General features: G+C 43.8%; 1 protein-coding gene across 1 annotated transcript; it reads right to left on the reverse strand.

Annotated features, from left to right (window-relative positions):
- Positions 1-10,793: 10,793 nt before the first annotated feature.
- On the reverse strand, positions 10,794-32,652 carry CUNH21orf62 (chromosome unknown C21orf62 homolog). Its single transcript, XM_019528833.1, has 2 exons — positions 32,519-32,652; positions 10,794-12,263 (listed from the first exon to the last, which is right to left on the reverse strand). Exon 2 carries the CDS (start codon positions 12,222-12,224, stop codon positions 11,532-11,534), a length of 693 nt encoding a protein of 230 aa, XP_019384378.1. The 5' UTR covers positions 12,225-12,263; positions 32,519-32,652; the 3' UTR covers positions 10,794-11,531.
- Positions 32,653-58,358: the final 25,706 nt, after the last annotated feature.

The following is a 58,358-nucleotide window of genomic DNA, read 5'->3' on the forward strand; positions in this document are numbered from 1 at the left end:
CGGGCCGCCCGCCGCCTGCGCATGCGCCAGGCCAGAAAGCACTGCGCGGTGGGCTAGAGCGCCGCGCCGCACCATAGAGAAAGAGGAGAGAGGGGTCCGCCTGTGGCTGGGGGGAGGAATCTCTGGCCGCCATCTTGGGGGGGTACCTTGGCCGCCATTGGGGGAGGGGCGGTACACGTGACCCGGCAGCGGCGCCTCGTGTTCGGTCGCGGGACCTGGGATGGCGAGATGCTGAAGGCTGTCTCGTTGCACCCGGCTTCGCTGCACAAGAGGTTCAAGGCTCCGCCGCGACAGCTGGAGGGTGGCGTGGGGCCGGGCGCCACCACGTGGTTCCTAGCTGCCGTCCGGCGCATCCTGGGGCTTTCATCCCCCTCCATTATAACATGCCTAGGAGAGCTGCTGGTGTGGGCGGGGTGCTTCGTTCCCCCGGGCTCTCCCCGTTGCTGCTCAGGGAAGCCCGGTGGAAGCTTGGCACGTGCTGCGGGCACTCACCTGCGCCCGGCCCGGCCCTAGCCCGGGGCTGAGCTGCAGCCTTGTATTAAGTTACATATGAAATTATTGTCTTGGAAATTAAAGTATTTGCTGAAAAACTGTTGTAACTGAAAAAGTATGCAAATAAGTTGTCTTCTTACTTACTGTATATTGCTCGCTGTTGCATGTTAGTGAGTGAATGAGACCTAGGTTGTCAAAAGTTGAAGCACTTTTTAATTTTGAGGCAAGCAGTTATGAGAAATTGCTGGCAGCAAACCCCAAAGTCAGTGACGGTTTCCTGAGAGTTACTTGGCTGCAGCAATTAGCCAGCTCAAAAATAATTGTACATTTTGAACATTTTAGTATTATTGATTGGACGTCGTTACAAAGGTTGGCATTATACAGATACAATAATTATTGTACAACTGGCAGTGCTGCTGTGCTGCTGCCCATCTCCAACTGTGGCAGCTGGCAGGGGCCCAGCACCACCCAGGAGAGGGCAGCCACTGCTTGGAGGAAGAAGCCAGGCTGCTCACACCCTGGGGCTCCCCTGCTAACCTGACTGAGAGGCTACACACAGGCCAAGTGTGTCGAGGCTGAAGCAGGGTCCCTAGTCCCAGTTCCCTAATCTTTACACCAGGGTTCCTAAACTCTGGTTCATGTACCCTGCGGGGTAAGCAAGATATCTCAGGGTGGGGGGGAAGGGTATGTGGGAGAAATTGTGGCACAGTGGATTTCATTTTCATTATAATGATAATTGGCATTGAAGAAGTTAAAATATAAAAGGTAGGCTGGTAGGAGTATGGGTGCAGTTGGTAAACCTGGAAGCGGGTAGGTGATGAACAGGGATCCTGGTTTTTCTCTGATAATAAAATATTCCCCAATTTTTGGTTTTAAAAAAGTAACCTAAAATCCACATTTTCCCATGATTAAAATGAAACATCACTACACACACGCGTGTGCGCACACACACACACCAACTGTCCGTCAAGAATGATGTGGGGTGGGTAGGTGGGGATGGAGCACCACCACCCACTGCCCTGTGCTGCTGTCTCAGGCCATCCTTGTTGCTCGTCATGACTGACCAGGGGGATGGAGTGCTGCCATCTAGCACCCTACAGTGCCACTGCTCCACCTCCAGCCCCATGCGCCCCCACCCACCCCTGGGTCCAGCCTCATGCAGCAGAGTGCGGGGGCAAGGCCAAGTCTGCATCACCAACACCCTGTGCTGCCACCGCCTCCTTTGTGGTGGCAATGAAGTTGGATCCTCCTTCTGCTCTGTGTGCCTTCCCCCACCTGCCACGTCCGGCCCCTTGCACCACAGCTCCAGTCCCTAAGTGCCCACTATCATAGGGGTGGGGTGAGGGGGGGGAGCCTGCGTCCGGCCCCGTTTCCCCCTGCTGCCTCCTCCCCCTCCACCACATCAAGTCCAGGCCCATTCCCTCCCTCTTCGTCCAAGGAGCAGGGCCGGGTGTGGGGTTGAGGCCAGCACTGGCCTTGGCCTGCCACTCTGGGGATGGTGCTCCCATGACAGCAGAGACTGAGGGGCTGGTGTGGGGGCGGGGCCAGGCCAGTGCCACTGTCCCTGCTGTTATGGTGGTGCTCTGCCACACTGCCACCGCCTGACCAGAATGCTGCTGAGACAACCAAGCCAAGTGCAAATGAAGTGCTATGGAAAGACAGACAGACAGACTAAGGCTTTTATAATATTAGCATTCTAATATTATAAAAGCCTTAGTCTGTCTGTCTGTCCATAATGCTTTATTTGCACACTGATTGGCTGACTGAAACAACCAATCAGAGTGTGAATACAGCATTGGGCCAGGACGTGGTGCAGTAGAGTGCCACCATGATAGTGGGGACATAGGAGAGGAGGGCTCTGCTCCCTGGAGGCTTCTACAATGGGGTGGCCCCCTGGCCTTCCCCTTCCCTTGCTCCTTCGAGGTGGTGGTGGTGGCGCTGGGGGGAGCGGGGTCAGGATGCCGCAGGAGGGTGGGGAAGTGAGGCCACTGGTGCTGGCCTCGGCCCACCCCTCTCCCTTCCGTAGTCACCGCCTGCAGGGCTGACCTGGATCGATGCAGCAGCAGTGTGGGGAGGAACAGGCATGCTGCAGCAGCGCAGGGGGGAAAGAGTGGGCCCAGACCCCGAGGCAGCAGTGATGGAGGGGGGAGGAGTGAGCCCAGGCCTGAAGAGGAGGGAGAAGCCCATCCTCTATGGCAGTGGTGGAGGGAGCAGTGGGCCTGGCCTGATGCAGCAGCAGGGAGGAGAGGAGCGGGCTTCATCCCTTCTCGGGCCTGGGCCCACTCCTCCCCCACCACCTTCCCCTGCGTCCTCCCTGAGCCCGCTTCTCCCATCCCCCTGCTGCTGCCATGTCAGCCTAAGCCCACTGCTCCCCCCTCCACCTGCAGCAGGCCACCTTCTCCCCATACTTGGGCCTGGTCCTCCCCCACACCCCACATTGGGCCACTGCTCCTCCCCTCCCACTGCTGCTGTGGCGGAGAAGGGGGTAGCGGGCACAGACGGGTGGGGGGACATGAGGCTCCGTCCCTGCCCATTCCCCCCATCATTCTTGATGGGCAATTGGCTATAGTGTGTGTGTGTGTCTGTGTGTGTGTCTGTAAAATACACACACAGACACAGACACACACAGTGGTGTTTCATTTTAACCACAGAAAAGTGTGGATTTTAGGTTACTTTTTTAAAATTGAAAATTGGGGAATTTTTTATTGAGAGATCCCCCGTGATAAGAGAAAGTTTGGGAACCTCTGCCATACACAATTAAAAGCTGTCAGTAATGAATTAGACATGCTATTTTTCAAGACTTTATCCATGATTATTTAACATTTTTGTTAGTAAATACATATTTTTATGACAGTCAAACTGTAGTATGTCTAATTCTTTACTAACAACCTTTAATTGTGTAAAGATTAACTTTGGAAAAGGAACTGGAAATAAGGAACCAACTTCAGCCTCATGTAAGTGCTTGGAAACATTCCCCTGAGCTGGCGGCATGCGGTTGCAGCTGGGCCTCCTGGACACCAGCAGTAGCAACATCCCCTTGCCATCATAGTTAACTGCTGGTACCAACCACTTTTTGTTCCTGTCCCCAACCTCCCCCCACCGCCAAAGTTGGTACCCAGGGTAGTTGCCCTGCCTGCCCTACCCTGGTGCTGCCACTGTCCCAAACCACACAGATTAACACCAGTGAGAAGCAGAAACTCTTGTGGGCAATATCTTTTATTGGGGCCGCTTTAACTGTTGGGGTAGACAGAGGCAAGTTCACAAGTATCACAGTACACTTCCTCAGGGCTGAGGGAGAAGTTTCATTTTCTGAGGTTTTTAAGAAGGAGGGGATGAACAAGCAGCTGGACTCAAAGGAAGCAGTGGCAGCACAGAGTTGCCACAGCTGCTCCACCCAGAGCCGTGGGGCCCCCAAAGTGTGGGGCCCAGGGCTGTTGCCCCAATTCACCCCCCTTAGGGTGTTAATGACACCCTTAGGGCCCTGGGTGTTAATGACCCTCTCTCCTATTTAATGGTTTCAATGTTCTATTAACCAAGCTATCCTTTGTTCTGCAATTCTGCTGCCTGTTAGCTGCCCCTGGTAATGAACAGGGATCCTGGTTTTCTCCAATTAAAAAATCCTCACTTTTCAGTTTAAAAAACGTAACCTAAAATCCACATTTTTCCATGATTAAAATGAAACACCACTAGTATATGTGTGTGTATATATATATATATCTATATATATAGATATATATATCTATATATATATAGATATATATATATATAGATGTACAATAAAAGCTTTGTTATCCAGCACTCATGGAGAATGGAGGGTGCCAGATAACAAAATATGCCTGTTAACTGAGCGGCTTGAGCAGGCATCTTTGCCTGTTTGGGTCACTGCCTGTCCTGCCGCATCTGGGGTATCGCTTCCCCACCCGCTGTGTTGCTGCCCCTCCTGCCGCATTGCCGCCCCTCTTGTGGGCCCTGTGGGCCCTGAGGGACAGGGAGGGGGGACCCACATAGGCTGCTGTCCCCCGGGCCATGGGGGTCTGCGAAACCGGAAGTGCCACAGTGGGCACTTCTGGTTTCACTTTTTCCTTACATGCCCTTACATGCTGGCTTGCAAGGTGCCAGATAACTCAGCTTTTACTGTGTATGTATGTATATATACATCTCTCTCTCTCTCTCTCTCCATATGTATATGTGTATATATATACACATATGGAGAGAAAGAGAGAGAGAGAGAGGTATGTGTATGTATACATACATACATACATACATATAAATATATAAAAATTATATCTATCTATATAGATCTATATAGAGAGGTATATAGAAATATAGATATATAGATCTATATAGATAAATATACAAGTTAAGTAAAAAAATATAAAGCAGACCTTTGCAAGTTGAACCTGGTAGACAGAAAAGTATATGTAAACATTAACCATTTCAGGCATTACAGGTCTTTCTATCAGTGATTCTCAACTAAGGTGCCCTGAGATCCTTTCAAGGATGATACACAAAGTTAGCCTTCTTTAGCATGGAAACATGATATACATGATAAACCCAGAGATTTCATATAGAAATCTATAGCATTAAACACATTCTGACCTGTTGAAATCTTTCCAGGTTCTTTGCAGCAGAAGAATCATTCTGTTATTCTTCTGCAGAGAAATAAAAACGAAGAACTGGCATTTTCTGAAGGGTACCTTAAGTCTATAAAGCAATACTTCAAGTCTAAAATGGTCAAGAACCACCAGTGTGAATGTTAAGTCAATATTAAAGCCTTCAAAATTTCTATCAGCTCCGAAAGCAACATTTTTTCATTTATTTTGTTTAATTTTTTTAAGGCAGAGGAGGAAAGGTGTAGGATTGGGAACTTAGAGGATCCACCACTTAGTCCTCTAGTATCCACACTAAAAACCTGAAAGTGGGCAATGAAGATTTCAGAGGCAACTGCAATTAGTCTGGAGCTGCAGCTATTTTGTTGATTTTCCCCATCATAGTCTTCGGGAGAGGATTCCTTCATACTTCCCCAGTGAAGTTCCTTTGTGCTCTCCTGGGTTGAGTTTTATATTACGCAAGCTCTATTCGAAATATTACACTGGGCAAAATTAAACAGAGTTTTAGGTTACAACGTCTAAGAGTCTTATATGCTTTCCTAATTTGTTACTTTCCTGCCTGCCAAAGCCAGAGCTCATATACCTTTTGAGTACTGCATGCATCCTTTTTAAAAGATAGAGCTGTTACAGTAATTGTAACAGGATTCACTGCTATCAGTGGGAGCAGTGCCTCTTTGTGGCCACTGTAATCCCATTCCTAGGTGCCACCCAGTCCTCATCTGCCACACCTTTGATATTATTGTTATACTCTGGGAGGTTGCCTCCAGAGACCTGGTGTGTGGTCCTGGACCCCTCTTTGGTGCTCTCTTTCTCAGGGTTCTTGTCCCTCTGCCCTGTCTCTCAGGGCTCTGACAGCCTGATTGTCATTTGCTGGGCCTCCACCAATCTACAGTAATCTAGGCCACTTTGTGGGGCATCTGTAGTGACCTTGTTTCCTCCTCTTCAGTCTCTCCCATGCCTTATGGCCTAAATAGCAAATGTAAAGCCAAATGCTGTCAAGTGCATCTAGGGTGCCTTTCTCTAAGCTCTCCCCCAGGCTTCTCTGCAGCTTTGCTGACTTCTCCCATTTTGGGCCCTCCTGGGCCTACTTACAGTTCTCTCTCCAGTCTCTGGTACTGCTTTTCAATTTTATGCATGGGGAGTTCCTTCAGTTAGCACATCAAGGTCAGTCTGTAATTCCCTGAAATACTTTACAAAGCTCCCAGCAGTGAGTTCATCCCTCCAGGTCAGACTACTCTTCCTGCAGTGATTCTATAGCCCCTAGCTCCTCCTGATCTGAGGGCACCTCAGCACTCTGTTACCCAGGGTTACCATATTTCCAGTTCCAAAAAAAGGATACCTGTTGGGGGGGCATGTAAGATTGCGGGTAGTGGTGGAGTCAGTCCAGCCCTGCTGCAGGCTGGAGGGAGGAGGAGGAGAGGCCTGTAGCACCCCCTGCCCTGGCCTGGCCATGGCTCACCCCTCTCCCCTCTCAGTAGTGTCTCCTGGGCACCCTGCCCCAGTGAGCACAGACACCGGCCCTTCTGCTGCTGGTTTGGCCACACAGCTCCCTGCTGCCCCCAAAGGGCCTCTCCCCCACCCTACTTCTCCAGCTGGAGTGGAAGGCGCCTCCTTTCTGCTCCCCTTGCCCCAGTGCTGGGGCACCATCCTTTCCCCAATGCCAGGAGACACCCACCCCTCCTCACACACCCATCCCCTTCACACACCCCTGCCACACACCCCCACCCACTCTCCAGACAGTCCCCAGGCCCTGGCATTTTACGCTTCCCATAGACTTACCTGCATACAGCTGCCAGGGCTGCTGCCACCCCCCTGCCTGGCTGTATGCTGGCTACATGCATGTGCACATGCAGATGTACATGGCATCCCCTGCCTCCAGTCACCCCAAGCAGTTCCTTGCAGGCTGGAAGGCTGCCAGCCTGCAAGGTTTCCTTCTTCTAAGAGGAAAATCCACATTTTTCTGCAGCAAATGAAAAACCTGGATCCCTGATAAATACACATACCACTAAGGAAAGTTGGGAAATGCATTTCCATCAGCAAAATCCCAGATATTTGTTCATATTTCAAAAAACCGCCTGGATGAAAATTGGAGAACCCAAAAAGAGGACATGCTGGGTAAACCCAGATGTATGGTAACCCTATATTCCCTAAGTAGCTGCCAGCTGTTCATTATTCTGGGCTCTGCAGCTTTCTAACTGTACTGCCTAGCCCTGCTCTAAGTAACAAGGCTTGGCCCCTGTTACAGTAATATTCAAATTTGTTGTTCAACACTTCTCCTACTAGAGGGCAGCAGAGCTTCACAGTGTATGCACTTATAATGTTTTAGACCCTCAATTACAGTATAACAGTTTTTATAGGTGACACAGTAACATTCACAAATAAGTTAATTGGACAAGCCAATTCTGAGAATTTCCCAGGGTCCTGCCTCACGATTGCTGATCTGCCAAGACAATTTATACTTCTAGCCTTAATATTCTCATTCAGTGAGCTGGTGACTGGGGTTTCTGGAAAATCAATCTGAATTAGCTCCTGCTGCTAGGAGCACATTCCACCTTTCAACCTTGCTCACTGTCAGCATAACTGCAGTTCACAGTTAGGCCTGACTTTAAAATCATGGGCAAGTCTGTCCCCCTCCCCCCAAATGAAATTTGCTCAAAATAAAACAAGGTTTTATATAAAATAATGCATGTCTGGTTCTGTTTATTTACACTCAGGTTTTGAGCCTCTAGGATACATGTGCAAAGGTGACTGCAATGTATCTCAGGTATCATGCTGGCTAGAAATATACTTTTTCTAATTAAAGTTAAGATTCTCACATACTCATATGGTCCAGGATCCGTGGCTTTAAGAAAAACATAACATCATAAAAAGATGCACAACTGACTAAAAAGCCTTTATATTTATTTGATGGGATTTAAGCAGAAGGATGAGTATATGTTCACAGAGATGCTGGCAACAATCCCTTCTTTCCCTGGAAGAAATGTGGCCTTTTTTGTAGCTGATTCACAATGTGGGCAAGATTTCCTGAGTTCAGCCCCAGTCCTTAAAATACTTACATGTTCTTAACTCTACTATCATGAATAGTGCTGAAAGTCAGTCAGACTATTCACGTGAGTGAAGTTCAGCACGTTTAAGGGCTTGTAGAATGCTTCTTGTTGAATGTTTTTTTAATACTGTCAGATGTTACAGCAAAAAGTACTAAGAAGTCTATTCTTTGTTGGGGTCTTTATATTGTTGATTATATCTAAACACATGAAATATCCTGAATGCAAATGCAACCAAAAAATGCAGGCTAACAGCTCGGCTTGTATATCACTGCATCAAACCTAGAAGTCCTTACTGAGGTGTCATTTGAGTTTTATGCTTACTAATTGTATCAGGAATTTGCCCATAACTGAGTTAAAAACTGAGCAAGGCCCATTGCCAATGATCAGATGGAGGGAAAAAGGAGCAGGAGATCCACGGGGTTTGTACCTTGATTTGCATAAACAGAAATTGTTACATCTCTGACATTAAATAGATAAAAGTCCCTGAAGACCATCATGAGAAACAACTCTAAAGCAAAGTAAAAGAAAAATAGGGTTAAAAGAAAAAATAGGCTGCTGATAATTTCCATATTTACTCAGATACCACGCACCCCCAACTAAGGCATATGCCTTGTTTTGGGAAGGCAGAATCAAGAGCAAAAGACTTTCCCTTTTCACCACACTGTTCAGAACCAGCTTCCTCATTCAAGAGACACATACCTAATTCTAAATCTCTGATTTTAGGGGAAAAGGCAAGTGGTATGTGAATACATATGACACCAGGTATTTGCCATTTATAAATAGTGTTACATGTGTAGCGCTTAGTAATATTTTCATTTCTATAACATGAGTTCCTTGTAAAAAAATTGTTGCCAGTAGTACTCCAGAAACATGGGGATGAGTATGAGCTAAAAGCTTAGCAAAGTCAGAGTGAAATTAGAAGTAGGGGTGAGTTCACTCCTTTAGGAAACAGCTAAATTACTCCTGGTAAATACCTCTAGCCAGTAACAAATACTTTAAAGTATGATTTATGCCCCCACTTACAATACACCATTTTGCACCCAGTTTTTGTATATTTTAAAACATTTCTTCCAGGGAAAGAAGGGATTGTTGTAGGTGATATATTTTATAGAACTAACTGAAGGGTTGGGATAAACTTCAGTGCCCTCAAATACTTTTGAAAACTTGCCTATGTCTACCCCAATGTTGCAGCTGGTTCAATAAAAGATATCATCCACAGTAATCCTTCCCTCTTGCATATTTCCTGAACTATCACAGCTACAATATCACATCTTTCAGGGAATGTTTTCCTTTATCCCTGACCTTTTAAAATTATAGGAGGTAAACACAGCAGCATAAGTGGGGGGGTGGTATGAATGGAGCACCTGGCCCAACATGGATTTAGAGGAGGCACCAGTATAGCTCCTTCCCCCGGGAGTCTTTGCCATGTCAAGTGCAGCTCTGTGCTGCTTAGGCATCGGATCCAGAGAGGCGCAGACCCCATACCTAGCAATGTATGTGGGGAGTAGGGGATGAAATGACAACGTCTCCCTGAGCCACCATGGGACACACAGCCCTGCAGTGGTGTGTGTGTTGGGGTGGGGGTAGGATAGGGGCATTCTGGTTTTCTGCTACTCTGTCCTCTGTTGATATGAAACCCAATGCCTTTATGTCCTCTATTTTCCTCTTCAAGAGAAAAATAAAGGATGTAAAGGCATCTGGTTTTGTATCAATGGAGGACAGAGGACAACTGGACTGTCTTCTATGATGGCCACCCTAGTGGGGGAGGGGGCAAGAAGGGAACGCAGGGAAGAGAATGGCACCTGGAAGGGCCCCAGGGAAGCTGAGCTGCTGGTTGTTTCTCAGTGGCAACAGCTCCAGACCATGCTGCTATCAGCTGCCTTCCCCAGGAGAGTCCTATCAGGTAAGCCTCTACTTCTCCCTGCATTTCAGTGGTCAGAATAATCCCCTCCCCATCCCAGTACCACAGTCACTGAAAGAGATCACTACACTTCTAAGCGAACATTTGTGTGCGTTATATCCCCATATAATTATCAGGATCAAATTATTAGTTATTTCCAGAAAAATCATAAAAACTGGCTTGCCGAAGATGGGTGTATCTTTCTTCAGAAAAGATTTGTTTAAATGGGACAACAAATGAATAACTTTCTCAGTCCCTTTACATTACTCACAATACACACATTTCATCACAGGCCTAGGTGACGACATTTATTAGAAGGTTTTTGTTGTCAGCACAAGACTGTAAAGACCCACTATGGTACATACTTCATTGCACTGTACACATACTCCTGTCATCAATCTATCAGTAACAATACAGGTATAGATTGCACAGCAATATGCAAGACCACCATGTCACTAGCAGTGCATCTCTGGATATCCTATACAGAATGCTAGATTGAAGCCCACAGCCCAGTATATGCCCAGATGCAGTGGGTGTTTTGTGCATGTTCAGCTAACATTATTTTAATTAACAGCAATACCCTTTTGTCATTAACAGCAGTACCTTTTTGTCAATCAACTTCATTAATCGTCTGCTGCCACCTTCCACAGTTATGTCTCCAGATGAAGACTATGTATTACATGCTTGTCTTGTTTTCCAAGGCAAGAAATAGTTAGTGTGGGCTATGAAAAACAACAGCTGAAAGAAGCACACAATGAAACTACTTTATTTTAAAAAGTTCAATACATATACTTAATAATACACACTGCTTATATTAGGCCATTCATCAGTAAATTTCAGAGTGCTTCACGAGGAAATCAGCCTAATTATCCATATTTTACAGCTGGAGAGACTGAGGCACAGGGCAGGAAGTGGTCATTGAACAGGCTAGTGGCAGAACTAGGAAAGGAATTTTGGTCTCCTGAGTCCCAGCCCAATGCTCTTCCTGCTAGGCCAAAGTCACCGAGTGCTCTCCACATTACTTAAATAATAACCATCCACGCAACTTGTACATTTTCCACATATTTACTGCAGAATATCTAGCAAAATATGTAAAAGCATATTGCATACGTCAGGTAGTTCTGTATCCAGAGGTACATATTATATGCCCAATTAAGGCATATCTCATAACAAAATTAATCAATGTTTCAATCTTTAGCATTTAAGACACTTTGAAAAAACCTACTATTATATCATATCTAATGTTGATTGTTTCACATTTTCTTTGTTCTCTAAAAACAATTTGCAGAATTAGTTCTCTGTATTCAAGTCACTTTGAATCGCACCTTTGAGAACATCATCACTAGGATCACGGATAGAATGAACTCAACATATAGAATCTCTTTTGGGCCAAATGGAGCAAACATACAGAAATCCCATATGTTGTCTTATTGTCAGATTAACTGGCCCTCTGGCTTTGTTGTTTAAGCTGCTAAAATTGTCTCAGTAAATGAATGTTACAACATAACTTTTGTTGTTTGTGACTGAGAACATATCCGAGTATGACAAACACGGAAAATGCTTTGTAATGCTGGAGACATTTTCCACACTGTAGGACTTCAGTAAAGAGTACCCGTTGAAAAGAGACGTATCCAAGACAGAAATATACAAAAACATGTGCCTGTCTTTGTGTAGCACCTGCAGTTCATCTCTCATTTCATGGTCACTGTTATTGTAGATGGTTAAAGTTTGCTCAGGAAATTGGCCCTTGACCTCACTGTTTATTCGCAACTTTTGCAATCCCCAAATGGCCAAGTATTCTACTGGCAATGGAGTGGTGCCACAGAGGGAAAGCTTCAGGTCATGCACCACGGTAAAGTTCAACAGCATTCCCAGCATGGAGGTATCTGTGAACCAAACTGTCAGGTCCCTGTTGTAGCTGGCTCTGTCTATTGCAAAAGGCAAAATGGTTTTGCAGTTGCACATCAAGTTTGCCAGGCTGTAATCGCAATCACGGATATCAGTAGAACAGCTGCAGTTGCGAATTGTGCTTTCCCTGGTGAAAATTAAAGTGTGGTTCTTCTGACTTCTTGCAAAACTATTAATAATACAGATGCCAAGGAAACCAATCAAAAGGAGATGGTGTTCACGGAAGGATACTGGCGCCTTTAATAAAAGTATCATGGTGTGAGGCATCGTCTCTTCTACTTAGTGAGTCTTATCACTTGCCATTACCTAGTGAGAAAAGCAACAGCTTTACTACAGCTCACTTAACCATTAAATATCACTTCTATCCTGCTCATCCATTGACTTACCTACTTGTTGATCTGTTTGACTATTACTTAGAAGACTGCAATGTTACAACTTGCCCTGATGTAGGGAAGACATACATGCCTTGATTCCGGATCAGGCCCTCTCTCTGCTCACCTGCAATTCCTCTCCCCTTTCTGCCTTGGAGGAAAGATTGCTTCATGCATTTTGTTGAACAGCTTATACCCCCCTGTTCATTCAGGCAGCTACTCAGCTGAAGAAGTGTGAAGACAAAGACACTCTTTGCTCCTCTCCATCCTCTTCTTGCTTACTTGTGCACAACCAGGGGTAACAGAGTAGGCCCTGTTCTCCACTCTGGCTAGGGGTGCAATCTGAACAGGGCTAAGCAGAAAATAAGAGGGGGATCTTACTACCTTTCCCTGTCCTGCGTGGTTAAGTAAGGGCTGCAACAATTGAGTCCATAGACTATAAAAGCACGTGTTCTATAGCTCATATGTGCTCTGGCTCATTCAGACTTGTCTTAAATAGTGGAAGCTGGATAGCTGCATTACCACAGCAGTCTGCCTGGGTACATAGTATTACTCATTAGAACTACTGAGAAGAAGGGTACATTAGCTTAGGTCAGAGGTTCTCAAACTGCAGTCTGCAGACCACCACTGGTCCGCGAGCTGCATTCAGGTGGTCCGCAGAAAGGTTTCAGAACAATCGAGGATATCTGTACTTGGCCCTGCACTTGATATATTTTTTCTGACAACGGAGATTACGTGGTCCACCAAGACCCTCAGCAATTTTCAAGGGTCCGTCAAAAAAAAAGTTTGAGAACCACTGGCCTAGGTGAAGCATTACTCTAATGGTGCTATACCGCTTTTCTGAGCCAATATATTCGGAGCTCTAGATATTATAGCTGAATTACTTGGTGCATGGGTAGCGTCTTACTGTGTGGCACACAGGAAAATGTGGTTTATTCAATCCTGATTCCTTTGAAAACTTCCACAGTAAAAGAAATTAGGATCAAATTTTGTCCTGGTATGTCCAGCCAACAAGAATCCACACTGTATATACCTGAGTGGAATTTAGTCCTCAAAACCTTTAAAGCAGTGATTCTCACATTAGGGTGCAGTGAGATCCTTTTAAGGTTGCTATGCAATTACTAGGAGTATCAACACCTACATGTGAATCACAAGATAAAACTAGAGATTTCAAATACAAAAGCACTGTGTCAAAACTATCCCAACCTGTTGTGGTCTTTCTGAGTTCTTTGCAACAGAAGAATTACTTTAGTATTTTTCTGTTATCACTCATTTCTTGACTGCAGAAAATTGGCATTTTTCATAGGGTGCCTTGACTCTGCCAAGGGATGCTTTGTCTGAAAAGTTGAGGACCAGTGGTTTAAAAGTTCTCCCATATCCAGAACATATACCCAGTACATCAACAAGAAACCCAGTAAAATAAAATGGGGGCCAGCAGAAAACATATACATACTAATGTTTACCAGGTACCAATCCAATCCTGCTTCATTAAACAATGAAGTCTTTTACTATAAAGAAGCTTGCTGCTATTAATTACTACTTTTTAAATATGCAAGTATTAGGCTAAGGCACCCTGTACCAATCATTATTAATTAAACAAACTGACCACATGTATATATAACTGATCCATAGGTATAGAGGACTCCAAGATTGGGGTGGATCTGGGGGTTGCACTAGTGCACTTGCATGCCTTAGATGTGTGGTCCACCCAAAGTTAAAACCAATTCCTGGCAGCGGCAGCAGTATTTCAAGTCAGGCAATGCTGAAGGAGTCAATTGACTTCATGGCTCATTATTATTTACTCGCTCCCTTCTAAACTCTTCATTCCACAGATGTTAATTGCCCTCTCTTCTTTTTAACAGTCTTGATATTATACTAATCAAGCTATCCTTTATTTTGCAATTCTGCTCCTGGCAATGAAGGGCATTTTATGTGTGTTGCGGAAAAAGGCACCAGGTGTTTTAATTTGTGAGCTGTGCTAATTAAAAGTGCCCGTGTATCACATGTATCAGTGTTGCTGTGTCCCCCCATCCTGAAAAAATGGTGGTGGGGCACTTTGAACTAAAGCTCATTGAACATGTTTTAGTTGAAAGCGCCACCATTTTTGCAGTGCAGAGATGTACAGTGATGCTGATATACATGATGCGCATGGCTGCCTGAGTGTGTCAATTTTCATGCTTCATGCATGTCGGAGCAGGCTCCACACACACGTATATAAGTCCGAAGCTCCTATTTCACAGCCCTGCAGATTGTTTTTAACTCATTCCAGTGAAGTTACATTTGTTTTTCACTTCAATCTGAAATGGAATAATACAGCCCTAGGCCCCTAACATATTAGTAAACTTCTAGTTTATCTTTAATTGGAGAAAAATGTGTATTCTTTTATATGTGAGGATGTATTCTGCCACCTGCATCCACCTTTTCAAAATTCTACATCCACCCATGTCCCAGGTGATGGGCTTAGGTATTTATTTCACATAGCAGAGATGCATGTTTTGATCTAAGTTTCCTGGGTTCAATCCTAGTTGACAATCCAAGTGGGAGCATTTTTACACTGTAATATATATTGAAAGTTAAAACTATACATATTATTACTTCTTGATAAACTGATATTAAGTCTGATCTTGACTTGAGCAAGGACAAGGTAAGGTTCCTTCCAACCCTACTTTCTTATGATCCTATGTTCTCTCAATTATATTCCCAGTTTAAAATTACAAAGACACATGTTTCAGTCTACTTTTTTCTTTGAAGTTTGGGCACTTAGAAATTTGTATTCAGAAAATCTAGTGGGTGGCTAGCTTCCACATCCATAAGAGGAAGAAGATTATCCTGTAAGTAAATGTTAATAAGCTTGCTGCAAGGCGATTAAATTCCATCTGCACCTCCTGTATTTAGCAAGTTAGAAGAACATTTTCTTTTTAAATTCAACTGTCTTGTTGAAACCAAATATTTAATCCACCTTCCCTAGGGTTATCTCTTTTACTACATACCAAAAATATCAAATAAACCTTTAGTTAATGCTCAACTTCAAAGGTCAGATTCACCCAGGCTGTAGCTTTCCTGATGTCAATACACTTACACCAGGGGTGCATTTGGTCTCAAATCTGCCAGTATTCAGTCATGCATTACAGTGAGAATGCTCTTACTCGACCTTTGCATGTTGTTTATTTTCCCAGGGTTTTCTCTTTTAAAACTTGGCTTAAGGCTTTGATAAAATAAATCAGAACGTTTACATTATCACTATTGTGTCATAAATGGATTAATACTGTTTTCACACATTGCCAAGAACAATTTGGATTTATGTTTTAAAGATAACACTTTGAAAGCAAAATTGCCAGACATGTTTAGCAATATGCATTTGATCTATATGGTATTTCAATTAAGGCAGTAAATGAATTTGAGGCTCAGCATTCTTCCTGCAGATCAAACTTCTACCCAAATTAACAGGAGTTAAGGGTTTTTTGCAAATGAATTGTGAGATCTAAAGCTCATGACAAAAAGAAAAATCCAAAATAAAATCTTTTGAATACTTCCCTTGGATCAACTGCTTATTCCTCCTGTAATTCTGTTCAATTACTTGAGCTTTACTGGTCTCGTGCTACCAATACAGAAAGATTCCATTTCACATTTTCTTTATTTGATGCTGCTAAGTTTTAGTATTTAGTAAAAAGCATTATATCCAAAAATACTTTATTTAGTACTTTTAGTAAAAAGCATGATCTCCAAAAATACTTGCAAACTCCTTTTATTTCCTACAAAAACAGAAACACTGGTACCAGTAAATACTATATGCTAAGTTTCTGTGTGGTTTTGGGAAGTTGTATGAAAACAGTGAAATATCCCTTCTAGGCCAAAGACTGTTCACCAAACATTAAGATTACCTGCACTGCATTATTACTTGAGCAATTCATCTTCAAAGAAATTTGTATTACATGATTATCACTCAAACTACTTTGCTGTCTGCACCCTCAAGGGGTTTAGAAAAAATCTTTTTAATCTGTTTGCAATCGTTTCTGCAAGAAAGTAGGAAATGAATTAAAAACAGTGACAACATGAACACACAACCTAAATTTCCCTACTCTTTGCTTTACTTTTAATTATTAAGATGGAGGAAGTGTTGGAGAAAAGGTCTTGTCTCAAAAGGTTTCCTTTGTGGGTTTATGAGGAAGTGAAGGTGTTTCATAAGTAACTGAGAGTCAGTAGAAAAGAAATGGGTATTGCCAAGAGGGAAGCAGAGGGTTTTAAAATGAAGTGAGAAGAAAGAACCTCTCAGAATGGTTTGTGGTAAAGAGACAGGCCCTAAGCCAGGTATTAGTCCAACTGCATGTTATGTAAATGGATTTACGTCCATGAAAAACAGTTAATGCACAAGGTGGATCCTCCTGTTTATCAGCTTTTTTGTGACTCAATCTTAAAAAGTAAGATGGCTGTGTATTACAAAAATAGATGAATTGATGGATTTTCAGGACTTGAACAAGGCAGAACAGAATGAGATGGAGGTGCCAGATCCACTTAAATGCCCAATAGCTGGAACAAACTTGCCCAGGGTCATAGAACATGACAGTTTTTTGAAGAGCAGGTGTGGAGAGTAAACCTTTTTGTTCTGCTATGTATAACAAACATTTTTCTTGCCAAATCAAGCTAGCAAAACAAGTTCAGGTAGCCCTCTTTTGATAGAAATTTACATTAGAAAAACATTCACCTGTCACAAAATTCTTAACTAAATTTTCAATTTTGAGTGAAGAACCTCTTTTTCAGCAACATTCTCCCCTGTAACATTTTTCAGTTAGCTCGAGTGATGTGTTGAGAGCATGGAGTGCTCAACAGCTAAATGTAAGAATCACTCTTCTCTGTCATTTGGAATTGTAGAACACTGGCAATTACTTACTTGCTCAGACTCTTATTTTGGATTCCTTTTAGAGCAGAGGTCCCCAAATTTTTTCTTACGGTGTATCCCCGTCCAGGTTTACTAGCTGCCTGTATACCCCTACCAGCATAAATTTTATCTATTAACCCCCTAAATGTCAATTATTATTAGAATGAAAATTAAATCCGCTATTACACAATTTATCCCACGTACCCCCAGAGATGTCTTGCGTACCCCCAGTCTAGGAACCTCTGTCTAGAGCATTTTTAAGCAGTGATGTCCTTGAGAGGACTCTGAGGGATACTCATAGAATCATAGAATCAATGAGTCGGAAGGGACCTAGACAGATCATCTAGTCTGACCCCCTGCCATGGGCAGGAAGGAGCACTGGGGGTGGCAGGGGTCATAAGACTCCAGCCAGGTGCCTATCCAGTCTCCTCTTGAAGATTTCCAGGGAAGGTGAGAGCACCACTTCTCTGGGAAGCCTATTCCAGGCTCTGGCCACCCTTACAGTGAAGTAGTTCTTCCTAAATATCTAATCTAAAAAAGCTCTTTGTTAAAATTATACCTTGTGCACCCCCTGACAGCCCTGGTGCACCTCTTGACAACCAGCATTCCCAGGCAGGGGGCAGGCAAGAGCACTGGTGCCCACCCTGAGAGTGCCAGCTGGGGGATGGGGGGGCGCCAGGAGAAGTGTTCCCCTTATGGCCAATCACATTCACCTGGAAGTGCCAGTGGCACACCTGTAAGTGCCAGCGGTGTGCCACTGCCACTTGCAGGTCAGCAGGATTGGCTACAGGGTTCCCCCCACCTCCAGTTGGCAGGATTGGCCATGGGGAGACCCCCCCCCAGTTGCTGACTGTCTACTGTGGGGACAAGTGCCCCCCCCAACTCAGAAGGCACCAGTCACCCATGTGGAGCTGTATTCTTTACTATGTTCCAGGTTAAACAGCATAGTGACTAGAGAATATCAGCTATAAAATTAACCCTTTCCCCTACATGCATACTCTGTCTCTCATTTTATATCTTGCTCAATTGTCTTAATGGAGATTTTAGCCTTGGAACCCATCAAAATATTTCTAAGGAGCATCCTATGGGAGCCCATGGAAATCAGCAGGTTGTTCTAGATGTCAGGTGCTTCCATCAGATTTACCATGGAAGGAATCTAAGCCATGCCTTACACACCACTGTTTCTAACCATAACTAGTTGAACACTCAGCAGAACCATCAGTGTGCCCAGTATGTTTTCAGAGAAAAAGTATAAGCATTATCAATACAATTTATTTAAGCTACATTTGTTTGCCCAGTGATGCTGTCTCCTTCCTTGGCTACAGCGAGAAGACACTGTTTTGACAGTTAGGTAACAGTGTACACTGCCCAGTCAGACCTTCCCTCAATTTCTTTCCAGCACAAGCACATTTGGGAAAAGGCTAATGTTAGGATTTTGGTGGGGTCCCTCATTAAAATACCAACAATATGTGGGTATTTAAAAAAAATCTCCCACACTCATGACAAAGCATGTAACACTTTGCTTCCATAAAGTCATTTTATATTCTTGACAAGCTCAGCCACCCTGTAAAACTGGGATATTGTAAGCATCCATGCACTTTTTTCAGCTTTTCAATTCACACTGAAAGGCTATAGCACTCAAGGAACCACTGCTTCCTGAATTTCAAATCTCTGCTTGGCTGAACACGATCTTCCCATGACAGGTCAGAAAACAGGAATGTCCCGCCTCCCATATTCATTCTGGAGCCAAACATAACTACATTATCTTAGGAAGCTGGGTGTATTCCTCAGAAGGGGCCTGGTATGGAATTTCCTTCAAGTAACTGAAGTTTTAGATTGTAAAACTTATCCAACCACATACACAATATTTAGTCCTGTAAACTGGGCTTCAGTAGATAATAAAATACCACATTTTAACATTGGTCTCATAACATAATTTCAGTCATCGGTTGTAGTTCACTGTTTGATCAGTTTTGGGTAGGACATACATCGCTCGCATAGTCCAAAAGTAGGGGGAGTTTTTGTAAGATTCTTTCCTGCCAACGTGAGTCTCTGTACTAGAAAAAATAAATAAATGAAAATCTATGCTCCATTAGACATGGTCTTTTTGCAGAACTGGACTTTGTATACCATCCAGCAAAGGAAGAATCTGCCCCAAAAGATGAACTGACTGTGGTGGATATTTTGGAGTGGGGGAAAACGTATCAATAGAGGAAGAGGCAGGAGTAAATTCTTTACCCAGTTATACTGATAATGTTTCCAGTATGTGAGTGTATAATACCCCTATGGCATTTTGAAAACGTAATGCACAAAGTATGATAACGGCCTCTCAGTTACAAGACAGACTATTGTCAAAACCTTCATCAAATATAGAAATAAAACATGAAGCTTGCTTCCTTCACCACCCTATGAAATCGCTCTTTTAAGAGCAACTTTAGGAAATATATTTAGAAGTGGACAGGACAACAGGAAGGTGAAACAGTAAGGTTTCAGTAAGCTGAAACAGCTTTTGAGCTGTAACACTCAAAACCACCACAGCAACCGGAGTCACCCAGAGGTAATGGAGTTAAGCATGTGAGAAGCAAGTGAGAAATTAAACCAGCTTAAAGGTCTATGAGAATGAGCCAGAGCCTGAAATAATAATTAATTAGATCTCTTCACCAGGATGTTTCCTACTTATACTTGTATTAGCCTTCTCCTTTGAATAGTCACCCAACCCTCCTTTGCATTGGCAGAGTCTACTCTTCTGATGAACAGAATCACTTCCCACTCACAGACCACAGTGACTGGTCTGGCTCTCCTGAGCCATTCACCACTATCTGCCAGTCATTGAGCCTGTTCATTTACCACTACCTGCACTGGTAAACCAAAAAACTGCAATTCAACGAGCTCACTATTTCTAGTAAATGAGAAAACACAATCAGGTAGAAACTGGAAAAGATCTGGGAGTTCCAGAGACAACTACTGGCAGAAACAAATACACATATCAAGAAACAGAGATTTGCTTGCTAAAACTTTGCACTGAGATGCCAAGCTCCTATTTAGGGAGGTGCCAATGGCATCCAAACCGGCAATTTTACTTTAGTATGGAGGACGTCCGATAACAAGAACCACGGGAAGATAGGAATGCCTATCTACTACAGCTTGTGCTAGTGCTAAGTAAGCATTTAATAATCTTTACAAAAATATTCTGCTGTTGTTTTGACTCTGCTTTTGTCAGTAGTTAACAACATTTATTTTCACTGGGCCTTCAGGATGCTGTTCCACAGTTGTATAAGTCAGAGCAGGTAACAGGGGCACCAGCCCCAGAAGGCTACTTCCGAGGAGGTAAGACTCAGGCTATTGGCAGGCTGCCCCTGCTTTTGGGCATCACCTCCCAGGGTCCTAAAATTCCTAGTTATTTTCTGCTTTTCCTCCTCTGTTTGGCTGTTCTTTCTGTGTCTTGCAGTCACCCCCCTCATTTCTCCCACTGACTTTAGGGGTCTTCACTTTGGAGCCTGTCCTAGACATTACCATCCCTAGATGATGGCTATCAAAGTTCTCTCTGTCCACCCTGCCTATCTCCTTTCATCCAATTTCATATTTCAGTGTTTTTCCCCCTCAGTGTACAACAAGACTAAAACTAGGATTATTATATTCACTCCCAAGCCATCTTTCCTTTTTTATCATATATGATGGTATGCTATCGTTCCTATATATGATTGACCTTTGGTTTAGGGAGGCATCTTGATCCCACCCTCTTCCTTGATTTACAAATTGAGGCTATATCTTGCCCTTTCTTCCTCCTCAGTATGAGTATATTAATTTCCATATCCACAGCCAAACTATTGATTTAGATCCTCATTATAGCCCACCTTGATTCTTCTTCTCCCACTACCCATGCACCTAAACTGTCCTCTTACTGGAATACAGTATACTCAACCACTCTGGGCAGCTGTAAATGGACACGCTGACAGACAGTCATATGTTACAGCAGTTCCTGGGGCAAATTTATGCCTTGGTTATTTAATGGGAAGTGAGCTGGGCATAATATCATTTGACCCTACCTTTGGACTAGTTTTCATCCATAACTAAATACTATTTACTTAGGCTCAAAATGTCCAAATCTTTCTATACCTCAATTATTTCCTCACATACTAGCTTTCTTCCTAAAGAAGGATTTAGTTCTACAAACAAATAATTCTCTTTATCACATATTCCCCTGTCTCCAGGCAGAATGATATAACACTGCTAGAGCCTACTGATAGATCCTCTGGGTTACATTCTGGCAAGCACTACCCATCTGATAGGACAAGTATGAGCAACAACAGAAAGAGAAGATATTTGGCTTCATTGCAAACCCAGACATAGGGTATTCTTCAGGTCTTTCATAATCACAGTAAGGTGGAGCCTAGTGGAAATGATAAATGGCAGGATGACTTCCATTTGGTGATCCATTTCCAACTGGATCTCTGACTGCAGGTGGTCTGGCTACAAAGCATCCAAAGTGGAGCCCCTTACTAGTATCAGAGCACACTCCACCACAGCTCAGGTTGTGCTTGCGGTCACTAAAAAGCATATTAGTTCCAGACATATACAAAATGGGCACCTGGATCTCTAATCACAAACTGATTTACACAATTTTGGAAGCCTCCAGATCAGATGCTACATTTAGCAGAGGGGGCATACAGTTGCTATTCTCTTGGGACTCCAAGATCCTACATCCAGCTGGACTGGGCATTCCTTTAGAATCGTCCACTATCTCCGAAACAGAAGAAATTACTTGCATTACACTGGCAGGAGTTCTTTGAGATCGGGGCTGGCGTGAATGGGGCCCTGGGGCCTGGGTGGGTCATGGGCACTTGCCCCTCAGATCAGTGTATGAGGTGGAGGCGGGCTGCAGTTATGGGCTGGACTCTGCCCCGTGCACAGCAGGCACGTGGTGTTGCGTTGCTCTGGGGCAGCGGCAGCAGGGTGCAGAACCCAGCCCTCAGTGGCAGCCCGCCTCTGCCCCACACACAGATCCATGGGGCACATGCCCCCCGGGCCTCCTTCAGGGTACACACAGTGGTGGGAGCCCCCCCTCCCCCCACACCCCTTGACAAGCCATCCAGGCTTCAAGCATCCCACAACCCTCCCCAGTCCCTGGGCCCCATTCACGCTAGTCCCTGCCCCACTCCTTCCCACACTATGGGGGGCCTCCATCTGCCCCCTCATGCCACTTCCCCATGACAGACTTACCTGTTGGGGGGTGCATGCACATGTGCCCTCAGCCCCCACAAATAATATCTTCTCCCTCCACCTATGTTGAAATAGGTTGCATATGTACAGTTTTCTCGACCTGCCATCTCTTACCTCTTCCTCAGAATCCTGAATACCTGATATTCCACAGATGGGAAAAACTGGGCGGTGGGCATTTGTGCCCAGGGTGCAAAGCATGAGTGGCAGAAGGCATACATCCCACATCGGTAAGCTTCAGTGCTCGAGGCACAAAGCACCAACAGTGGACTGTGTTCATAGGTGACACAATCTCAAAGAACTTCAGGTACTACAAGGTAAGTAACATCTCTTTCCTTATGAAAGTTTTTGCCTCTTTTCCACTGTAAATTATAATACAAAGATTATTTGTGTCTATTGTTTTCATTTGCTTCAAAACAAAAAACCAAAATGTGTCTGGGGGGGAACAAACAACAACAAAAAATGCCCCCAAACATATAGATATGATGAACTCAGTTGGTCTAATAAAAGATATCACATGTACTCAAAGAACCTTGCCTACAGAGATGTGAATGAACTTTCCAAATTATAAAACAAGGCACGTGTCATGGAATACTCATTTGGATGGCTGAACTATTAGAATGGAAGGTGAATCTGTTTCCTTATCTTAACATTTCATCACTTACATATTAAAATGTGGGGAAAAAACTATCACAAAAGGTAGAAGACCCAGTACTATACATAAATTTGTAAATTCAGGAATTTTGAAAGTGACTGTTAATGTTACTGGAAGAAGCAGACAAGTGGATTATGAACTTTCAGCAGTTGCCAAGGCTACCAAGTATTTTACTTTGAGAAACCACGATCATGTCCAACTCACATTTGTAAAACAAGAACGCTGAACAAGAGAAGGGAACTCATACCTGTTCCTTATTCCTTTTCCATACAACATTCCTTTTCAAATTTTATGGACCGGTATTATAAATAGTGAAAAGTGTGGTTAAAATTCACAACTGGGCCTTTGGCCAGTTTTTGCCCTCAGCCGAGATTGCCTGCTGACAGAATGAAAAAGAAAAGGACCAACCAACTTGCAGGGTATTTTCCCCAAATTGGGGTGCACATACAAAGCAGGGAGGCTATTTTCTCTGCTGGAAAAGAAGCATGCCTGGAGACACTCTGCATGTCATGCAGCTGCCAAGATGCCTGCTGCTTGTGTCTGTCCCAGCAAGCTGAAGGGGCAGATACCTGTGTTAACCCTCTCATAGCCATAGCTAGTGGCTCAGCACTGTAACTTCTGCCTGAAACACTAAGGCTAGGGACAGAAGTTACCACATAAACCAGTTTAAGGGATCAGAAACTGCTTTAAATCTGTAACAGAACAGAAGTTCAGTGCACATAAACCAGTTTCAAAATGGCTGAAACTGGTTTAAGATAAACCTGATTGACTGTAGTGTCAGACTTAACTGATTTGGGTCAAAACGGTTTATGAAACTTCTGTCCCAGACCCCTTCCTAGTTCAAGTTAAATCAGAGTCCCCCAGCATCCCATCATGCGTTGCAACCCTGCACTGGGCTGGGCTGGGCTGTCTGTTCCAGCTGTGTGGGGTTGGCCCCACCTCTCTCCTCCCTAACTGGAGCACTATCACTGCTTCAGTTGGATGAGAAGGGCAAGGAGGTGCTCTGGATTGCAGCCAGGTATGCTTGGCAGGGAGGCAGGAGCCTTTGCCAGGCATCCCCAGCACCCGCATACCCCTTGTTACTCCAGCCACAGGAGCAGGGGTGTGGCCAGATCCATGTAGCCTAAGGGGAAGGGGGGTTTAATGCCCTCACTGCAGGGGAGGGCAATGCAGGCACTGACGGGCAGAGCCATTGCTAGGGGGGTGTGGGGCGTGGGGCAAATCAGCCTGTGCAGGGCCCCCTTAACACCACCCAGGGCCCATGGGAAATCCGCAAAGGCAGGGCATGGGCTGGGGCAGCATTTCCCAACCTTTCCAAGTTTCCCATGGCATTTTCCAAGTTTCCCATGGCAAGCTTATGTGGGTAAATGAACATCACGGCACACCGGACACAGGGGGAGGGGTGGTGGCCAGAATTTTCATCTGGAAAACACTTAAAGAAATTCTCACCATGCAGGGCAGGAGGGCAAGGAAAACCTCAAATGTGGTAGCCACTGCCAAATGTGGGAGGGGCTGCAGCCTTTCTGACCAGCTGTGGGGCCCTCCAAAGCACGGGGCTTGGGGCAGTCACCCCGATTTCCCGTCCCCCCCAAGGGAGAGCTCTGCTGATGGGCTCCCCTCAACCATGGTGGCCAGATGCCAGTAGCCTGAGGGGAAGTGGAGTGTGGTATGGGCACCCACACCGTACTGGCTCCATCCCATTCTGAAGATCCCCTCAGGCAGGGCCTGCACCAGAGTGCCTGGGCTGAATTCCTTGAAGGAGTGGCAAGCAATGCCTGATGCCAATGTGGGTCCAGCTGTGGGAAAGGGGCAGGGGAGGTGGGATGTGACCTGGCTGAAGGAACAGTGGCAGAGGGGGAGGGGAGCCAGGGCTAATTATGCAAGCAAGTGAGCGGGGGGTGAGGGGACTGGGCACCCCTGGCAGGGGATGCTTCTCTTCTCTTCCTCCAGGCACACCCTGGGTGGGGTCCCTGCTGGCCAGGTTGCAGGTTTAAATCCCTCCCCATTCATACTTAGCAGCCTGCCAGGGCCTGGCCATGTGATCTCTTCCTCCAGCTTTCTGGCCACTGTAAAAGGAAGGAAGGGCTGGCTCTAGCATCTCCACCTTCTAGCCTGAGCCACTGCAGGCACGTGGCTGCATTACCAGAATCAAAAGTGAATGTCTATTCACTTGCTTATTGGTTCAACTAACCTGTAATGACTGAATCAGTTCAGGCTCTGGCTTTTTGAATATATGTACTTAGCCTAAGTGAGCTGCTGTTAATTATCTTGATGAAACATATGATGTGAAAACAACACTTTATTTACAGGAAAACTTTTTATTTACTCATATTGTAGCCCAGGTACACCAAGAGGATGTGCCCTGTCCTCTGATGACAGTGGTGGTGGTCAGGCAGGGTGCTGAGGAAGGGCTCAGCTACTAGAGCAGCTTCCTCCCCTCTCTATAAAGCTAGGCCAAAACCAAGTACTCTACCCAGGCCCTGAAAAAGGTAAGCTTGCTAGAATATAAATGACTACTTAACAGGAGTGGTTTTCAAAATTCCTTAAGTCCCGGGACCCTTTCATATAATTTCTGCTATCATGTAATCCCTACCCCTTGCTCCAAGGGTCATGTGAGCTGACATAGAGCCAGGTGACATAGCTTCCCAGCCTGCTCCACCACTACTCCCAGTCCCTCTGCAGAACCCCTGATGACCTATCATGGAAACCCAGGCTTCTGCAGAACACAGTCTGCAAACTGCTGATGTACAATAAGGGACTAACAGTCTTTCTACTGCCCTTGCAACGACCTGGAGCTTAATCTTGTGTGATACAGGAAGTCCTTCGGGAAATACTGAGGGCTCCTATAGACCTGCAGCGAGGCTACTCCCATTTGCTGTAAATCCAACATGGAAATTAATGTTTCAGCAGCCTGCAGCATCGTGTGTATCAGCGTCCCTGTGCTGAAAAATGGCAGTGGGGCACTTTGAACTAAAGCTGGTCTGATGAGTTTTAGTTCAAAGCACCCCACCACTATCTTCCAGCATGGGGATGCTAATACGTGTGATGCTTGGACACTTTTAATTAGTGAGGCTTGCTAAATACGTCTATTTACTGCTCCATAGTTCTGTTTCATTCTTTCCACACAAGAATTTGAGGGAAAAACTCACACCTCTCCAAAAATCCTCAACCCTGGAGTGCCAGTTCTAATTTCCAAAGCTGTGGTCAGTGAATTACAGAAGACACCATCCTCTACTATTAAATTTCACTTTCAGGCGCAAAAGTCCTATATGCCACATTACTTTGACACATACAGGAAACACCCAGGGACTTCAAGGGAGTTTTGCCTCCAAATGCTGCCAGTGGATTTAGCCACAACTGGCTAATTTTAAATGACCCAAATTTAGCCTTTTATTACTTTCTTGTTATTCTTTAGGGAAAGAGGAGCTAGCTGGAAACCACATTAGTCATCAAGGCCCCTGCTACAAGTTACATATATTATGCAATTAACTAGTTAATTGTGCAATAAATTTAAATTGGCCACACATGCCAAGCAATTATCTCATGATAAAAATGACTATCCAGCTATGAAAAGAACCAACCAGCTATAAAGTTAGTGCTTGACAATGTGTAACAACTCTAAAGCTAATTTCTATCTAGCTTTAATTAGAACATATAGCATGGTCCCAAGAAACTATCAAAAGTAATTCTGGTTTTACTGCTTATACCAAGCTTCTCTTATGTGCTATTTTCTCAGTATTTTAAGTCCACTTTATAGCATATTGTCTGAAAAATTCTCTTATCAGAGGATTTTTGTCCCTTTTCTTATCAACTTCTGGGAGAAAAACAAAATTCTATTTTTTTTATTTATTTCTGCCACTATTTTGGGTGCTTGAATTTCCTTTGATCAGTCCCAGTAATTTTTCTGCTAACTGCTGATCAGGTATGTATTATGAAAACTGAAAAATGTAATAGGGTTTATAGCTGCCTGTCTGAAAAAAGCTGTGGTGTCAGAGAAGCTAATCCCATTCAATGAAAGCCCCGAGCCTATACAATTAATTTCTTCATGGGGTGCTTTCTTCTGGTCTCTATTCAGAAGGGGGGAAAAGCTAATTAAAACCTTTTGTTGATTACTTGTGTTAACATGTGACTACGTGAAAGTGCTGTATTAAGCACAGAGGAGTTTAAATCCACATACTATTGTGCAGCTTGGGTAAGGTACACGGTGCAAATTCTAAAAAATAACTTATATTGAAATAAATGCTGGGATTGGACAAAGTAGAGATGTACAGCACTAGAATTCTATTAAGGCTTTCTCACCACATGTTCAGGTGAAGAGATGTCAAAAACTGCATGTGGTATTTCACAACTGATAATGCTGTAAACAAGCTACAACAGCAAGGATAGATTGTCAGCCTTTACTGTGCACTCTTCCTTTGGTTTTGTTTGCTTAGACTAGGTTATGAGTTTAAAGGTTATTTTTTGTGTTTAAAAAGAACTACCCCTCTGTGCACCTGCAAGTGCTTTGCATTCATGCAGGTATTGGGTATAATGGTGCAGTTTCCTTAGGCCAGACTATTTAATAGACTTGGAGCAAAAAGACCAGGCAAACTTGATTTCACTCCATTCTGTCTTCCAGGGTTCAGGCACAGCAAGCAGAGATGTGCTAGATACACACAGGCAGGAGAACTCTGTCTATAGTTCTGAAAGGGCTCCAATGTCCAGGCTGAGGGTCACTGCTCTGTATTATATAAATATGATCTTGCCAAAGAAGAAGAATTATGTAATTGCTAATGTGCTCACAGAGAAATCACAAAATGGAAGGCAAGGAAAGGGCACCACAGGTGCATTTTTAGCACTTAAATTTTTTAGCTTAATGTACAAAGATCACCCCCAGCTTATATTCAGCTTTGCTTACTTAATACAGTCTGCATCTGTTATATCTCCTCCTAGGACAGTGACTTAGAAGAATACACAGGACATTGTTTAGGTCGGTGCACCAAAGCGCAAATTGTGTCTAACAGGAAGTCCAATCTGAAGTGTGATATTTTTTGGTCTTTGAAACAGGAATCACATTCTCCTCTCCTTACATAAGAAACATACATTACTCATCTCAATATTTATACGACAGCCTTCCAACGTCTTCAGAAATAATTTGTAGCAGTAAGCTGTAACTCTAAAATCACATCTCTGAGAGCCCATCCTGCACATTTTTATGCACATGCTAAATTGTAAGGCTATGATAACCTCACTGAATTTAAATAGCAGTACTAGTGATGTTCCTAGAGTCCAACACACTAAGCAGGTGTCAGTTATATCTGTCCTCCAGAGTTGTGCAGAGGGGCCTTAAGTGTAGATGGAGAGAAGAGCCTTAATAAGCTTTCACATTAGATATGTGGCCAGACCATGAGACTTTCATGGGTTCCATGCTACAGAACTGCAAGTTCTGGGATCTGGCTTAGGGGCTTGGGGAGAAATTTTGAGAGTGATTTTTCTGTTTGTTTAGTCAAAGTATGTGTCTATTCAGCTAGTCTGTAGGAAAATGTAGGGAAAAAAGACAAAAGCCTCAGCTGAAGTAAATTAATAAAGCTGCAGTGCTGCAGCCTGCTGCTTCAAGGCTCCAGTGTGATCCAGTGTTGCTGATAAATTGAAACCCATATTCATAGTAATTTTGTACAGGAAGAGTTAGGGCTGCCATCTTTCAACAGTTATTGCAGGACTGCGGCTGGGTATTGGGAGGATCACAGCATCTGATAAAGCAAGCCCTCTGCTTACAAAAGCTTATATACCGGTATTAGGGCGCAGTAAATTAATTAACTCCGCCATAAGATGGGACAGTCAGGTACAGTATTATCTTATGGTGGAGTAATTAAGTGCAACAAGACACACATGTAGATGGTGGGAGGGGCTGGCTGGGCACAAAGGTGCTGAAGTGCAAGGGCTGCCTGCCACCTAGCCACATGGCTCTGCAGGTTCTGCACCCTCTGCCCCAGCCAGCTGCTCCTCCCCACAGCCGCTGCCGCCTGGAGCCTGCTACCAGCCCAGGCTGCTCCACCCTGGCTCAAACTGCTGCTATCCCAGGTGCACATGTAGATGCTGTGCCAGAGAGCAGTTGCAAATAGCTCTGGAGTTTATTGTGTTACATTCATTGAACCTGTAGATATACCCTTTATGGTACAGGTCTACCCTGACTTCTGCCTGACTAACATGCTAACTACCTCTCTTTGGGTATGAGGATTCAGGCTCACACACAGTGTGAAGATATTTAAAAAAAAAAAGATGATAATTCCCTAACACTAGTAGTGAACTTGCAACTTTATAATCAGAATCTGCAAATACTTATACAAGTGTGTAATACTTCTCAAGCAAAAAGCCCAAAGACTTCAGTCAGACTATTCAAGTCTGCACATGATTAAGTATTTGCAGGATCTAGCCCTCAGATACCAGAGGATGAGTATCCTTGTTCAGCACTAGGCTGTGAAGGATCCCAGTTAGCATTCTTCTGAAACAGCAAGCTATTGAATGCCACTGGATTCATTACCGACCCTGTTCCTGTTTAGTTCAGTCAACATGTAGGATCATACCAGCCTGTTGTTCTCACTAGATGTTCATGGGGATACTGAAGAAAACATTATGGAGGGCTCTGTAGCATTTAAAATAGGAGAGGCAAATTTATAGAAAATACACAACTAAAGGGAATGAGAAAGACACTGGACACCATAGCCTGGGAGGCCCCTTCCAGATTTCTGTTCCTATCTCCAAAATATGTAAACAATCGTTCTTACCTCCCTTGTGGGGGTGTTGTAAGCTTCAGCTGAAGAGATTCAAGAATGTTCCCAGGTCTGCTTGAGTGCACAAGAGCAGAAGCAGCTCTGTTGTGGTGCACAGGGCAACATCAGCTGCTGGCCAGCTGGAAGCAGTAGTCCCACCCTCCCCAACCCCAAGGTCAGCACCTGGGGTTCCTGCCCTGGTCCCCCTACCCCTTAGTTGCGCTACTGCCCAAGGGAAACAGGTACAGAAGGTCTTCTCTCTCACGCAGCTCTGCACACAGTCCAGGAACAGCAGTAATCCATGTTCCTCCTCAAAGCTTCCTTGAGCCCACTACCCTTGGCAGAGCTGTCTTCATGAGAATAGGTTTGGAGGGTGTATGCTGATGGATGTGCAGAGACTGCATCCTATCAGAGGATGACACCATGGCTTCACTGCCTGGGCATTCACCTACTGAGATCAAAGTACACTACCTAATCAGGATGGCAGCATTTTACATCTGCTTCCCATTGGTATAAAAGGCTACACAGTGCAAGGCAATGGTAACTCAGGACCATTGTTTCTGCTGAAGTATAGGGAGGCTGATTTTTCCATTATACCAGTGTAACCACAATGCAAATTAATTGTGTAAGTTTGATATATCAGAGGAGAGAAACAGGCACCTCATCAGCAGCCTTATTAAGATGACATATCCCCAATTAGAGGTTCTGGCTTTAAGCACCAGGTTTGTCCTTAATAGACGCAGAGTGTTTTGAGACCCTCAGAGAGACAGTACTATAGAAATATTACTATTGTTATTATTACAGTCAGATTATACAGCTTTGCAACCATGGTGACTATTTGATACTCCCTTTTTAAGATTGCGAGGCTTTATCATGACTTCAAATAATGAAAATAATAGGGGTCTAATCCTTAACTTTTCTCCTTTTGCATATTCTTCTCTCATATGAGCAATCCTTTTGACTAAAGGCATGTTTGAATTTCAAGATCAAGCCATAGCTTCACATTAAAGGGTGATCTTAAAGCACAAGCATGGGATGATTATAGTCTTCCTTTTAAATCATAAATAATTACTTGTCATTTTTGGTAAAACCTCCTGACTCACTTCTTAAATGACCTAATCCTTTTTCTTTAAACATGGTTTCCTTCATTCTTCCAGGAGAGAATACAAAATATTCAGTATTAACACAGACATTATGTACACTGAATATATATATAATGGATGCTTCTCACATTCTGGGTTTCTAATTATTTTAAAGAAAAGCATAATACTAAAAAAAACAAACTGTGCCTTTATAAGCACATGTGTTTGTGTACACCAATGAACAAATCTTCTCTGCATATTTCTATTCTGTAAACAAAGCCTCTCAACTATCAAATGCTAATTATTTACTTGTAAAAGGGCCTAATTTTTCAGAAGTGACTAATGAACTTCAGTGTTTCAATTTCTGGCTGGCCAATTTGACACAATTAACAAGTTCTCTGTTTTAACAGTGTGCTTGAGACTTTCAGACAAACAGGACCGTTATTTCAGATTGTGCACTTAAAAACTGAGGCATTAAGAACACCAGTAACTTATTTCAGCTTATTTGGGTTACATGGAGATCTTGACTACAAAACATAGAAAATATTTAGCTTTTGAACAGTTCAGTCATTTTAATATAGCAATAAATATTCTCTCTCTCTTTTTTTTAACCCTAACCATACTCCTCACACAAGTAAAAACATTCATGCATCTATCTGTTACAGGATCAGGCTCTAGAGAAGGAAGCAAGAATGTCAGACAAGGTAGCTAGTTCTTAATTTCTCCATGTCTTTTGTTACGTCCTCAGGAAAAATTAAGCAGAAAACTTTTTCAAAGACTGAAAAATAATGACTCTTCTGTTAACTAAAGAGACATAGTAAATGTATTATCTGGTTGTTCTTTATGATTTCCTTTCCTCTGATTCAAACACTTATTTGGGAAAGAAGATGTTGGAAGAGAAAAGGTGTGCAAAAAGGAAGGTTCTTTAAAACAATAATGATCACTGATCAAATTGAAACTGAAGCATTAAAGTCAAACTGTCTGATATATTTGAGACCATATCTTCCTTAATTGCATACATTTTCAACCACAGATGACAGGATTTTAGAGCCAGAGAGCAAAGGAGTGTTTATTCTATTTGGAGTTCAATAGATGACTAGTATGATATGAACCTGGGAATAAAGCACAGGTCATAGCTGCTGTTTTCCAGATTCTTGTCCTTTAATTCTTTCAAAAAGGCAGTTTTACTCAAAGAAAATTATACACCATGAGCTGAATCTTACTCATATATTAGAATTACTTACAGCTATTTCTGCTGAGTTTAACTGAACTACTTGCATAAGAAAGTGCTTATAGATATTTCTATAGTAAGATCATTCTCTACTGTCATTATCTACAGGGTTAATTCTTTCTATAGAAAGACGCATATATCTTAGATAACTTTGTATACACATAAAAGACAAACTTCCTAAAGATTTTACCATTTCACTGCCACGATAAAGCTACAGATCTACAAACTTCCCATCAGGAAAGGAGAATTAATGGCAGCGAAATAAGTTGTGCTACAAAATAAATTGCTCATTGCCTAAATATGCAAGATGTTAACTGCTACTCTTCTAGTCACAGCAGTGCACATTTCTGAAAGACAAAAGACTAGACAAAAAGACTTACGTTTCTAGGTTCTGTCTGTGAAGTTCGTTACTGCGTGGCTTTCTGCTTTGTAGACCTTATCTACTCAGGGATGCTTAGCTGCTGTTTGACCGGCTGGTTAATCTACAAGGCCGAGTGGAATGTGTGGTCTTGCACTTGCTGTTCTTTTATGTTTTTCAGAGGCCAACAACCCATGCTGTTCCCATGACAACCAGGAGTGCAGCCCAAAGCCTACCAATTTCATTAATAACCCAGCAGGATAAGTACCTGTCTTTATTAGCTCTGTTCATACCCCTGATTGGTAGCATTATCCTGATCTTGAAAGTGTTCCCCACAAACAAACAAAAAGTCATGCTACAGCTATAATATACGAAAAGACAAGCATGATGTCCTGAACCCTAGTCATGGCAGTCTATGAAAGCAGACATTGTGCATCAGCGCATGAAAATTCACTTTTAAATATTTAGGGCTAAATTAAGGTTGCCCTGAGCAGCTGCTCTGGGAAGATGGAGAGCAGGGGCATGCAACTGTCCCATGCAAAAACTGCCAGTTCTGGGAGACCAGTTAAAGGGAGATTGCCGGGCTTCTGCACATGTGGTAGATGAGATCAGCACTAGCAGTACTGCGCTTAACCAGAGGCACCTTCAAATCAGTGTCCTGCAGTCTCCTGGTTTCTGCTACGCTCTGCTTGTTTGAAGTGGAAAGTCAGTGACACCCAGGAATGCCAGTCCCAGAAGACCCCTAACTGGCTAACTGGAGCTAGTAAGGACAAACTGAAGATTTCCAGCTGAACTTCCACTCATTTCTTAGGCACAATGCATTTGGTTCAACCCTGCTCTGGTGCTGCAGCTGCTGCCTGTCAGATCCAGAACACCAAGTACCACTACAAACCTCTGTCATGTTCTCAACATCACCGTTTCTCAACCCATGGGTCGTGACCCAAAAGTGGCTTGCATGAATATATGAAAGTAGGGTATAGTCCGGTTTTCTGCTACTCTGTCCTCTATTGATACAAAACCCAACACCTTTATGTCCTTTATAGAAAAACAGAGGACATATTGAAAAATGGAAGACATAAAGGCGTTGGGTTTCATATCAATAGAGGACAGAGGACAACTGGACTGTCCTCTATGATGGCTACCCTATATGAAAGGGTTGCAAGCAAATTTTAAAAATAGATCAACAAACTTTAAAAATGGATTCTCCTTTAAAGGGGAAAAATACGGTTAACCATGCCTTTTCCTTTGTAGGCTGGTAGAGCTCTAGCCTACAAGGGGCTGCTTGGGGCCCCTCCATGCCCTACCCACACCACTGCTGCCCCACACCCCCACACCCTTCCCCATACACTGGAGGGCTGGGGCTTAGGGGCAAGGGCAGTGGGTCAGGAGTAAGGGGCACTGGGTTGAGACTGGCCATTAATGTTTATAAATGAGTACTGGTACAAAAAAGGTTGAGAACCACTACGCTATATCACGGCTACCCACATAAGAATAACCACTTGGAAAACTACTTGAACATTATGCTTATCACCTTGAATCATCAACGACACCAATAGTAAGGGTTGGAAAAACCATATATATGATGGCCTGAACTCACTGTTTCTTATGCTATAGTTGAAAGAATTCCTCTGAAATCTGAGTTGCTGAACAAGAAGTAAAATACCCTGATGGGGCTCTAGTATGGAATAGATAGTAAACAGAGGTACAACGATCATAAATAAATAAATGAAATGTAGAAGTGAAGGGTATGAAATGATTACTTTAGCAAAACTCTCTTGTAAATGGATGGGCATGTTACCAGAGGAAGGCCCAGGGCATCTTTATCAAAGTCAGGATGCAGCAGTAAGTTCTTTTTTATGATGTGTATTGCCAGTGGGATCTGTGCAAATGGGATAAACATAGATGAACCAAGAGAAAGTCAAACTGCAGATCTGATGAGGAGAATTTTGTCTGTGGATCTGAGAGTTGGGGAGGTAGTTTGTTTTGTCTCTGTTCTTGAGAAACTCAGAGGCTCTCCTATACTCACCTTGAATGTAACAATTTGCCTTTTGTTTTTTGCAACTCAAGATTTCATTTTAAGGCCTGGACCCACATACTGATCATTTTGTCTTAGAAAGCAAGATTTTAAAAAGACATTTGCTACAACGTGCTTCTTGTAGTAGGTATGCAATATATACCAGTCAAACTTTAAGAGGGAATATGAAGAGCTTCTTTACAAAGTTTCTTTATTTTTAACAGAATCTAATTAGTTAAATTTTGCTCTTACAATGAATTACAAGAAATTCAGTGATGATTTTGGTCCTGTACAGGTACAACGCTTCCATTACCAGGTTAATGGTTACCAGGTAAACTATACTTTAGAAACACTGTTTCCTTCATGGCTAGGGACATAAATTACGCATAAACTGGCATAAGTGATCAGAAACCAGTGCAGATCTGTAACACAACAGAAGTTCAGTGCACATAAACCGCTTTCAGAATGGTCAAAACTGGTTTTAGATAAACCTAGATGGATGTAGTATCTGATTAGACTAAATCAGTTTGTTGAATTTCTGCCCCAGATCCCCTCAAGATTCAAATTAACTCAGAGACCCCCCCAGCATCCCAGGATGCTTTGTAACGCCTCACAATCCCCAACCTCCTTTCAGGTGGGCAGGCTAGCCTTGGCCCAAATTGTCTGCTCCAGCTGAGCAGGGAGGTGTGCTCTAGCGCCCCTCAGCTTCTGCCCTGGGCCACTGCAGGCATGTGGCTGCATTTCTGGAATCAAAAGTGAATGTCTATTCACTTACTTATCAGTTCAATCTATGCAGTTTAGATTAAACTTAAAAGATTGATTCTATTCAACCTTGGGCTTTTTGACTGTCCATGCTTAGCCCTTGATGGTATCCTTTGAAGTCAAGCCTAACTCTTGTCATTCCTCTGTGGGCAGAACCATATTTCACAAATTCTGAGACTGGATCTCTTGATGGCAGCCCCCAGTTTCCCAACTATGGTGATGCAACAGGCCTACCTGGTCTTTACACTTGAAAGCCCTTTTATTCTCTTCCAGGATCTGTAACAAGTGAGATGAATCTACTGTTGTTTCTTATCTGTGGATTGTCATTCAGAGCCTTTCTGGATAGGGCGGGGTATAAAATCATCATCATATCATGACACTCAGAACAGCCCCTTCAGAACTACACAGCATTTAGTCAGTCCCCCAGAGGTTCAAACATACTGAGCAAAAGGTAAAATCAGCAAAGGTGTTTGCACATTTTCCATTATTTTCCTTGCAAAAATCTCAGCTAACTCAGTTACCTCCCTATCTGGCTTTGGGCAAGGAGACTGCCTTGCTGATATTTCTCTGCCCTTGCCTGCCTGTTAGCTCTCACTGAAAGTCCTGGTCACATAACCCCCTCAATTTTCTAATCCCAGGATGCTTTAATACCCTCCTTCAGCCTGGGATGAATTTAAGGAAAACTACTGCATTCTAGCTCAAATGGAGCCAGTTGGCTTCACCCTCCACACTCAATAGCTTCAGATATTGCACCCTCACCCATGAGACTTGTTGCCAGCATGCCTGGTGTTGCAATCACATTTTTTAGTTTTTTTCCCAATGTTTTTCTCTTCCCAAGTGCTCTTTGCAAAACCCATACATTCAGCAGTAGAAACTGAGTGACTCTACACGGGAAATTGTTAAATTAGTTGTAAACAATGTGTAGTGATATCGAATTCATAAAGTAAACTAACTTAAAAAGAAAAAACGCATCAAATCCTTTTTAGCTATAGTAATGTTAAGTCTTGTCTACATGCCAGAGGTTGTAACTGTTTCACATAATTCCATTTTTAAAAACAATTAAGTCAGATCAATGAAAAACCATATTCCTCAGCAATTTAACCTATACCCAAACCCAAATAAACTTAGTATAAACTGAAATATGAAGGCTCATGCATTCATATTGAGGTGAAGGTTCATGCTTTAAGTTAAACTCTGAATTAGTGAAGTCATTAGTGTTACACATAACAAAAGCAAAATCAATTTGAACGGTAACATGCTATTGAAGTTGACAATGTCTATCTAATTAAAAACATCTTAAGTGAAACTACGTCATGCAATGGCCACTTGGCCTTCAAATCTAGAAAGAGATTCTTTTTCTGTGACTTGTAGAAAAAAATACCCTTCTAGAAACTGGTATAGCAAATTCTACTTTTACTGTATCATGAACATCTTGATTAATTAGAATTTCTTGTTCCTAAGAAAGAGTCTGTCTGTAGTGATTTGTTTTCAAGAAAATGATAATTACATGCTAAATCATCATTTATCAGCACATTGTTGAGCTGCCCTAAGATCAAACAGGGAGGCAATATGTGACTCAGGCGCTGTCCCTCTGCCAGTTTCCCTCTTATTCAGGCCCACCCCAAGCACAGTACATATCCAGGCACTTAACCTAATTTGACTCAGGTATATAGAAACGTATTTCCAATTAAATGTCTAAAAGTACAAATATTGTAAATTGCTGTTCAAATAATTAAAGACTGATTTAAATTCAGGATTCTGTACATTTCTACATGGTTACCATTTGTGGCTGATTTCAGGCAGGGAGCATTTAAAGAAGTGTACACAATAGCTTTTCAATTTATGCAAGTTAGTACAGCAAAGGCTCTGGTGTGCAAAGAAGCCACTACTACAGCTTGATCCCTTATTTTATACAGGCAGTCATAAGTAATGGACAAGGTTTTAGATGCAAGTTATCTAGAAAACCGGCATCACAATTATTATTGGTATGTATTTGCATTGTGATAGCTCCAAGAGGCTTGAGTTGGAGCCTGGAGAGCATTTGTTTCTTAAGTCCGCATATGCATTGTTCAGTAGGCTGTTCATTTGGATCTTTATGCAAATGTTTTCTCTCTGTCCTCACCCCTAACACAATCATGCAGACTACTAAATGCCATGCTAGCGTCTGGATAATATTGACTTAGCAGCCTCATCTATTAGAGCACTGCTAGTCAAGAAACCACTTTCAAGTAGGTAAATGTCAGTTCATTTAGTCCCGCACCATTAATCCCAATATCTGGTTCGAGATACCATGTGTTTGGCTCAGGTTATTACAGAATCTTGGCTTTTAAATGTTAATGGTCAAGCCAAAGGGCTCAGATGTGGCTGCAAAACAAGTTGTCAATAGCTTCAGGTCTTGCTCCAAGTTAGTTAAACATGGCAAGAGCAGCTGTAAAATGAGGTTCCAACACTTTTATTGGAAAGGAGATAGATTTAAGAGTGTGTCAGTGCAGACTGTTTTCTTAAGGACAGGTCTCAATCACAAGATGCTCCATTTAACATTATTGTCTACTGAAGTAACATCCACGTTCTGTAGATGTTTTACATGCAATAGTGCCATCCTGTGGTAAAACTGTTCTTCAGATAATATAGTTTCCTGCTCTTAAGAGACTACAATAAATACAAGAATTCTCTGCTCTTAGCAAATTGAGAATGCCTTGTAAAGAAAATCTTTGATTACATAAGTTACATTAAACATTTATTTTCCAATTATTTTCATTATTATTTATTATTTATATCACAGCAACACCTACAGAAACCATTAAGGTTGGGGCCCCATTTTGCTTTGCAAACACAAAATGAAAGAGTCCCTGTCTTGACCAGCTTGCAATCTAAGTAGGAAAGCTGGATCAGTGGTTCTCAACCTTTTTACCTTTTTAGACTCAAGGCATCAGGCAGGTGGGGGTATAGTGACACAGATACACCCTGCTTTTCAGTTGACCATGCCATCGGAATAGCAGCTGGCATATCCTTTTCCTTCCCTGCCTCCCTTACCCACCTTCAGGCCCAGCTCAGTCAAAGTGTTTAGTACTGGTAACACCATGAGAGAGGAGTGCTATATCAGCCCAATCCCACAGGCAGTACCTAATATTGGCAATTTTCTATAGAGGGTGTTGGCCAAGGCAACTATTGTTAGGTCCCATGCTCTTGGGGCTAGGGATCCAAATTTTTTTTCATCTACCCATTCATACACATACTGATTTTAATTAAATATATTCAAATTTTAGACTGCTAGCACCACTTAGATGCAAAATTCACTTGTCAGGTAACAGGGCATCAAATACTGCTAATAACATCCTTTTCTCTGAGTCACTTTTTGATCTACTTGTTAAATTTCTCTTAAACTAATCTCTTTTGGTAAAAATAAAAAATGTAGGTTGAAAGTACAGTAGTAGTAGAAAATACAGTAGTAGAAGAAGTTTTAGAAATTTTGAATGTGTGTGTGAATTTTGTGAGCCCATGAAATTTAGCTCTCTGCAGATTTTCACTTAATACTCCCTGGATTCATTTAAGTTCAGTTCTGCTGTGCTGCCTTGGAGAATTCAGTTGACACATACGTTTAAATTAATCATATATTTATAAAAAGTTTGAAAAGTCCTAAAGGCCCCCTCTACACTTTCCAAGTATTGCACAATTAATTGTGTAATTACCTGAAGACCAGCTACACATGCAAAGTAGCTATCACACAATAAAAAGCTCCAACCAACTATAAAGTTAAACCTTGAAAATGTGTACTAACCTTATAGGTGGTTGCTATCAAGCTTTAATGTGCATGTGTAGAAGGGCCTTCCCAATGGCTGGGAGCCCCGTCAGCTGACAGTGCTCCCAGCTGCTGGGGTGCACCATGCTCAGCACAAAATCCTTGAGCCCTAGGAATCATGGCAGCCACAATCCCCAGGGCCAGATAATTGCTTCAGGGGCAATCCCCCCTCTCCCCAGTGGTGCGTGGGGTACACCCCACAGCTGGGAGCCCCTTAGCTGGGGTGCGTGGGGCTCCCTGCTATGGGATTTTGCTTCTTACTGGTACAGAGGAGCCTGGAATTGGGCCCCCCCTGCACCAGCAATAAGATATGATGGGATCTAATGAGTGATCCCACAATTGCACTCCTGCCATGTACATGTAGCATGGCAGGGGGTGCAATTGTGTGAATCATGCATTAGATCCCATCACACCTTTATCTGCACATGTAGAGGGGGTCAAAGAGTCCACCCCCTTGCTCTAAGGCAGGTTCCAGACCATCCCAGATAGAAGTTTATCTAAACTATTCCAAAATACCTTCAGTGAATAGTATCCCAGTTTCCCTAGCTAACTAATTGGTTGTAGTGTTTCACAAGCCTTAGCACTGAAAAGTTTCCTTTACTATCTAATAGCATTGTTGCACATAAAACCAGTTTTTTCTTTTCTTACTCCTAGTGGACATGAAGAACAATTGACCTTGTACGTATTTTAAGATTTTTCATCATGTCCCCACCAATTATCTTTGTCCTAGACTAAATAATCAGAATTCTTTTGGTATTCCATAGAATTATAGAAACAAAGAAAATAAGGGTTGGAAGAGACCTCAGGAGGTCATCTAGTCCAGCCCCCTGCTCAAAGCAGGACTGTCCCCGATTAGCTCATTTCAGCCACAGCTTTGTCTATAGCCAGGTCTTAAAAACCTCTAAGGATGGAGCTTCCACCACCTCTCTAGGTAACCCATTCCAGTGCTTTACCACCCTCTTAGTGAGAAAGTTTTTCCTAATATCCAACCTAAACCTCCCTTTCTGCAACTTGAAATCATTGCTCTTTGTTCTGTCATCTGCCACCATTGATAACAGTCTAACTCCATGCTCTTTCAAACCTCCCTTCAGATAGTTGAAGACTGCTATTAAATTCCCTCTCAGTCTTCTCTTCTGCAGAATAAATAAGCCCAGTTCCCTCAGCCTCTTCTCAGAAGTCATGTGCCCCAGTCCCCTCACCATTTTCACTGCCCTCCACTGGCGTCTCTCCAATTTGTCCACATTTCCAAATTTCCCCATAGGCAATACTTTTTTAGACCTGACTTGCCAAGATTTTGCTTGACCACTCCATGTAGGGTGAATGATGCACTCGCAGAAAGCACATACTCACTCACCTGGTCTCACTTCTACCTATGTGTACAAGTCCCAAGGCAGCAGTGAAGCCCCTCTGGGGGGCATCCCTCCACAGACACTCTCAAGACTTCTGTCTCTCTTGTATTTGTGTGGCCACTACCTCAGTGTGGGTGCAGCGAGAAACAAATACCCATAATAATTACTGAGGCATCTTTCACACAAAATTGAAAAGTTCCTTCCCTAAAAGTTTGATCCTGCAATGTACTGAGCTTGCCCATTGCCTTCCTCAATGCTCTCAGAACTTGCAGGAGCAGACTCTGGTATCCCTAATTGCAAGCCAGGTGGACTGACTGATATTGGCCCTACTGGACTGACAAATGAGTTAAGTGGCTTTTGTTCAGCAATGTATGGCTGATGTTATACCTATTTACTTCCAGCATCTCTCAGCATGTTATCATAGTTTCAGAGTTGGTAGGGTAGGAAGGGACCTGAGCAGATCATCAAGTCCGACCCCCTGCCATGGGCAGGAAAGGATGCTGGGGTCAAACGACTGCAGCTAGGTGATTATCTAGCCTCCTTTTGAAGACCCCCAGAGTAGGAGTGAGCACCACTTCCCTTGGAAGTTGGTTCCAGACCCTAGCCGCCCTGACTGTGAAGTACCGCCTCCTGATGTCTAGTCTGAATCTACTCTCAGTCAACTTGTGGCTGCTTTTCCTAGTTACTCCTTGTAGTGCCCAGGGGAACAGGGACTCTCCTGTTCCCTGCTGGTACCCCCTGGTAAGTTTATAGATGGCCACCAGATCCCCTCTCAGCCTTCTCTTGTGGAGGCTGAACAGGTTCAGGTCCCACAGCCTCTCATCGTAGGGCCTGCCCTGCTGCCCCCTGATCATGCAAGTGGCTCTCCCCTGGGCCCTCTCCATGCTGGCCTCATCACTCTTGAAGTGCGGCGCCCAGAACTGGACACAGTACTCCAGCTGTGGCCTGACCAGTGCCACATAGAGGGGGAGGATCACCTCCTTGGGCCTGCTCATGACGCATCTGTGGATGCATGACAGGGTGCCTTACTGACTGTGTCCTCACATTGGCGGCCCATATTCATCTTAGAATCAATAATAACTCCAAGATCCGTTTCTGCCTCTGCACTGAGGAGAAAGAAGTTCCCCAGCCTATAGGTATGCTGCTGGTTCTTTCTCCCTAGGTGCAGTACCCTACACTTGTCAGTATTGAATCCCATCCTATTCTCATCTGCCCACGCCTGTAACCTGTCCAGATCATAGGTAGTGGTAACACATTCCCTTTTGAATGGAAAGCAGATGCAAGATGCCTAATATCATTTGTCATTTGGTTCACCTCAAGTTTTTAATATCATTGCAAGGAAGAAGCAAAAGAAAAAAAAGAAGACTTACTGTATGTAACCTCTGTAAAAGGAATGTGTATCTATTCCTTTCTATATGAATTATTTTTCTTTGGGCCTAGGAACAGGAAATTGAATGCCATTTACTACTGAACTATCAATCACATTTCTGACATACCAGTGGCTGAAGAAGCTTCTTACCTTACTGCTTCTTAAAGGAGGCAGCACTGTATCTGGATTACAAGAAAAGAGCAGACCATTTTATATTCTGAGGTAAGTAAAGAACAAGCATATGCCTAACTTTAGGCATAGTAAGTTTTCATTGCATTGAAAGAGAGCAGTCATATTCTTAACATTAGACACGGGTTTCAGATTGAATAGACTTGGGGCGCCTGCAGACGCGCAGGGATGCTGCTCCAACACACTGTAATTACAGTGTGTTAGAGCAGACTTGATAAACTGAGTCTGCTGGAGCATGCTAATTAAAGTAGGAGCAGTTCTGGAGCACTTCTGGGGGCCTGGAGAGCAGTGGGTGAAGGAGGGGGAAGAGAAGGGAGGGGGAAGGGGAGGAAATGTGTTGCTGAGCATGAGAAGAGGGGAGGGAGGAGGGAAGATTCTTACCTGCTTGAGGGACTTAAGTCCCTCACTGCTACTTCTGCAGTTCAGTCTGGTCTTGAGCAGGAGAAGGCTGAAAGCCACAGTGCAGCCCCCTTGCAGTCCAGGTTATGGCTCCCACATCCTGCTTTCCAAAATCCTGGATCTGCCTTTCCTACAACTGGGCATGACTTTCACGTGTTAGCTGCCATTCCATGGTAGTGTCCATGGTGCCTGCCATTCTTGTGCTGCCTCTAAATTGGCACCTGGGGATGGTGCCCTGCTCACCCTCCCCTATAGTTATATAACTGTAAAATTTGGCCAGTGCTGTTTATAGATATTAGACCTGCGTGTTGTAGCTGGCTTAGATGTTAAGGGTGGAGGCATAAAGCTGTAGGCTTGCATGACAGCCTGGTTTGAATGAGGGTCAGATATAATGCAGTCTCTGAGCCAAGGGCCTTTGTAGGATACACAAACCTCTGCACTCCCTGTGGGTCCCTGAAGCAGACCCAATATGCAGGGGACTGCTCCAGCAATGGGGATGCTTCCCATAAGGGCCAGAAAGCTCCATGGGGTATTGTTTGCTATTACTCCCTCTTGTTCATGTGCCTGTGGGGGCCATACTCTAACACAGGACAGTGCCTCAAGCAGTAGCATAACTAGGAGTGGGCAAGAGGGGCATCAGCCTGGGATGCCAAATTAGGAGGGATGCCAAAATCATCCCCCACCCCTGCAGACTTCTTGCCCCAGCAGCAAGAGCATTGTGTCAGCAGCAGCAGCCAGTACATGGACAACATACTGCTGCTGCTTTAATAGCAAGAGCCAGGGTGGCTCAGGATATAATATGCGGCAGTAGGACAGCAGCAACAGGACAGCTGGGGACCATTTTGGGGTTTCCAGTGAGTAAGAGTGCCATGTTCCCCACTGTCCCCCCACCAGTGGTGGATTAAGATTTGAGGCTCTGGGCAAACAGAAAATTGGAGGCCCCCTATGCCCCATTATAAGCATGAAGGTATCATGCCACTCTGCCCCCACAGCCAGGGCTCAGGTCCCAGGAGCTGCACTCCAGCAGGGGGAAGGGGCCCTTTCCCCTCCTGATGCTGCCACTGCCAAGGGCAAGGGCAATGGACCCAGGGTGAGGGCAGATGAGGATTGTGCTATCTTTTTCCTGGGGGGCACCATGCCAGCCCATGCCCCCTGCCTAACTGGCAGCAGGGGCTACAATTCACCACACCCACCGCTGCTGGGCAGGCAGGGGCACATGGCTGGCATGAGGCTGGAGGGAAAGGCAGTAGAATACAGTGCCCTGAGCCCACAGTGAGCAGCCCATATCCGCCCCATTTACAAACATGCCTCTCCTGGCAGGTGTGTGTAGTGGCAGGAAGCTGCTCTCCCTTTCCTCCCTCTGCACCCCCTGGATAAGCCTCCCGTGGCTCCATCCTGCTGCCTGCCCTGGCCCCAGGTTGGGCAACAACCTCAGCCTCAGCCCCTGCCTCTGACTTAGTCCCTCCCTCACCATGGGGGGCCTCAGGCTGCTCCCCCATACCCTTTCCCCTCCATAGACTTACATGCAGGGAGCTGCTCTCCATACTGCCTGGGTATTTTCCTGGCCCTGTGCATCTATGTGGCTGCACACATGCACGCAAAGCCCCCTGCATCTCTTTCCCAGCAGCCTAAAGCAGGACCCCCTGCAGGCTATAATGCTTCCCACCTGCAAAGGGAAACCTGCTGTTTCCCAAGAGAACCCAGGCATCTTGGGGCCCCTGAGCCCGGGCCTGCAGGCCCATGTGTTAATCTGTCTTTGTCCCCCACTCTTCTACAGGGTTTGCCCAGGGAGAAAACCCTGCTTGTTATGCCACTGACTTCAAGGGACAGAACTGCATCCTATCTTTCCTGTCTGATTTCTCATTTATACATAGGACAGCCAAGTCTTTTAGAAAATAGACCACAGCAGCCCTTGGCTGTACAAAGAGACTGATGCTGAGAAGAAGGGAAAACTAATATGTCACCATCTGAAAAGTCTGCTAAACTGATATGGCAGAAATTATGATGATATGAGCATGCAGCTATGGGATTAATGACAAGCAAGAGATTTCCTGGACTAAGGCAGGAATTTATCTTTTAGGTAAACAAGTCTCAGATGGGAGCAAGAATGGAAGGGAGGTGTGTCAAAGGAGAACAGGAAAGCAATCAAAGATTTTTCTTTTAGCCAAAAGCTTGCTCTTTGGTTGCATGTGTAGAAGCATAACATTAGACTGTTATGGGTCACATCTTATTTCTGTCATGTTAAATATCTTTGTTTAAAACTCAGTCAGGACTCAGCTATAGCTTCTCCTGAATCAATCTACCCTGCAAAATAACTCAGAAACAACATATACACATGTATGCATATGTACACATCTCTAAAGACCCCGTAGATTTACCATTGCCCATTTCAGTGTATTTATAGTCAGAGAAAAAGTTACATCTAAACAAATAAAAGACATCAGGTATAAAAAAATAACCTCAACTTATGACCTCTTGAGCCAGGCAGTATTCTTACACTTCATACTACATACTATAACAAGATACTGTAAGTTCCTAGGAACAGATATTATGTTAATTTTTATTATTCATCATTATTTGTATGACGATAGTGTCCGGAATGCTGCTCACATCTGGAGGTGCCATTGAGTTTGGCACTGCACAAGACACATCAAGACACATTCCCTGCCATAAAGAGTTTTCAGCATCTCAGGCACTCTGGACACCAATGGAGACAACTTAATAAGAAGACTAGATCAACCAATTGATTACAAATGGGAATTTATTCTACACAAAATAGGATTATGTCCAAAAGTGTTAGTTCAAGTGTTTAAAACTGTTTTCCATAAAAGCTTTGAAAAACAGTGCAATTGATTTTCATTGTACTGCAGAACAACAATAGCAATGTTGGAAACAACTGGGCAATGAAGTATTTCTCCCAGAATTTCAGTTTCATTCTTTATGATTTCAGCATTTTGGAGCCTTGGTGGCCTTGCAGCAGTGTTAATTTCTGAGTGGAGGCATAGCTGTTAGGAGTGTAATAATAGCTGTAGAGGGCACTGTTTGCCTTGCTTTCTCACTCAGAAATTTGGGATTGCTCAGCAGAATCTGCAACTGTCAGCACTATGCTCTTAATTGTTGCAGTAAATATACATATTTAATATATATATGACATTAGAAAATATACTTTATTTACCCAGATGTTATCAAAACAGTAATGTAGCACTGGAAACTGACTAATCAGTTTCTGACTGATCACTTAAAGGACATTTTTTTCCATGTAAAAATACAGATTCAGATTGCTAGTTGGTGTAAATGAGTCTAGCTCCACTGACTTTAGTACAGCCAAGCCAATCTACAGCATCTGAGGATCTGGTAAAGTTTATTTAGTAAGCAGTACTTTTGGCCAAGCACAGTCATGATTGTGCTCAATCCCATATGCATTCACAAAGCAGGAAGGGGACAAGGAGAACCTCTACTTGTCTGTCTATGCAGGGGACTGGCACAATCCATATTACTGTGTGGCCTATTTGTTCATGCACTCAAGGGAGATACTGCACTCTGAGTTGCTTCAGACTATACCAATGGTGCAAAACAGCCTCACTACCAAAATAGCCATCTGCTGGAGCACCTTCCCAGTCTAAGGGGATCACTGGTGACATATCAGGGAGGCACGGGGTGCAGGGGCATGTGCCCCCGCAGATTTCTCTGCCAACATTGGGGCGTGGGGCTGTAGCCTGAACAGACCTAAATGCCTGGAAACAGTGGTTATGTGGAGTTGTGTCATCCCACTGCAGCGGTGGTCCAGAGTTGTGCCCCCCCCCACCACTGGCAGTTCTTATACTTTGCCTATGAAGATGACCCCTCAGAAGCACACCACCCACTTAGGAGGAAGGCATACTACTAGGAGAAAAAGGCGAAATGTCTGGGGTTTCCTTGCACCCTTACAAGCTCCTCAATGCCCTTGGCAGATTGTACTACTAGAGGAGTCCTCAAACTGCTCCATGGGCAGATCCAGGATTTTGTAAAGGTGGTGCAGGTACAGTGACCAGCACTGAAGGGGGGGATAATGGAAGGGGGGCAGGCTGCGCCCCTGCTTCCTACTTCCCCCTCATTTCCAGGGTGGGAAGAGCCCTGCAGGCACAGCATCAGGGAATTTTTTAAGTCCCTCAATCATGTACGAATCTTCCCTTTGCCTCCATGCTCAGCAGCATGTTTCCCCCTCCCTCCCCTCAAATCACTGCTGCTTCTGCCATTGCCACTGTCCTCAGCTAACCTAGTGGGAGGAGGCTCCAGAGTCGTTCTAATCAGGCTGCATGAGGAGCCAGGCTTGGTCAGACACAGCTGTAGTAGCAGCAGTGGGCCCTTCTCCCCCCATGCCTGCTCCTGGGGGGGGCCAGGCAGGGAGGAAGAAGATGCCTGTTGCTGCCTCTATCCCTGGCTGAGCCCAGCTCTGTGTGGAACCTGGTTGGAGTAGCTCTGGATCCTTCCCACACCCACCTCTGGGTAGCTGGGAACAGCAGCAGTAGTGACTGGAAGGGTGGAGGGGAGGGAAGGTGCCATTGAGCAAGCAAGGGAGGGGAGGGGGGAATTCTTACACATTTTGGCAACTTAAAAAAAAATCCTTGGCAGCTCCTCCCATGGTGACATCAGCTGAAAGGGATAGGTGTATCCACACCACTATATCCCCTCTGGATATGAAGAGGGCCACCCCTCACTTCATCCTTGCACTTTGAGCTAGCTATACCTACAGGGGCATGCACACTGCACCTTTCTAAGAGTAGAGCAGGAGCTGTATTGCCACTGTACTGTCTATAGCTCTTGGCTTTATATGGCAAGGCATTCAGCAACTTTACACCCTACTATAGCAACAGAAGGCTATCCGCCCCTAAGAGATTTGGGCTCTCTGAGATGCATTTATACCATATGTCTACAGTTGAGGTCAGCAGACATCTCTGTCCTGGAGCTCTCTCTCCATGTTCTCCATGAGGCCTTTCTGAGTTTGGAATTCTCTCTCATTGCCTGGTTCCAAAATAGTCCAAATTTGTTGATTTGCGAAGTTCCATCTCTTCTCCCTCCCTCTGGACATTCGTGAAAGTAGAGAGGGCTCGTAGGTTTACTTTAATTGGACGTGGCCAGTACCTGGGATGGACATTGCGTTTTGTAACAAAAGAGAAACACAAGTTGGGTGGTATATTAAAGCATAATAGAACCCTACAGACCAGATTCAGGAAGGCACTTAAATTGATGCTGAAAACCCACTGACTTTACTGGAACTTAAGAACCTGGTTAATATTTTTTCCAGAAGAGGGCTATTTCCCTGATTTGGAGCGTACATGAAGAATACACTTGGGGGTGTGGGAAGGCATATAAGATTGAGGCAGTTAATCAGTGAAGGAATAGCAAGTATTGTACTTCCACATTAAACATCTAAAATGAGTACAAAAAAATAGAAAAGAAAGGAACCCACCAACCCCAGTACTAAAACCCCACTATTCAGAGTGTTTTATTTTAAAATAAATGTTTTTATATTTGTCTTTTATTTTCAAGACAGATCCACTTGTTTTTTTACATTCCTGGAGGTCTGACAGCCAAAAATCCATATATAAAGGAAATTAATTTTATTATGGGTGTTTTGAGTTTGTTTTAAGGGGATCTCTGCTTGAAGAGAAATGGTGAAACAATCATAGAATCCACAATACACTCATGGAAGACTATGATGCAGTACAATTATACTAAGCATTATGTAGGATTTCTGTAATGTGCCATTTTCTTTGTGTTATGTTTATCTCTTAACCTTCACTAGGAATGTCCATTTAAATAGCTTCACATGATGTACCCAGGAAAACTGGAGAACTCTTTTTTTCCTGTTTAAAAGTATACAAATTTGGGATTCATCAAACCAGTCCCATTTTTCCCCAAGCCCAAGAGGCCACCACAAAACAAAGGCTATATCAAGTGAAAAAGGGATGGCCGCCTCCCAGATCAGTATATAAAAAGGTGCTTAATTTTCCTTATGGAATAATCAGTTCCAAAGTTGCTCCGGGTTTTGATGAGACAAGTGCCATCACAGTTATGAACTTTGCATCAGCGTACTGATAGATCAGATGATGTTTAAATCCTTGCCATCCTACACTTCAATGAGACTATAATCAAGTTCTAAAAGAAACTGTACGGGTAAGGAATACAAAACACTAGAAGCAGAGTCTTCAACGAGACAGACTGATCTACAACTAAACATCCACCGTGTTAAACAGTGAAGGCAAGAGCCAAGAGTCAAGATCTTGGACTGAGTTAGAAGTTCTTGGTTTTATTTCTGGTTCAGTGTATCACCCAGTGTTTGGTATCCACTCACTTACATTTATTATTTGTGTGAACTTGATTATGGTCCTAACCCTCTAGAAAATGTGCCAAACAAATAATAGAACCCACCCCAACCTAAAGGCACAAATCTATCCAGGATAACAGACCAAATACAAACTGACCACTGGGCTTTCAAGCTAAAATATATCATGAAATATGTGGATATTTAGGAATGTTTGGAAAGGAAAGAGGGAGAATGCATGGAGATCATGAATTGGGAAATTATTTCAGATTTACAGGTCATTAGCAGTACATACTTGGTCTAGTGATATACTAGCAAAGAGCCTATTGAAATGACTTTTTAATTTAAAAACATGTTCACTTTGGGGGGGATTGGTTAAATTAATCTGAAAAGGCAATACATTTAACTGGATTAAAATGAATAATAATATTAGTGGGATAATAATATGGATAAATAAGATGATTAATGGGATAAAGTTGTATGCAATACATTTGGAGCATGATTGGGATCATTCCTAAATTTCAAACAAAGAACATTAAAAAAAACCCTGTTTCTTTCCAAGAAATGCCTTTCCTCCATTCCTCATTTAGAATTGCTCTATGTACAAATGGCTTATAAGTTAAAAGAGTTTTTCTTTCAGGAGGAAAACTGTCTTGTATTTAGGGGGGAATTGGTGCCAGCATACCTGGAATATCTGCCTCAAAAAAAGCAAATTTTGGAAAAGTTAGAGGAGATATGACACATTTTAGGCAACAGTGTTCCATTTTGTTCAAATGTTTCTAAAAGTTTCTACATCTCTTTATCTATATTAATCTTTATATTTCTCCATGTATTGCTGAAGTTATTGTATGAAGACAATGAGGACAGTTGGCCAGAAAATATTTTGGTAAAACATTTCTTTTATTTCGAATTTGCCAGTTTGTCAAAAACAGAACAATTTATGGGCATGGTTCTATGTCAATGATCTTCCAACAGATTCCAGGCCAGTTTACAACTCAAACTTGATTAGTTCCCTGCCAGTTTATCCACCAGTGTATAGCTTGCTGAACCAGGACTTTCACAATTTGGGAGCTGGCGTTCTCATGGCTTATAAGCTGATGGCTCCCCTTCAACATGCCAGGAAAGCTACCACAGCTCCAGGGTTTCCTGAGCTTCCACATTCCCTGCCAGCCTGGCTGCTATGAAGCCAGGCATACTGGCAGCCCTGGCAGCTGCAGATTGACATTTTATCATTTCTTGTCAGTGTCACAGTTGGCAACAAACTGAATGGCAGGGATGAAACTGATTGGACTCTAGTTACTAACTTGACACTGCTGTTGTTGGTGCAGCAGGGCTGGAAGTAATGACTGTAGTAGTGAAATTAGCAATAGTCATATCAGTCTCACTTGGCAGCTGATTCGGCTTCTAGTCTCCCTGGTTCTGCTGCAGGCCACTAGGTAGGCTGCCAGATACCCTGGGCCTCTTTCATTTGGAAACACCTTGATTAGATGTTTCAGAAATGACAAGTTGCAGAACTACTGTTCCACGAACCTCTTCAAGTTTGGGGCCTTTCTCCTTGATACAGGAAAGTCTTTGTAGAACTGAAAATTAGGTTTCCCAGCTTGCTCTACTGAGAAGAATTTGGGCTGATACAAACCTGTCCTTCTCCCCTCAGCCTATAAGTTACACCTACCTACCAACTGAATAGGTGGGTGCACATACACCATTGAATTACTTTTGAAAGTAACTTACTTTCAAACTCACAAAATGTTGTGAATTCAGCCACTAAGTGATTCTATAATAAGATTTAGATTATGATGACAAAATAAACTTTCTGGTAATCAAACAACTAGGGGGAAAATGATCACTTAATACTGCAGTAGCCTCAGTATACATTTTCTCAGATGTTTAAGTGCTGTGTGTTTTTGCATACAACACACCTATTTTTCCAAAAAAGAGCTACTAAAAATTGGAGTATGCATTCTATGCAAAGAAATTCAGTAAGAACAGGTTCTTCCACTAACCAGACAAGAGCAAGATAAAGTCTGCATGCAATGCACAGAGAGCAGAACAATGGACAAGGGTTAGCACCCTAGCTGCTGCTATTCTGTTACTCCACAGAACAATCTTTTCTTTTTCATTCTGTCTTTCAAAAATAAGGTGTGCATTTTTCCAGGTCTCACTGCACATGAGAAACTGTCATATCTTTAACATATACTTGCCCAAAGTATTCACTGCTACAGGCACCTGTTTGTCTCAGGACCACCACCTACAAAGAAAGAACAGTATATTTTGTCAGTGTAAGCCAGTGTAACTGCCACCCCAGGCAAAACAAATGTTGGTATTCCCCTCTCCCACATTCACATAGCAAACTTTATGGACCAGTCAGAACTGGTGATAACTAGTCAGCCTTAGAAATGTTGCCCCTCCTACTTCCCACGCTGTCCTTAAAATAGGCTAGTCCTGGTGCGTTTTATTCACTGTTCAATTTTTTTGCAATTTCAAAATGTCTGATTACATGTCTGGCCTTACTAATAACAAAACTGTAGAGAACAGGCAAATATTGTACAACTCACTGTACCTCTATGCTCTTTTTCCCCTTCTTCTGTCTTCCAGTTCATTTTTTTTAGCAAAACAGGTTTTTTTCTTCCTTTTTAGGCTGGTTAGGGAGACCAGAGTAGTGGAGACCTCTATTTGCCATGCTTTTGCAGCTTCCATTCAATTTCTTTCTGTGAAAAGGCCACCGCTTACAGAGTACAGAAAGTAAAGTCAGTGCTAAGGATATGAAAACTCTGCTTTTACCTTTGTTACCTTCTCAATGATCAAAATGCTGGGGTTTCAAGAAGAAAACAATTCTTAGTGAAGCTTCCAAAGATGCCAGTTAATAAAGGTGCTGGATAAAGTAGACTGGATAAAAGGAAGGAAGACAAGAGGTAGTGTTGGATGTTTAGGTAGCAGGCTTGAGAGAGGTTACCAATAGATTTCCTCAAAGATTGGACCCTAGAATGATCTTTGTTTAATATTTTTAGGAGTGACCTTGACACAAAATACAGTGCTGGTGAAATTTGTGATCCTAGGATGCATCAGATGAGATACATGAGAGTACCATTGTACGAGGCACTGATATGACCTCATCTGTACTACAATGTACAATTATGGTCCCCCATCTTCAGGAAAGATGAACTCAAACCAGAACAAAAGCAGAGAAGGGCTGATCAGGGGAAAAGAAATCCTGTCATAGGAGAGGAGAATACAGGCACTCTGTTTAGTCCAAAAAAAGTGAAGGCTAGGAGAGAATATTATTGTTGCCATAAATACATCGGAGAAACAGCAGAGAAGGAGAAGATCTAAGTTAGAAATCATAACAAGCAGTTTTTGTGCCTTATGCAGTATCAGCCAGAATACACCTAGCCTGAAAATGTGAAGAAGGTTCCTGAGCAGGGATGTTTGAGAACAATCTCCCAATCAGAACAGAGGTGGCAAAACAACCTAACTTGTTTTAAGTTGGAGATTGACTTATTTCTGACAGGGATTATGTGGCAGTCCCTACAAGAACAGGACACCAGCCTCCATAATCTAGAAGGTTGCAGGTTCCTAAGAGGCAGTAATGTCCACATTCCCTTTATGTAAATGGAGCAAGAAGATGGTAGGAGTGAGAATGGTAGGAGACTTAAAATAGAATGATCAGTGAGTGAGCTGTGTTAGGGGAGTTGGACCTTCAGTGGGAACTGTCTCTGGGTAAGGTTAGGAAAACAGTAGATTGGAGCTTGCTACCTCCATGCAACTATTACACTTCCTTTGGAGTTGCATGAGACTGGCACAAAGTCTTATGCTGTCTCATGTTGTGGCAAGTCTGTCATACCAGCATCAGAGATATTGTTCATATCCTGGTTCTCTTGTTTGCTAGCACTTAGCACAGAGTATAACTCAGAAGGTCTCTGAAACAGTACTCTTTTCCAAACCTTGTTGGACAGCAACTGATTGCTCCTCTTCTTCTCTGGCAATCCCTCGCAGTCTAGGATGATTGTCTTCCATGGTTGTCTTATATGTGTCTGAAGATGTCTGATGAGGCCTATCTGGGATTCACAGACTCTATTGCATCTTGGACATGTATTATCATGTAGGGTGGGTGGCAGTAGATTCTTGAGTTGGTCCGTGACACGCTGTTTCTTCCACTCCCATTTTTCCATCTTCTGTTGTCATGAGGTTTCAAAGTACTGAGATACCTACAGCAGACTCTTCCTCCATTTGGGGCAGTCCTGGGTGATAGCCTCCCATGAGTTGCCACTGATGCTGCATTTTTTAAGTTGGCCTTGAGGACATCCCTGAAGCTTTGTCTCTTCACTCATTTTGGGTGTACAGCTTGGCTGACCTGGGAGAATAATACTTGCTTGAGGAGTCTGGAGTCAGCCATCTGGATGACACAAGTGGACCAATGAAGTTGATGCTGGATTATTGTCACCTCAGTAATTGTGGTGTTTGCTGGCAGGAGGACACTAATGTTGGTGCATCTGTCTTTCCAATGGATTTGGAGGATCTTTTGCAGGCAGTGTTGAAGGTACTTTTCCAACAACTTTAGGTATCTTCTGTATGTTGTCCATGTCTCAGCTGTCCACAGCAAGGTCGGGATCATGGCTGCTTGATAAACCATGAATTTGGTTTTGGATATGATGTTGCAATCTTTGAACACCCGTTTCTTCAGGAGTCCAAAGGCTGCACTGCACATTTGAGGTGATGTTGGATTTCTTCTAAGTCAGCCTTCTGTAAGAGAGAGCTTCTGAGGTACAGGAAATACTTAATGTTGTCTAAAGTTTCACTGTGGATCTGGATTACCAGAGCTGGGGGCTGTTCATTAGGAGCTTGTTGGTGAAGAACCTTAGTTTTCTGAATGTTAAGCATCAGTTCAATTTTCTTGTAAGCCTTGGTAAAAACATTAACAACTGCCTGAAGGTCTGCTTCTGAGTGAACACGCACCATAGTATCAGTAGCAATGACTGAGGTTGGTGAGGTCTTGGCTTTGCATCTGAGTCAGCTGAGGTCCAACAGCTTACCATCCATTCAGTAGTTTAGCTGGAAGCTTATTGGTGGTCAGATGTAGCACTGCAGCAAAAAATATGAGAAGAGAGTTGGAGCGATGACACAGCTTTGTTTAACTCCCGTTTTAACCTCAAAGGGATCTGTGATAGATCTGTTACTGAGAATCATCAGTCGCTTGTCTGTCATGGAGCAGGCAGAGAATGGTGACAAATTTTAGTGGGCATCCATATTTTAAAAGGATCCTTCACAACACTTATCAGCTGACAGACTCAAAAGCTTTTGTGAGGTCAAAGAAGGCAATGTAGAGAGGCTTATGTTGTTCCTGGCATTTCTCCTGCAGCTGGCGAGCTGTGAAGATCATGTCAGTTGTGTTTCTTGATGCCCTAAATCCACATTGAGATTCCAGAAGGAGCTCTTCAGCAAGTGGGAGGAATTGGTTCAGGAGGGTTCTCACAACGATCTTTCCTGTAGCGAACAGCAAAGTGATCCCCCTGTAGTTTCAACAGTTGGACTTATCTCCTTTTTGAAGATTGTCACAATCCCTGAGGTTGTCTGGGATTTCTTCCTCATTCCTTAGGATGAGGGCATGAAGCTGTGATGAGAGCTCCTTTCTCCCCTGCTCGAAGATTTCTGTGGAGATTCCATATGCTCCAGATGCCTGGTTGTTCTTCATATGCCTGATGGCTTTCCTCACCCCACTGAAGGCTGGAGGGACTCCAAGATCATCTCTGACTGGGTGTTGGAAGAGTTGAGAAGACTCTCATCAACAACAGAGCCTCAATTCAGGCCTTCAAAATGCTTCTTGGGACTCAAGGGGATTGGTCCCTGAGTGCTCAGACTATAGATGGTAGCACTGAAGAAACCACGCATATTGTGGATGTTGAATCTCCTCAGCCCTGTCTTCCCACCATTTGTTCTTCATACAGTGAGTCCTCCTTTGGGCCTCTGCCTTCACTTGTTGGAGATCCAATTTCTTTTGTTTGGAGCTGGTGTCATTTTGCCAAGCACAAAATACCTTGCATTTGCAATTGATCAACTCTTGGATCTCCTGGTTATTCTCATCAAACCAGTCTTGATGTTTCTTGGTAGAGAATCCAAGTGTCTCTTCACAGGCACTGATGACAGTGGCCTTTAGGGCACCCCACATGCTGCTGACAGTCTTCCATTGCTGTTGGTTGGAATTCACCAGTTTTTCATTGAGGCACTGGTGGAAGGGGTCTCACTTGGGTCCATCCTTGAGTCCTTCAGCATTGATCTTCCGTCAGCATTGTTTCTGCTGCAGCTTTCATTTGGGAGACAGTTTGAGTGACATAACCTAATGAATGGGTCAGTGATAAGTCCAGCAATCATCAGCTCCTAGCATAGTTCAGGTAATGCAGACATTGTTTTGAACCTATGCACAGATGATGACAGTCAATCAGGTGCCAATACTTAGATCGTGTATTTTGCCATGATCACTTGTGCCTGTTTTTATGGCGGAACAGGGTGTCGGTGATGATGAGTCCATGTTCCACACATTTGATCAAGAGGAGGAAGCCAGTGAAGTTGACCTTTCCTACTTCTTCCTTGCCAATGGTTCCATTCCAGAAGTTAGAGTCCCTTCTGACTATCATTGATATCACTGAGAAGAATAAGTTTGTATCCCCCCAGAACTTCAGAACAGATTTGGTCAAGGTTGCCATAGAATTCCTCCTTAGTTTCATCAGTGGCGTCAAGAGTTGGGGCATATGCATCTGTCCTGGGGATAGCGAGAAGAGGGACTGGGAAGCCCCACGTGCGGGGCACAGCATGGGAAGAAATATGAAAATAAAGAAAGAAATACAAAACGACTACCTACCTGTAGGAGGAGTGACACTGGAAGATTGAAGAAAAGAACCCACGCAGTTTACAACCTGTGCCTTTATTCAATTAAAGACAGTGGGTGATGTCACAAAGATGCACCAGCTAGCAGGGTAAAAGCGGCCACCGGCAGTAAGATGGGGAGAGCCAGCGAGGAGGTGGAGGCTCTCTGTGCTGGCAGTGGCCAAAGCCGGCACGAACTAGGAACACCCGAATGACGGGAGGCTGCTGAAACATCAAAGCTCCCTTGCACTGGGGGTGCCAAGACCAAGTCCCAGGAGTAGAGGAATACTGGGGGTGACTTCCCCCTAGTACCACCAAGGAGGTTTGGTGGTGGAGATGCTGAATGGCAGCATAACCGGAACGGTAACCCAGAGAAAGAGGCTGAAGCCAACCCCAGGAAAGCAGAAGTGTTCCCACTCAACTGCTCCCAGGTACCAGATTAGGGAACTGGGCTAGGGGTGGAAAGGAAAGAGGGACCCTGTGGGACCAGTGTCAGGGGAGCACTGCCAAATACAGGCAGAAGGGCTGGAAAAGCCAGTCGGTAGGACACCGGATGGGAAGACCCTTTTGGGTTTTTTTGGTTTTTTTGCTTCTTTTCTTCGTTTGTTTCCTTTACCTCTGCTCGATGGGGGCACACATATCGACCACAGGAATAGCCGGCCAGCTCAAGGGGGTCTCAGTCTTAGAGCCTGTACCAGCTAATTATCTTTCCCCCAAGAAGAAAAGTGGGGTACAATAGGACACGAGGAACTTCCGCACTGAAGAGGCAGCCATATCAAGATCTGGCATCCTGCCAGAGGTTGGTGTAAGGCTGGGGTGTGGGGGAGGTGAAGCCCCATGAACATCCTGCAAGCAGAGTGGTCATCCCTGAGGGGACATTTGAGGCCAAGCCCCACACTGACATAACATTCAAAGACATGGCAAGAGAGTTCAGGGAAGGCCAGAGGGACAACTGAAGCCCACCTCAGAGAATCCACAAAGCTAAAGAGCGTATGTCCCTTTCAGTTCAGACCAAGACGGCGTGCAAGCGGGCGTTTGAAGCCAGGCGGGTGCAGCACCAATGACAGTGGAATATTGGCTCCCCAAAAATTGAAGATGGAGAGTCATAAGGCACTCATTAATTCCAATAGGGAACTCACTGAGTTGGTTTATGAGTTCATTCTTAATGACAAAACAAACCTCATGAAATCATAGAATTATAGGAAATTAGGGTTGGAAGGGACCTCAGGAGGTCATCTAGTCCAACCCCCTGCTCAAGGCAAGACCGTCCCCAACTGGATCATCCCAGCCAAGGCTTTGTCTAGCCGTCTCTTAAAAACCCCCAAGGATGGAGATTCCACAAGCTAATTGGGTAACCTGTTCCAGTGCTTTACTACCCTCCCCTGAAAAAGTTTTTCCTAATATCTAACTTAAACTTCTCCTGCTGAAACTTCAGACCATTGCTCCTTGTTCTGTCATCTGCCACCACTGGGAACAGACTAGCTACATTCTCTTTGGAACCACCCTTCAGGAAAATGAAGGCTGCTATTAAATCCCCCTTCAGTCTTCTCTTCTCTAGACTAAAGCCTAGTTCCTTCAGCCTCTTTGCACAAGTCATGTCCCCCAGCCCCCTCACCATTTTTGTTGTCCTCCACTAGACTGTCTCCAACTTGTTGACATCCCTTCTGTAGTGGGGGGCCCAAAACTGGACACAGTACTCCAGATGTGGCCCCACCAGTGCTGAATAGAGGAAAATAATCACTTCCCTTGATCTGCTAGTAAGGCTTTTACTAATGCAGCACAGTATGCCATTAGCCTTCTTGGCAACAAGGGCACACTGTTGGCACATATTAAGTTTATTGTCCACTGTAACCCTCAGGTCCTTTTCTGCAGAGCTGATGCTTAGCCATTCAGTCCCCAGCCTGTACTGGTGCCTGGGTTTTATTCTGTCCCAAGTGCAGTATTTTTGACTTGTCCATATTGAACCTCATGAGATTCCTTTTGGTCCAATCCCCCAATTTGTCTAGGTCTCTCTGAATACTAACCTTACCCTCCGGCTTATCTACTACTCCCCCCAGCTTAGTGTCATCTGCAGACTTGCTGAGGGTGCACTCTGTGCCATCCTCCAGGTCACTGATGAAGATATTGAAGAAAACTGACCCCAGGATCGATCTGTGGGGTACTCCCCTTGATACTGGCTGCCAACTAGACATTGAGCCACTGACTACCCTCTAAGTTTTCTATCCACCTTACAGCCCATTCATCCAGCCTGTACTTACTTAGCTTGCCTATGAGGATATTGTAGGAGACCATATCAAAAGCCTTGTTAAAGCCAAGGTATGCCATGTACACTCGTTTTCCCACATCCTCAGAGCCAGTCATCTCATCATAAAAAGCAATCAGGTTGGTCAGGCATGACCTACCTTTGGTGAATCCATACTGACTGTTCCTAATCACCTTCTTCTCGTCCAAGTGCTTAGAAATTGATTCCTTGAGGATCTGCTCCATGATTTTTCAAGGGGCTGAGGTAAGGCTAACCAGTCTGTAGCTCCCTGAATCCTCCTTTTTTTCCTTTCTTAAATATGGGCACTATATCTGCCCTTCTCCAATTGTCCAGGACTTTTCCAGATTGTCATGAGTTTTCAAAGATGATGGCCAGTGATTCTTCAGTCACATCAGCCAACTCCCTCAGCACCCTTGGGTGTATCCTGTCCAGGCCCATGGACTTGTATATGTCCAACTTTTCTAAATAATCCCAAACCTGTTCTTTTGCCACAGTTGGCTGCTCACCTCCTTACCAAACTGTGCTGCTAGGTGCAGTGGTCTGGGAGCTGACCTTG

Source organism: Crocodylus porosus, unplaced genomic scaffold, assembly GCF_001723895.1.
Source record: "Crocodylus porosus isolate Cpor-Errol unplaced genomic scaffold, CroPor_comp1, whole genome shotgun sequence".
Taxonomy (NCBI): Eukaryota; Metazoa; Chordata; order Crocodylia; family Crocodylidae; genus Crocodylus; species Crocodylus porosus.

What these genes read in the sequence shown, in the direction of transcription:
- CUNH21orf62 (XM_019528833.1), bottom strand. Translation starts at nt 12,224, where the DNA reads ATGCCTCACACCATGATACTTTTATTAAAGGCGCCAGTATCCTTCCGT.